This window comes from Camelus bactrianus, chromosome 13 (genome assembly GCF_048773025.1).
Source record: "Camelus bactrianus isolate YW-2024 breed Bactrian camel chromosome 13, ASM4877302v1, whole genome shotgun sequence".
NCBI classification, from domain to species: domain Eukaryota; kingdom Metazoa; phylum Chordata; class Mammalia; order Artiodactyla; family Camelidae; genus Camelus; species Camelus bactrianus.
In genome coordinates this window covers 12,214,083-12,275,030 of record NC_133551.1, presented here as the reverse complement: position 1 = coordinate 12,275,030, position 60,948 = coordinate 12,214,083, and the positions used below count along the sequence as shown (strand labels likewise).

Here is a 60,948-nt window from a genome sequence, read left to right as displayed (position 1 = left end):
CTCATTGTTTGCTTGCCTCCCAAATAAACCCTTTCTCTGCTGCAAACCTCAGTGTCTCAGCATGTTGACTCACAGCTCCTCAGGCAAATGAATCTGGTGCCATAATGGCAGACATCAAGCTTATACGTGTTACGTAAGTATAACACCTTAAACATACACAACAATTCAGAAGGAATCTCAATCACCACCAACCACCAAATCTGGATCCACCCTAGACAAAGACAAGGAAAAAATTGTATGACAAAATAATAGTGAATATGTCTGGGCTATAAAATCAAGGATCTTATAGACACATGTACTGCTAATGAAGAAAAATCACTAATTGAAAAACAATACATTTCTTAACAAAGAAAGAGAAAGGAAATGAGCACATAAAATATTTCTGAAATTATAAAAAAAATTAATAAGCTCCTTTCCTCAAAAAAGCACCCGTGAGTGACAGACTATTGAACACTCTTGTCCCACTGTTACTGGCCCCACGTTCACAATTGGGTCAAGGACGCACCTAAGAAACCCATGTAGGAGAGACAATGTTGGGTTTGTTCAGCCAGGTGTGAAACCTGTCTTTCCCTGACTTCATCCAAGTTCCTGCCTGCAAAGGGATGTAGGAAGAAAGGAAGGAAGGAAGAGAAAGAGAAAGCGAGAGAGAGAAAGTGAGAAAGAAAACAAGAAAGCAAGCAAGAAAGAAAATAAAGGAAGTAAGGAGACAGTCTTTGCCCTTCCTAGAAATGGCCTTGTCCTTTCGCTTTCGTTTCCTGTAGACCAGACTGAAAGCTGGTTGGATGGCTTTAACACCAAGCTCACCTTTCATCTTCTAAAGAGAAGTATCCATTTCCAAAGGAGCCAAAGGCCAGAGGAGCTTCTCCTGCGCCCAGGGCAGCTGAGAATTTGATCCGCTCTGTTTCGCCAGCGCCACGTGAGTTTGTTCCTAAACTTCAGCTTCCTTGCAATTTGCCATGAACTAGCAACAAGCATAGCAAGAACTCCCCCAGAGCAGACCCCGCGCTGCAGGCGGGGTGGCTCGGGCGCCAGCTCCGCGGGAGGGAAAGCGGCTGGTCTGGCGCCGGGCTGGTTTGGCTCTGAGGCTCCCTGTGGATGCAGGGCAGCTGCCAGGAGTGTCCTGGGTCCGGGAATGCAGCAGAGATCTGTGCATGTGAGAGGGAAGAATGTGTCCTGCCTCATCTGAGGAAAGAGGATGGAGGTCCTTTTTAGCACTGATAACCCTTCACCAGCCTCTTCCCAGAGGCGCTGGATGGGGTCCCTACCAAGTCAGTTCCCTCCCTCCTGGCCCTCCTCCCCACCTCAGACAGGTCCTGCCCCTGCCCCTCTGGGCATTGGAGAAGCAGAGAAAAGATGGCCCTTGACATATAGACAGCTTACATCCTGAAAGACTGACCCTGGATTAGTTTTGTGTTAACATTTGCTATTCCAAATACTGCAGAGCTGGATTATGTGCAGTAGTTAAATGTGGCTCTTAGTTAAAAGCTATTAAATGTAACTGTAAGTCTAAGCAAGTTTGTTTATCTTGGATTATTTGTAATGAGTAGCCCACACATGATCTGCCTCAGGGTAACTTTGTAATTGCTGAAGACACAGGGCATGTGGTATTTTTAACCATCACCCCAGGCAACTCTCAGGAATAATCTTTGCAAAGTGTTGATCATCTTCTGCCATCTAGTAGCACTATTCTGTTTATTTAGTTTCAAATTTAAAAGGGTTCTTCGTTTTTGTACCTCAGTATAGTCTGAATTAAAAACAACATCTTTGTAAACTCATTGACTGTTACACAAAAGTTTATCAATATTCAATCTAAAAAGTGACTTCCAGAATTCCTCTTGCTTATTCACCTTAAAAATCAACCAGTTATTTTTGAAGTAAAAGTGGGTTTGTTCAAGCATAGCAGTGGAATTGCAATTTGGGACAAGCAAGCTCTAGCAAAAGCCATAAGCAAGTCCAAGAAACAAAGAATAGGAACCTTTTTTTTATAAAAAAAAAGAGGAAGTTGGGATGGATTGTTTTCAAAAAAGTCCATTGGAGAAAAATAAGATGATGACTGGTTCTCATTGGCTGAGGTGTCTGGGTGGACAGTACTTGTAGACCTGCTCCTTTGGGGAACTGGTCTTGATGCCTTTCCTGTTGATGATTCTTCCCTGGGGGCTTGTCATTGACAAATATTTCTGTAACTGACAAGTGGTGCCGCATGGGAGCGCCCCCTTCTGGCCTCCACTTGAGTGAAATTTCCATTTATTAATTTTCACATAACACAGAAGTAAAAGGTCTTTTTAGTCCCCCATCTCTTCTCCCAATCCACTATAGAAAAAAGAGAAATTATAGATAGGAATTGTGTTAAAAAATTCATGTTTTTTTTTGTAAGAAAAGATTGTATATACATTACGTTTCTTGGCAACAGACAGCTCACAGAATGCACTGACACAGCCTAACACATTGTCTAACTTACTTGCTGTTGAAAGAGTAAATTAATGCAGGAAACGTTTTTTTAAAATTTCTGAAAACCTACATGTTACCAGTTGTGCAGTAGTGAATCAGGCAAGAATTCTTGTTTTCCATATGATATTGATAAAAATTGAGGCTTAAATTGTCAAGTTCCTTTGTCAAGGTCTCAACATACAGTAAGTGACTTGAACTCTTGGGTTTGAACCCTGGCAATCAGACTGCAGACCCGATCTCCATCGGAGTTGTCCCTCTCAGCTGTTACAGCCGGGCCTCTCGGGCCTGCTCAACATCCTCATGGCATGTGACGTCCCACTTGCTTGCACCCAGGGAGGGAAATGCCACTGCCTCAGGACACAGCCAATCCTCCGCCTTCATTCAGAAGTGACCCACCCTGCCTTCGGCATTCTGAATACTCAATTTTGAAACACTACTTATTCAGGGTTAACTTGGTACCAGCATGATTTTTAGGAGCTGTATGAACATTCTGACGTATTTATTCCCCTTGTGACCCTAATGAACCATATATATATATAGTGCTGCCATTTTACAGAAGGAAAACCTGAGACCCAGAGAAATGAATTTTTCTGGTGGTCACACAGCTACTGGAGTACAAGGAGGTGTGACTGTTGCTTCATATTGTCTCTAAGAAACTAAAGGGACAGTCAGAGCTCTCTGACTGCTCACTCTGGGTATCATGAAACACCTGATCATCGTGCTGGAATCATTTAAGTAGAATCTGGCCCAGATGTGAGACACTGACAGATCTAGGCAGATGCCCCTGTTGCTTGCCTCTCTCCCCTATCAGCCTTAATAATCAAAGATGTGCTGTCATTTCAGTTAGTAAGTTAATGATTGCATGAACGACTTTGTGTAGTTAGCACAAAGCTCTGTCCTGTTGTGTTTGAGGGAGAGCTGGGTGTTTCATCTATCCTTCTTTCTCTCACAGTCACACCTCCTCCAGCCCATTCCTGCTCCCAGCGATCCACTGCATCTCTCCTCACCAAGGTCCCTGATCATATTCCTTTTCCCTTTATGGCTCAGTCCTTCGCTGACTACCCTCTATGTAAACTCTACCACCAACACCTTCTGTCCCATCCTTAGTTGTTTTCTTCAGATCGTTTACCATAATTAATAGACACTTAGTGTTTTGCTCCTCCACTTTCTATAGTATCTGCCTTCTCTGTTAGGTGGAGCTCCAGGAGGCAGGGATTTGCATCCATTTTGTTCACTGTTTGATACTAAGCACCGAGAACAGTGTCCAACACACGGTAGTTTCTCCATAAATATATATCCAGTTACTGAGTGACCAAATCATTCTGGAACTCCTGAAATCTTCTCTGGTCACTCCTCAGCTCCTTCAAGCCCCTTTCTGCCTCTAATAACTCAAAAAGTGATAGTGTTCTCAAGTCTCCACTGGGAGAAGGGTATAGCTTAAGTGGTAGAGTGCAGGCTTAGCATGTCCGAGGTCCTGGGTACAATCCCCAGTACCTCCTACAACAATTAAAATTAGTAAACCTGATTACCTATACCCATCAGATAATATTATAAGAAAACCTCAGAGATGTGTCAGGTCTCCATCATCAGTGGCTTGTTTTCTCATCCTATTCACTGTGTGCATCATGTTGGCAAGGTTGTTCTAGGGTTCATCTGAGTATAGCTAATAGAGCGCTCATAAGCTACCTGTATCCGGCCTTGGCACAGTAGACTAGTAGTTATTATTGAAAACATACAAAACATAGAAAATTGATATAAGTTCCACAAGCAGAAAGCTCACGTGCACGTGACTTGTGTGACCATGAGAGGTGAGCTGTGTTCTACTGAGTTGTTGCTCTCGGTTACAGCTTCCCATGGCATCTGGACCCAGCATGATGAATCCCGTCTGTCTGGTGGAAAGACAGAACAGCCAGATGACAGTAAATCCGGATGCACTGAAGATTCTCAACCAGATATCTCAGCCTGTGGTGGTGGTGGCCATTGTAGGGCCATATCGGACGGGAAAGTCCTACTTGATGAACCGCCTGTTGGGACAGAACCATGGTGAGTGCTGCTCAGGGCTGCTCAGGGCCATGTGCTTGGAAGCAGGGATAATGCAGGTGCTGAGCATTCTGCTCCAGGGTCCATCTCAGGAAGAGCCTAACCCCTCCCACTGAAGGGGACTTCAAACTCTCACCACCAAATTTATAAACTCATACCCTTTTCTTTATGAAATTTACTCTTTTGTCCATTAACAGAGAATTCCCACACATGTCAAACTACCCACCTCCTTAGTCCTGATCCCATCCACTGCCATCTGCTCAGGGGCTCACTTGCATTCAGTATTCTCTTCTTTTCTCCTTCATCACTTTTGTCCTAAACCACAGGGGCATTTCAAGCAGCACAGAAACACTATTCAATATGTACTTTTTTTTTTTAAAGGAACGGAATGAAGAACGGACAGCAAAATCCCTGGATCCCAAATCTCAGTGGGGCTACTACCCCTTTTTATGGCTTTATTTCACGGGAAAACTTTCATAAACTATACTTTCTCTTTCTCTACATAGTATTTTCTAATATATGAACTAGAACACATGCAGAAGAGGGCATAAATATATGTCTATTATATATATAAAATAAAGTCGATAAAGCAAAGGGATTATCTATTGAGTCACTGCTCAGTTCAGGAAAAAAAACATCACCAACCCACAGAAGCCCATGTCACTTGCATCAAACCCTAACCACAGCTAAGCAATATTTTGATTTTTGTGCTGTATTCTTTCAGGCTTCCTGTGTAAACATGAGTTTACAATCTATATATATGTTTCTGAAATGTAGCTTGGACATGGTATAGGAAGTTGCATGCTGGTATAAATTAGGATCTTGCTTCATACTCTCGCTAAGTTGTTTACAAAGTTGATCTAGTTCGTCATATGTGTCTATAATTATTTTCACTGATTGAAGAGCATGCAGTTGGCAGAGGGCACCACGGTGTATTCACCCACTGGTGCTGATGGACATTTGTATCACGTGCAGCTCTGCTGCTTCATGAATGGTGCTGTTGTGAGAGTCCTTGTGTCTGTATCCTGGTGCCCATGTGCACAGCTTCTTTGTGTGATGTGGCCAGATGTGGACTTGCTGAGTCAAGGAGCCTTTCTGTCTTCAGCCTTTCTAGATGGTATTGAACAACCTTTTAAGCTTCCTATTCAATGTGTATACTTATTAGAAGTAATTTAGAATTCTTCACATCCTCATGAAATTGGTAAAAACACTTTTAAGTTTTGCTGATGTGGTGTGTGTGTAGTCGCATGCTTTTTGCCTCAATACAATTAAATTTGAGCACCTAGTCACACAGTTATTTGTGATTTACATTTCCTATCTCAAGAAGTTGGGGTTTTTCCTACCAAGTTGCCTACTTGTTTCTTCTTGATCTGTAGGACCATCTGCCTACATCCTGTTGAGCATTTCTGTCTGAAAGAAACATTCACCATTTCTTTCCTAATGTCCTCTTCTGTGGCTCAGAGGCTCACAGGATTAGGGGATAGGACATCAGTTCACTAAACTCAAAGGATCTCAGGAATGATTCATTGTCTCTCTCAGACTCTATGTCTATTTCTTTCTCTCTCTCTAGTTTTTTCCATTCTTCTCTCCTTCTTGTTTGCAATCTCTCATTGGTTTCAAACAAAACTCACAGTCCTTGTCTTTCTTTTAGAGGAACTCTTGACCACGAATCAAGGAGTTTTCCTTCCTAGGCTGAACATAATTGTCTTCTTTTTTTTTTTCTTTTGAGGGATTCAAGATTTGAGAACTCTAAGAAATATACACCAGTCAAGGAGTTTCAACAATATTCTTTTTTATTCTAGTTGAGATAATATCAGGCAATAAGGGAGTGATTTCCCTTATGAAGGATATCCCAACACAAGTTATGTTTTTAAACACCTGAACTGTGACCTACCACACCTGTCATATCACAGGAAGAGCAACACACACACACACACACACATTTGTGCCCAATCAAAGAGGTTGAGCAGAAGCAGGTCACCACTGTCTCCTTGTGATGACTTCTGTCTGGTCCTTACCTGTCTTACTGAGAGTGATGAGCACCAGGTACACCTTGTCTTTTCTCCTGGGGGAGGTCAAGTTGCTCTGCATTGATCAACAAGCAGTCAAGTACGATTATGATGTAGAATAGTGCGTATCATCTCAGGTGTTATTGCCCCTCCATGCAGAACACACCACGTATGGAAACTGAAGGGCCTGAGCCATGCTGAACCACGCTCCCCTCAGTGTGTCATCACATCCATTTCTGTTTTCAGGTGAAGGCGTCGTTGGTAAATGACAGATGCTATAAATCTTGGACAAGATATATTACCTGCAGTGTCTCATGCATACACTTCACATCTCTCCCTGTGGGTTTAAGGCTTTGCAAAATAGATGAAAAATTCTGACAGATCTTTTCTGCTTTCCCTTCTATTATATCCTGAGTCAATGAACAAATAACTCATCACTTTAGAGGACGAGACAAAAAGGAGGAAAATCCAGAAATAAAGGGGAAGACAAAGAATCTAGCAAAGCTGACATATCAGTCCAGGTGCTGGAAGGGCACTGATGATCCACTTAAAGGGTAAATGAGGATGCTTAGTGGCGGGACACCTACACGAGCACCAGCCAGGAAGAGTGAACTAGTGAAGAAGGTGGAGGCACCCAGGGAGTGGCCAGAGCAACAGCCAGGCAGCCATTGTAACTCCTGCAGCCTGAGGGGAGAGGCAGTGAGTGGAACCAGAATGTGCCAAAGACCAGAGCTACTGGGTGGAGCTAAATTAAAGGATATGTGACGAAGAGAGAGGAGCAGAGGTCTTGGGACACTGTGGGTCACCTGGGTGGAAGAAAAGCCAGGCACCTGCTGCTACTTCTCACTGGTTCATCTCCATCAGAAAGTGGAGGAAGGCAGCTCTTCAGTGTCAGATAAAAATAGAAGGGTTAATAGAGTTTAAATTAATCTCAGAATGTGGCAGTTTGAGCCATTAATGGTAGGAGGTGAACAAGTGATAGGAAGTGTTTCTTGAGGTGGTTCTGAAGAGGTACATAAGTTGGATTTGTTGCTTTTGCTGAAATGGAGGAACCTCCCTTTCAGAAAGGCTCTCACGTGCAGACAAGGGTAGCCAAGGTAAGCTGTGCTCAGCCCGGACCTTCTGCTGTCACTGCGCTCTGCTTTCTTCTCTTCCTTTGCAGGTTTCTCTCTGGGATCTACGGTGAGGGCTGAAACGAAGGGCTTCTGGATGTGGTGTGTGCCCCACCCCTCCAAGGAGAGCCACACCCTGGTCCTTCTGGACACCGAGGGCCTGGGTGATGTGGAAAAGGTAGTGAGGAAAATCTTTGCTTTTGATAGTCAACTTATATTTCAACTTATTTTAGTGTTAAGTTTTGGAGGGAGGTGATTGGTTTTTATTTTTCCTTTGAATACAGGTACTAGTGATCTCGACCCAGGCCCCCCTGCATGCTAAGCACATACTCTACCACTGAGCTCTACCCTGCCCTTCCACTTACATTTTATTTTCCCTTCTCAATTTAAATTTAATGACATAATACTATATACTGCAAACCCAATGTTGAATAATGAGGCTAAATTCTCATCCCTTGAATCTATTTTTTAATAAATTAAATACTTTGAGTAATATTGAGAGATCTTACTTTTTACACTGGGGTGAAAGATCCAAGTTGGCAAAGACTTACTGGGCATCAGAATTCCAGGGCTTGTGTTCAGTGTCACAGACATCGCCGTGAGTGAGTTCTGGACCCAGGGCTACGTTGGGGAGATAAGAAATATACAGAGTTATCAGGACAGGGAACCATGGGTACCGAAAGTGAGAACCTACCCCTGCAGCTCAGGTTTGGGTACACAGCCTGCTGGAAGGTGTAACCCATGCGAACATGGAAATCTAAAAGTTAAGATGTGTGCAGTTAAAGGGTTTAGAGGCAGAAATCTGGAAAATAGGGTTTCAGTGAAACACGCTATTTCAATTATCTCCAGAAAAGTTTCAGCCACATCAAGGTCATTCGTGAAAATTTTACTCCAAGCATTTGGGCTGTGAGGAGAGATTCATCAATGATGTCTATAAACAGTGTGCTCGGCCCCCCAAAAGCACTTCACATGGGGTAATTGTAGAAGTTCTGGTTTTACACTCCTGCTTGCAGTCATCTTTTTCCCTTTATATAAGTCTGAGTCTATGTCAAATTTAGTGGCCGTGAACCTTTAGCTTTCATTACTGCAGAAAAGAGCTGTGATATGAATTCAGACATTCTGAATTTAAACATTCAGGTTTAAATATTCAAGAATCACCTCGGTGTCAACCAAAAATGATCTACAGTTCCAAATAGTCCATAGTTTGCATAACCCTCTTCTTCTTACCTTATTGCATTTGTCAAGGAACCAGAACATAGCAAATTGTAACCTGATAGCAGACGAACACCTGCTGCCCTCACTACATGTCATGATAGGATCTGACTCCCTTCCAAGGCCACTCAGGACTTGCTCTCATCTCGTTTTCAGCCTCACCATCTCCTAGCACCGCCATGAGCACCATTTCAGACAAATAAATTAGCCCTGTGATTCCTCTGTGGGATTGCAGTTCCTGGCAGTACTGATTCACTTCTCCCATTCCTTCAATCTGCACCTGCCCTTACTTTCCACAAACCCACATCCCTTCAGTTCTTTAAAGCCCAGTTATTTTCAGCTGAATGCCATCACCTCTCTGACACACATAACGACTTCTGGCTCTCAATTCAGAGTACTTTTTTTTTGGTCTTTATTTTATTTTATTTTTTTCATTCCACCTTTGTCCTTCACATGAGAACATGTGGATCCACTCCAGGCAGTTTATCATCTTGGATACATTTATATGTTCGCACATGTTATTGGCACCTCTAGAAAGCCATGTCACTGGTGCTAGGGACTGTCCTGTGGAGCTTTATAGCCACACAAGCAAATGCATTATCTGGTGTTTTCTAGACACACAATGAACAGCTGATGAGTTTAGGTAAGTGGCATTTGAGACCCTAATGCAGCCCATAATCAAGAGAAATTTGCAAAAGCATCATTGCCCCCTTATTGCTTAGATTCTATGTGCCAGGCAGTGTATTAAACACGTGACACACATTTACGATGTCATTCCGTTCTGCTAAAAGATAATGCGACTGAGGCCCTGAGAGGGGAACACGTCATCATGGCAAAGGTTTGGGTTTAGCATTGTTTTAAAGTTTATTTTCCTTGCTGTCCTGTTGAGTTATGGTACAGCTGACAGAAAATGACCAAGCGATTGAGAGAATGGGGACCCCACTGCTTTCTAGGGTGACTCCAAGATCGACTCGTGGACCTTCACCCTGGCCGTGCTTCTGAGCAGCTGCTTTGTCTACAACAGCATGAGCACCATCAACCACCAGGCCCTGGAGCAGCTGCAGTATCCTTCCCAGACTGAAAGCCCCGGGTCCAGTTCACTGAGTCGGTGGGAATGGACGCTGAGCCTGCTTCTCCTTTCCCATGACTCCGTTCTCATGGCTTAGAAGGGGGAATGGGGCAGAGAGGAATGCTGATAAAACTTGCTTTGGGGGGCGATCTGGAAATTGTGTTGCGGGGCACCTCTCATTCCTTAGCTAAGATCCCAGCTACGTGACCGAACTTACTAATCTGATCAGGTCAAAATCCCCGTGCAGCTCTGATGATGGAGAGGACTCAGCTGATTTTGTGAGTTTCTTTCCAGACTTCGTGTGGGCTGTGCGAGATTTCATGCTGGAGCTGGAGTTTGATGGACACCCCATTACTGAAGATGAGTACCTGGAGAATGCCTTGAGGTTGATTCCAGGTATCAGAGCCTGGCCAGGCTGCTGGGGGGGTCAGGAGGTCATGGGGTCTGCAGAGCCCTGCCACCCAGTATGTGACCTCAGTCTTTATTTGAGATTGGACTTGTGCTGGGTGAATAACAAGTGTCATGGCTCCAGTCATTATTCTTGTGGAAAAACCCCAGTGGTCAGAGTTTAAGTTCACAGAGGAAATTTAGAATCCAGTATTAGACCAAATGATTTCAGGAAACTTCATGCCATGAAAAAGTGAGGCTCACACATTTATGTTCCATATGAAGTGTTTCTCCTTTTCTGAGCAAAATAGCTCATCAATACAGAAATTGGTAAACACAAGAACTAATCTTTGAAATACTCTTCTCCCTGTACATTGCACTTGCCCATATAGCCACACCCCTCATACACAGGCTGTTTGTACACTGAAAATTTCATAAATAGCATAGCCATATTCTTCCAGGAAGACTGTCCAATGCCTCGTTTCATCTCTCTCATAACAACACACTTCATTCTAGACCTTGCCCGACACATGATATAATAAATTAATTTCTCAACTTACATTTAACAGAGAGGATAATGGTGGCACCCAAAAGCAATATGCATTTGGTGTATTTAATCATTTATTCATCCTTTCAATAAACATTTATTGAACTGCTGTCATATGCCCAGAGATGCTCTGTATAATACTGTCACGTCCAATATAAAAGAATGCAGAGGACTGCTGATGTCTAAGCTTCACGTAAGCTAGTCTCACCATGAGAGGGTGTACACTGAAGCCATTTCCAAATATATTTACACCATGTGTATTTTTTGACTCTGATCTTATAAAGCTGTTCATTTACTGTCCTGAGTATTATCTGCTCTCCACATGTGATCTTCCCAGCAAGGTCATATATATCCTGACCATGATGTTACTTTACCGCCCATATTTCCTCTCTGTCACAGGGTCTGTCATGTCAGAAATACATTTCTCACAAGTTTTTGTATTAATGTATCTTTGTAGAAAAGTCTAATAACGAGTTGAACTGCTGCACATCATGCAAGAACTGAGGAAAATAATCATAAGATTTTTCATTTGGAACAGATCCTCTCCTTCTTGTTCAGAAGCACTTCCTACACTCTTAGCTCTGTACCAAAAACAAGACAAAAGAAAATTAAAAACAGGGAGGGAGGTTTCCATGCCCAGGTTAGATTAGCATAAGTTCAATTTGCATGATTCAATAAAAGGAGATTTACAGGCAGGGGAGCTACAGGGATGCAAAGCTCCCTGGAAAGGAAAGTCCTCACCCCCTGACCTGAAGTCTGTTTCTTCAGTGTTTATTCTTTCTTCACTTCTGCAGGCAAGGATCCCCAAGTCCAACATTCCAACATGCCCAGAGAGATGATCAGGAGTTTCTTTCCAAAACGGAAGTGCTTTGTCTTTCACCGGCCTGTCACCTCCAGAAAACTATTAGTCCATATGGAGAAAGTGCCAGATGACCAACTGGATGAGAGTTTTCAGATGCAGTGCAAAGATTTCTGTTCCTATATCTTCACCCATGCAAAATCCAAGACCCTAGGAGAGGGGGTCACGGTCACTGGGGGAGGTGAGTCTTTCATTGCAGCCTCTCCCTCTGTGGGTCAGAGTGTGTGATGGAGCTGTGAGCACACTCTGGGTTTGTCAGCAATTGTGTTTCCTTTTGTATGTAATGTGGGAAAGTAGATGTTCATGCCACACACTGAAATGCATGCTTCTTCACTAAAATTTTCCTACATCAATGTTGTTGAAGCCTGTCAACCCTCATAATACTATTACAGTAATAGTATAAGGACAGGAACCTGTTAAGTTAGGAAAAATGCACATTGATGAGACGTCTGATGGGATAAGTGTTGGAAGTGAAGATACACAAGATGTTCTGTGAGTTTGCATGAATGAGGAAACAAATACCAGGTCATGAACCATGTAGACTCACTGAGTGAGAGACAAATGCATACTCAGTCTCACGTCCCATGCTGACTTCATGCATTTGCCCCCTGGGCAGTCACACGGGGCCCTTTTCTGAGATGGGCCCTTCTTGGTTTAGTATTTCTGCAACTGTCTTGAAATTGTTGATGACACTTTTAAATGGGGACCACACTTTCAATACAAATAGTGCCCACAAACTGTGTACCTTACTTATGTGTGTAATTAGTTCTGTTTATTCTACTACACTGGGAAAGGATGTTCTTGGAGACCCTTGAATATTTTGTTCGAGGTCTTTCACCTAATATTATAATGTGATGCATTTGAGAATCATAAGATGGAGTGAGTAGGAGACACAGTGATGTTATTATAAAGAAGAGGATTCATGGAAGAAAGAGAAGAAGGAGACAAGGCTGAAGACAAGATGAAGATGAGAAGAAAGTGAAAGAAAAATAAATTCAGTCAAAGCCTAGTGATTTTTAGAATGCAGATCTCTAAAGCTAAAAAAAACACAAACAAACAAACCTGTAAGAACTGTCTCTGCTGCCCTAAATATCCTGTGTCCATCAGGGCTGGGGACGCTGGCGGTGGCCTATGTGGACACCATCAACAGTGGGGCAGTTCCTTGTTTGGAGAACGCAGTGATGACTCTGGCGGAGCGTGAGAACTCAGCGGCTGTGGAGAAGGCATCCGCACACTACAGCGAGCAGATGGCCCAGCGCGTGACCCTCCCCACGGACACGCTGCAGGGGCTGCTGGAGATGCACGCAGCCTGCGAGAGGGAAGCCATCGCAGTCTTCATGGAGCACTCCTTCAAGGATGACAAGCGGGAGTTCCAGAAGAAACTTGTGGTAACGTATCTTAGAAGATCTCCTTCTTCTGGAATGATCCCAGACTCCCTCTTTTGTCCCCATGGCTCGTGTGCTATTCATCATAAAATGAGTTTTGATTCTTCTGACTGACAAGCCTCTGTGGGCTACAGTTCATCCTTTTTGTAAAAGATGGGCTTTTATTTCGGACTGTGAAACATGAATTACCCTCTGCTTAGCAGTGTAAGTTAACACACATTTAGTGGTTTCCGTTCCTTCAGGTCAACTCCCAGCCCAGGGCAGTGGGTGGTCTTCTCAGTGCACTGTGGCTGGAGATGAGGGCTTGTTCCTCACATAGAGGCTCTGTGGAACAGCCCTCCGTCTTTGATGCAGCCATGGTGCATTGCATCCGTGTCTTTTTTCTGATCTCTCTGACTTCCTCTTCTGCTACCAACAAGGGAAAACACCTTTGAAAGGGCCTGTGATTAGGTAATGTCCACTCGGGTAATCTCCATTTCATAGAGTCAGCCTGTGCCGCATAACATAATTTAAACACGGGATGAGTGTTCATTGTATTCACAAGTCTCGGGACTCTGCAGAGTGTGGACACCAGTGGGGACAATCCTTGGAGATCACAATTCTCCTTGCCATAGTCACCTTTATGGAAAGTTTGACTTTTGACCATCCTACAAGTTACAATTATCTTAGTTCACATAGGGCAAAGCCTGCTCAATTGTAATTTATCAGTATATGCAAAAAAGCCTGTTCCTATATTTTCACACGCACAAATCCTCAATCAAAAATTAATCCATGAAGGGTTCAGAACTCTGGTTAGTGTGTGGTTAATTCATTAATAGGCAAGTGACTTGCTAAGTATATATTTAATCCATAGCTCCCAAGTTTGCAGAAGAAACTCTACTTCAACTCATAAACAAAATTTCATTTGTGTTGTGGGTGAATGGCTCACTGTTAGTCCTACTACAGTTAAGGGAATCATGGACATCACACCTGCCAAACCCATCATTTCACAGGTGTGGAGTCTGAGCCCACAGGGGTTCAGAGACTTCCCACAAGGCACACAGAGAGCTGGTCAGAACTGGGGATAGAACTAGTCTCCTGACTCCATGTTTATTACTCTACATCTCCTGCACCCTGATGCTGTCAGACTGCTTCTTCCAAAGGACCACAGTTGGTCTTTCTCTCTAACAGCTTCTTTCTATTGGATTTCCCCACATTTCCCTGGCAGGTCAACATCCAAAAAAAGAAGGAAGAATTCTTGGTGCAGAATGAAGAGGTCTCTGTCAAATACTGTCAGGCTGAGCTTCAGAAACTTTCAGAGCTCCTGATGGAAGGTTTTAAGGAAGGAACTTTCTTTGCTCCTGGAGGACACAAGCTCTACTTAGAAACAATGGACAAGCTGGAACAGGGCTATATGCTGGTGCCCGGGAAAGGGGTCAAGGTGAGGAGTAACGGGGTGGGAAAAGAACAGCAGATTGGAGTCAGAGGTTCTGTTCTGATTCATGTGGTTTCCATGTCCTGCCTTGTGCAGAGGCCACTATCTGGTGCTTTGGACCAGGTCACCAGGAGGCTGACTGTGGAGCCCTGGGGGCCTTTAGTGTAGGTTTGCTGGTGAGGGAAGTAAGACTCCAGAAGACCCTGGGATGTTGGCCACCCACTGGTGGGGGAGGCCAGGTCCCAGGGCTAGTGCCAGCCAACCCAGAGGGCAAAGCCAGGTCCCAGATGTGGCTGCAGGACCCAATGGTCCCAGAGCATGCGTTGGGCCACTGTTGGTTAGATCCCGTTCCTGACACATTTTGTTGCTGAGTCTGGGTTGTCCTGAAGCTTGTGTTGCCCTGCTCGTTGGGCAGAGCCTGAGCCTAGGTGTTCTGGCAGAATCGGGCCTGCTGGTGGGGGGCTGGGTCTGCAGGGTAAAGGACTGAGGCTTTGTTGTGGCTGGTGTCTTCCCACTAATGGGTGGAGCTGGGCCCATGGTCTCTGGCTGGAGGGCAGTGCCCTGGGTGCTTCAGGTGAAGTCCTGTACGCTGGTGTGAGGGGCTTGGTCAGGATCCCGTGTGGAGGTGGCTCTGGGCTCAGGAGGTCCTAAGGTAGCCTGTCTGCTGATGGGTGGGGCTGTGTCCATGCTGAGTTAGGTGCTAGCCCTCAGGCATCCCAGCACTGTCACCTGCAGACCATTGGGTCAGGGTGGTGCTGGATCTTGGGGCTAAAATGCTGGAGAGAAAATTCCAAAATGGTGATTGCCAGCAAGATGTCCACAAGGTAGAAGGAGCTCCCCAAAGGGGGCCACCAGTGTCCCTGCCCCTGGGTGAGCTGCAGGTGCCCTATGCCTCTCTGGGACACTCTCCAGAATCTGAAAGTAGATCTGAACCTGGCTCCCCAAATTACCGCTTCTGCCCTGGGTCCTGGGTCCTAGGCCCTGGGTCCCAGTCCCTGGGTCCCGGATCCCTGGTCCAGGCCCGTTTGAGGTTCTGTGTGTGCCCTTTAAGGGTAGAGTCTTGGGGGAAGGATACAGCTCAAGGGGAAGAGGACAGAGCTCAAGCGGTGGAGCACATGCTTAGCCTTCACAAGTTCCTGAGTTCGATCCCCAGTATCACCTTGAAAGCTAAATAAATAAGTAAACCCAGTGACACCCCTCAAAAATAAATAAATAAGTGAAGCATTTTAAAAAACCTGTTACCAATCAAAACAAAAGCAATATACAAGCAAACAAAAGAGAGCAGTCCTTATTTCCATCATCCTTCTGGGACTCCTGGAAGTGAGCCCCACTGGCCGTCCCTCTGTGATTCTCCTTGGGCTAGACCTCTTATTGGGGATCCCAGTTGAGGTTTAGACCCTTCGCTCCTCTGGGAGAAAGTCTGCAGGTCTCATTATTCTCCCAGTTGTGAATAATCCACCCAGGGGAAGGGATTTGTCTACATTGAAGCTCCACACCTCTTACCTACATCCTTGTGGTTCCTTCTTTGTGCTTTCAGTTGTATGAGATATTTTCTGATAGGTTCTGGTCTTTTTCGTGGATGGTTGTTTTGCAAATAGTTGTGTTTTGGTTGACCTGTGAGAGGAGGTGATCTCAGGTTCTTTCTGCTTTGCTGAGTTGCCTAGACAATCAATGTAGGAATCAGAACAATGATGTTGGTACCGCTGTCATCCTCATTATCAAATTGAGAAAATGATGCATGAAAATATAATCTGCCAGCGATCACATCGCCCTCAAGTGGTAGAGCTGGTGGGGCAGCTGCATGTACTCAGCAGCCGTTCAGAGCTCAGAATAAGGCTCAGGAAAGCTTCCTGGAAGAGGAGACAGAATGTACAAGTTGAAGTTAAAAAAATGGAATTATAATAAAGAAAGATTAGATGAGCATTATTCAGAAGGAAAACGATGGGCAGGTGCTGCGGTTGCAGGCAATGGAGGATGGTTGTTTGTAGAGCTGCACATGATCCTGACATCTGTGACACTGTGGGATCCTTTGAAATATGAAGATTTCACGGGGTCCGATTTGTAGTTTTACAGAAATAAAATTTCCCCTGTAATAGACTAGATCTTGGCTGCCTGACAAATCCTTGCTTCTTGCTGCTTCCTCAGGCAAATGAGGTCCTTCACAGCTTCCTGCAGTCCCAAGCAGGAGTGGAGGAAGCCATCCTGAAAGCAGACAAATCCCTCACTGATTGGGAGAATGCCATGGCAGGTACGGGGCAGGGATGAGCCCACAGACGGGAAGGTGGTTCCCGTGATGCTCTTTGGTGTGACAGCAAACACATCCTAACACCAGGGACTTCTTTTCCTTCTGTGGGAGCTCTCTGATATGTCTGAAGGCAACTCCGGGTGGTTGGGTTGCATGTAGGTCTGATCAGTGCCTTTCCATCCCATGCTGAAGCGTGTCTTCCTGATGTGGATAGAAGGCATGTTCAGATTCCCTCCTGCCATTTTAAAGTCACTTTAGTGGCTGAGCTCAGGAGGGTACAGTTCTGCATAACTGATATTTCTTCCCTCTTGAAAATTGCTATGAAACAGTTGAACGTGCCCAGAAGGAGGCCGCTGAGAGGGAACAAGAATTGCTAAAGGAGAAACTGAAAGAGCAACAGCAAAAACTGGAGATGCAGGAGCGAAGCATGAAGGAGAATCTAGCTCAGCTGGAAGAGAAGATGGATAGGGAGAGAGAAGACCTTCTGAGACAGCAGGACCGTTTGCTGGAGCACAAGCTGAAGGTAGGCCTTGAGGGGCCTGGGTGGCACCTGATGGATGACACCCCAGCTCCTTGGGAAGAAAGGAGCATAAATTCTACCTAAAGTCAAATCCCAGAGGGAAATCCATTGTAACATCTAAGAGATGTGGGAAAAGGAAGAGGCTTAGGTCTGTAAGACTCAGCACTTCCTGTAGTCTTAGGTTTCACAGGGTCCAAATTAAATTACCTGGGATCCTAGGCTGCTATTTGTGGTGACTATAGGATCCCACTTGCCCCCAAGTGAACAGGACTTCGGTCCTTTAGTTCTTAGGGCTTTTAGTACAACCATCAGAGGCGTGAAATAGACCTGCCCCTGAAAGTACCAGATTGTGCCTTGTAGAAAGTACTGGAGGCTGAAAGCTCTAAAATTTGCAGCCTTTGGTTCCAGATCCACCTGACTCATGTTATACACCTTGAGTCAATGCATTCTTTGTCCCAAACTGGACTTCGGTGGCCAGTGTTCCAAAGAGAGTTAGCAGTTGCCATTATCTGTGACATATGTGTGGTCGTCTTACCTCAGGGCAATAGGAAGTAACTGCAACTCACCTACATTCCCTCCCGAAGTGCATTCTTAGGCCTGGAGCACATGAGTGAGACAGTTCTCAGGCCTGACATGGGCCCACCTCTCCCACCCAGTGACATGGTGTTGAGGGATCGTGGGAAGCTGTAAACCCTGCCCAGGTCCAAATGTTTGCAAATATTGGCCAAACATCAGAAAATATCTCAGGGACAGAGAAACAGACACACGTGCTTAGCTGATACAGCTGTTAGATACACAACGCTGACTCCTGGTGTTTTCAAATGGGTGTTTTCTCTCCTTTTCACAGATGCAAAGAGAACTACTTAGAGATGGATTTAAAAAGAAAGCTAAGGCATTAACTACTCAAATAAATAAACTAAAAGAAAACATTCAAAGAACCAGAAACAAGTCAATAGTGGCCCAAGTTGCGGCGAGCTTTGCATTACTTACCTTGTTCCTGGTCATTAAAAAGTAGCTGGTTTGGGGCTGAAAATGCTCAGTGAGACTTCTAAAAGGCCTTAGAATTCCTCTTAAGTATATTTTGGAAGATTTCTTATGTTTGAATAGAGTAACAGTTTAGCTCATTTAAAATATATGTGTCATGGTACTTTCGTTCAAGGAAAATTTAAAAATAAAAAATGATTACCAAAGAGATACTGAAGTTATTACCAGGGCTTGATGTCAAAAAGAACAAAAAATGGATTGAATTAGTTAATTTGAAGAGATGTAAAAGAAGCTGGAAGACAATGATGAGTTATAGAAAACCTTTAAGAAAAGCAAAACAACAAACAGTAAGAGGACGTACATTCGCCGTCGGTGATACCAGCACAGAGGTCACCTCTTTAAACTATAACAAGCCCTTATGACTCAGTGAGGAGAGAGCAACAAACACATTTTTTAAAATCAGCAAAAATATGTGAAGAGAATAAAAGTATTTAATTTCACTGACTCTCTGTGCAGAAGAGATGAAAAAGATTATACTGTACAGCACAGGTAAACAGATACATGACCTTGTGGTACCTCACAGCGAAAACAAATGTAACCATGAATATATGTATGCCATGTATAACTGAGAAATTGTGCTCTAAACTGGAATTTGACACAAAATGCAAAATGATTATAACTCAATAAAAAGAATGTTAAAAAAACCCTTCACTCACTCTAAAATATGCACAAAGTAAAATTACCGAGTACGTGTGTCAGCTCTCAGATGGGCCAGAAATTCGTGGTTTGCCATGACACTGGCGGGCAAGGGTTCCAGGAATCCAGTGGTGTTTGATCTCCACCAGGGAGAATGCCAACAGTGCCAATGTACATCCAAATTTTAAATTCAAATACTGTTGTTCCAGCAAGACAGCATTTGGGAATTCATTTTATAGATTTTTTGACCCAAATTGAAAATGGCATATGTAGTAGTCTGTTTGTTGCAAGACTGTTGAAATTCCACAAGACTAGAAACAACTTTCAAGTGTTGTCACATACTGGGGAGGTCAGTCCCCAGACACATGTACAAAGGACTACTCTGCACTCACTGAAATGAAAGAGGAGCTTGATTTGTGCTAACATGGGGAATATCCAAGGTGTATCTTTCATAAGTAGAAAAAATAAATATGCAGGAAGCGTGTGTAATTGTAGTACTGACTTTGTAAAAAAATAAATATATGCACATGTTATCATGAATCTCCAGAAAATATAAGAGAACCTGGTACCCATGAGCTGAAGTCTCCTGGGTTGTTGGCTAATGTGGTCCCTAAACACCAACCCCAAATTCATAAAGATGATGATTTCAAAAGGAAATTACACTTCAAAGTCAACTGAATATTTTAGGAATTCTTCCTAGTTGTCTAGGGCTTAAGACCCCTGTGGTTAGAATCAAATGCTTGTAATTCCACAACTGCACATAAATCTGACTCTGGGAGTTGGCTCACAGAACACAGACATCACTAAGCACCCCAGCTTCGTCACTCACTACCCATTATGTGTTAGTATCTGTTCCTCCCGCCAGTCTCCTGTTTGCTGATGTCTTGAGCCTGGATGAGGCGTCCCCCTCTGTGCTGCCTATTGCCCCAGGTTGCCCTCATACTATATGACTTGTTATATAAATTTGAACTTGAAATGGCCTATTTATACTTGCCTCCCCTGCCATGTCAGGAACTCATCTACGGGACGGTCTTCCACACTGTGTACTTACCTCCCACCACAAAGCTCACCACATGAACACTGGGGTTTCCCTCAATACAAGTAAAGAAACACATAAGCTGCCACCCAGAAGGGCCCCCAATTCCCATTTCCTTATCATGTTTACTGCTGCCCAGGGGTCTCAAACTAAGGGACACAGTTTTAGGAACTAGTGCTCAAGGGAAGTAAGTGCATGCACACCCACCTACACCCGCCGCCGTCCTCTCTATGGGATAGGCCACTCCGTGTTCTCTGGGTTCCTCAAGATTTCCTCCCATGAAACTTACCCAGCAAGGAAGCAACCTCCATCTGTGACTCACAGAAAAAGGATATGAATTAAAAGAGTGAAGAAAGAGCCCATCACTTGCAAACTTTTCATGTCCACCTTCATTCCTCAATCTGGTCAAGGAGCGTCTCTTAATATAAAAGTCTGCTTTTGACATGAGGATTGATTTCTCACTGAACATGATGCCCGCAGGCTGACAGACTGTGGAATCTACAGTCATAGTTCTGCTTTCCTGATGGCTGTGAACTGATGCTGAGTTGCCATTTCCCTGACCAAAGCCACTGGAATAAGTCCCACCACTGGTCCAGCCCCCAGAGACCCTTGGGTATCAGCAGAGGAAGGCCCTGAGCACACTGAAGTTCTGGATGATCTGGTAAATGGGGTGAGGGGGCATGATGAGGGCTGCCTCATCAAGTCCCCCAAGGCACGTGGCAATTATACAAACAGGAATCTGGAAAAAGGAGTTGGTGACAGAAAGTGACCATGGTGTAGAGAAAGGAAGGGAGTGGGAGTGAGGGAAAGGACAATTAAAGCAGAGGAAGAGAAATTTTCACCAACTCTGATGTTCACTTACAAGTTGTCATTTCTGGAATAAAGTTATATACATTTCAAGATAAGGGCCCAAGTGAAAGGCCTCTCCCATACTTGAAAATTAATACATAATTGTTAAATTACTGGAGGAATCCAAGTTCTGTGCATGTAATTTCTCACCCATTCTGCAGGAAGGCTGCATTAGAACCATTCTTTTGCACATGCTTTGGTGCAGGAACAAGCGAGCTGCTCTAGACAGTTCTGTGTTCCTTCTCCCTTTCCCTCAGATCTGTGTGTGTAGTCCTCCTCACGAGTGCTCCCTCACCTGTGAGCTGGGTGGTACGTAGTCCTCACAGATGTGTTTATGAAGGAAAGTCTTCAGTGTTGCAGATGGTTGCTGGAACTCATTACAAATGCAAAGAAAAATAGAGGACACATCTCTTCAAGAATACTGGGGAAGAGCTGAAGGAAGCAAGACTGATGAGACAGTTTCAGGTGGTGTCCCTTGGCCTCCTCAGGCTTAGGTTCATTCTGCCAGTGTGTCTATGCTGAGTGAATCACGGGCAAGAACACAAACAGCCAATCTTCACCCCAGGTGGGTCCTTCTCTGTGAAGCAACGGCCCAGTCCATGGTGAATGCCGTGGGCAGCTGGCATGTCCTCTGGGACTGAAGACCTGACAGGGTGTGTTTCCTCACTGAAGCCGGGAGGAGCAGGGCACCAGGAACAATCCCAGGAGCTGCACAGCTGGCAGGAGCCCCGGGGTGCCTGACCTTATATCCTACTCAGGTTAGGGCATTGGAACCTGTCCAATTCTCCTAACTCATCACGTGCTTTAAGCCCTGCCAACTTCATTACTGCCCAAGACTCTCATGCCAGTTAACAAACTCTATGTTGTTAATTCAAAACAAAATGCTTCCTGTACAAAATCACTTTAACTTATGTTATTTTATTCAAGATTTCATCCATTCACAATCTATTAACTACCCTATGGGTATAAATTAGAGTCAGCATATGGACACACACAACGCAGTTATTTCTGAAATAGTTCATGTTAATTACAAATGGACAAACAAGTCTTCCCAATTCCAAACTGCTGTTGTCCCGGATCTTTGTGTCCTGCTTTCTCACTACAATCAAACCCCTTTATTTCACCCTGCAACTTCATCAGCTGCCCCTGGCTTCTGTCCAAGTCAAGGGGATAAGAGAAATCCCTCATCATGGCCACATTATGTAGACAGCCTACATGATTTAGAGAATGTATCTGTGTACACTGGCCATATTTATGGCAGAATTTGGATAATGTTATTCATTAGCAAATACTCACCTAAAAAAATAAATGAAAAATAGATTTCAATACCCAATACATAGCAGAAAATTTTTGTTAAAATGAATGATTGATATTTTTCAAACAAACAGTACTTTCTTGCTGTGTGTATATTCTTGTATAATTATAACATAATTCAAAGTCATTAGCCATTATTTTATGGGCTGCAAATTCTGTCAGTTGGAATTACAGCTCACTGCCAGTGCTTATATGTGTGGCCAAAGGTGACAGTACCTCAATTAGCCAATCATTCTCCTACTTTGTGTTTACTTTTCTCACATAAGGATCACATTTGTTGGCTTCAAATTGGCTCTGATGTCAAATATTGTGCACAATCATGTAAATAATATAAATGAAAGGAATAATACATTAATATGACACATTCTGAAAAAAATGAAAATGAATACATGGATGTATATGCATGACTGGGACCTTGTGCTGTTTACTAGAAATTGGCAGGTTGTAATTAACTGTAGCTCAATTAAAAAATAAATTAATTTTTAAAAGTATGATGCACTCAAAGCATAAATGAAGGAGTGGGGATGGATGGTGCAAAGAGTGCTATTGGTCTGACACAAGTAGGATTAAGCAGATTTATTTTTCACCTTCTCTACATCCCCCAGGCCTTCTGTGTCAAGCAGAGCTGGAGTGTGGTCTGGCTTCTTGGGGTGAGGCACACAACACACCCAGATGCCCTTCCTGTGAGACTGCACCGTGCAGCCCAGAGAGGGGGTGTGGAGAAAAGAGGGAGTGGAGATTTAGTAGCAGACAGTTCAGGAAATTGAGTAAGACTAACAAAACCTGAGTTAAAAGAGATAAATGAAACCATAATGAGTATTGGTCTTAATTACAACTATATAAAGAGAGAAATTAGAATGTCCAGTACAAACTGAAAGGTTAAGTTTTACCTTAAAGATAAGTGTTAGCTTGAATTACTTTTTATTATTATTATTATTATTATTATTATTATTATTATTATTATTATTATTATTATTATTATTATTATTACTACTACTACTTTACTCCTTCCAGAAAAGTATATTTATACTTTAAGGAGGAGGTTAAGGCAAAGTGGGAATTGAGAGTTGAGTCTTATCCTCCAGAACAGAGAAAATGTCAGTAGCCCATCACTGGATTGAAAGTGAGATTTCAATGTTCCTCCACATCCCTAACTTCCTCTCCTCACATCACCGTCCTGAATGCTGGGAGTCTCGATGGACAGAAGGGACTCAGGGAGGCTTTGCTGGTGCCTTCACTCACCCTTGCTGTCATCAGCCAGCCTGTTCACCAGGTAGGACTTGCCTGTGTGCTACAGGCCCACCCTAGCCATCAGCACCACTGGCTGTGGAATGGCAGGCAGGATGGTTAGAGCTTTCAGATCAGCCAACAGTCACCCATTAGTGGATGAAAAGAAGCCAGGCTTCCCCTTTTCTATGATCAGGACCCACTTCCTCTTACAACAATGGCCCACAGGGCCTGCTGGCAGGCAAAATAGTCTGTCCAATTTTATACCATGAGGCATAACACTTTTACAAATCAGTGACTGACTCAGAAAAAGTGTCTCCACAAAGATTTTATAAGCTCCAAAATTGCAATAGCTTGTTACCTCTTCTTGCTGCTTGCAATAAAAAGAAAAGTTCCATTGAATCAATTCAAATAATGCTCTTTATTTCATGTTTGGGGCCAGTGTGAATATTGTGAGGATGTCAAAACTTCATAGAATATTTTCCTAGGTCCAGTTGCCTGGAATATTAGATTCATTCACAATGGACCTGGTTGCTCTTGTTTCATAGGTGAGGGCTGTAGGTTCCCTGATGGAATGATCATGGCTTATGCTAACCCAGGTGCTGACAAGCAGCACCCAGTAAATAAAAACAATAATGCGAACATCTTCCAGTTTCTGCACACTTGAATCAGACCCAGTGACAACTTCTTTACATGGATTATTTTCTCTTAGTCTTACAGATACTTTTACCACAATATTAGAGAGATTCAATAACTTGTTACAATCACAAGGTCCTAAATAAAATTTGAATCCAAAAAGTGTTACTCCAGAACCCATGCCATCAACCACCTCACTTACTAGCTGTGTGTTTGCTGCGTGAATAATAATGACAATAATATTTCTTATTTTTAATTGTTTCTAGGCCAGAATCTTTATGTATGTAAGTTAATATTCATAATAACACTTTATAATATGGGGTTATTATTATCCCTATTGTCCAAGGAGGGAAAAGAGTCACAAGTAAATATATGTCAACTAAATATTTTTTGTATCCATTAAAGGATTACAGCCCTGCAGATGTTGAGTGCAGAGTTCTATGAGTTTTCAATAAAATTTAATAGAATTCAATGATAGACTAGGATTTCTTTCATTAGTCTTCATTCCATTCTCTATCTCTGAGTTTCCGTGGATCCAGGGCTGTGACTGCACGACCACTACAGAGGTCCTAGTGCCTGACATCTGGAGATCCACACTGGTGACCTGTGGGCACAAAATCTCAGAGACAACAGAGCAGAGTGCTAACATTCCCATGGCTAAACCAGGGGCAAATATCATGTAGCATGATCAAGTCAGATTCATCCCAGGTCACAAGAATGTTTCAATATAAGCAAATCTATCACTGTGATACACCACATTCACAAAAGAAATGACAAAATCACATCATCATCTTAATAGATGCAGAAAAAACATTTGATAAAATTCAACACCCATTTATGATAAAACTCTTACCAAAGTGGTTATAGAGGGAATAGACTTCAACATAACAAACGCTATTCATGACAGACCCAGAGTCAGCATAACACTCAGTGGGGAAAAGTCTATTTTTAGTTCTTTGGGGAATCTCCATATTGTTTTCCATAGTGGCTACACCAGACTACATTCCCACTAACAGAGTAGGAGGGTGCTTTTTCTCCACAGCTTCTTCAGCATTTATGGTTTGTGGACTTTTGAATGATGGCCAATCTGACTGGTGTGAAGTGAGACCCCATTGTAGTTTTGATTTGAATTTCTTTAATAATTAGCAATACTGAGGTTTTTTTCATGAGCATAATTGATATGTGTAGTCTTCACTGGAGAATTACTTGTTGAGATCGTCTGCCCTTTTTTGGATTCAGTTGTTTGTTCTTTTCTTATCAAGTTGTATGAGCTGTTTATATATTCTAGAAATTAAGCCCTTGTCTGTCTCGTCTTTTGTAAATAGTTTCTCCCATTCCATAGGTTGTCTTTTTGTTTTGCTTATGGTTTCCTTTGCTGTGCAAAAGCTTATAAGTTTGATTAGGTCCCATTTGTTTGTGCTTTTATTTCTATTGCCTGGGTGGACCGCCCTAGGAGAATGTTGCTGAGATTTATGTCAGATGATGTTTGGTCTATGTGTTCTTCTAAGAGGTTTGTAATGTCTTGTCTTATGGTTAAGTCTTTAAGCCGTTTTGAGTTTACTTTGTGTATAGTATGAGGGAGTATTCTCCTTTTTAAAGGCTGAACAGTATTCCACTGTACACATCTACCATCTTTTCTTTACTCATTAATCTGTTGATGGCCATTCAGACGTTTCCACATCTTGTCACTGTGATTGTGAATACTGCTGCCATGAACGTGGGAGTCTGAAATTTCTTTGAGGTCCTATTTCATTTCTCTTGAGTAATTAGAAATGAAATTGCTGGCTCATATGTTAGCTCTACTTTTAATCTTCTGAAGATATTTCATAGTGTTTTTCATAGTGTTCCCACATTTTGTATTCCTATCAGCAGTGTGCTAGGTTTCTTTTTCTCCACACTTATCAACATCTGTCATCATTTGTTTTTGAATAATAGCTGTTCTAACAGGTCTGAGGTGCTATCTCATTGTGTTTTTGATGAATTTCCCTAATAATTAATGATGTGTATTTTTTCCTATACTTGTTGGCCATTTGTATATCTTTGGAGAACTCTGCTCAAGTGCTTAGCTCACTTTTCCATTGGGTTTCTAGGTTTTTTTTTCTTGGTTGTAAGAGTTTCTTATATATTTGGGAGATTACCCCTCATTATGGTATATGCTATGCAAATATATTCTACCAATCTATAAGTTGCCTTTTCACTCAGCTGATCATCTCCTTTACTGTACAGAAACTTTTTACTTTTATTAAATTCAAATTATTTTTGTTTTTGTTTTTGTTTTGCCTGTGATTTTGGTGTCCTATCTTTGAAATCTTGCCAAGGCCAATGTTGTGAAATTCTTCTCTATGTTTTGCATTAGAAGTTGAGCGATTACATGTCTTACATTTAAATTTTTAATTCATATAGAGTTGATTTTTGTTTGTGGTGTAAGAAAATGGTCCAAATTCATTCTTTTATGTGAATATCTATTATCTTGAACATCATTTATTGAAGAGAAAATAATTTCCACCTTGTGTGGTACTGGCAGCCTTGTTGAGTATCTGTTGATTGTATACATGTGGATTTACTTCTGGGCTTTCTATTTTGTTCCATTAGTCTAAGTGTTCTCTTTATGTGAGGACAATACTATTTTGAATATTGTAGCTTTGTAATATTTTCTGAAATCAGAAATTGTGATGCATCCAGGTTTGTTCTTTCTCAGGATTGCTTTGTGTATATGAAGATTTGTGTGGTTCTGTATGAATTGTAGAATTTTTTTATTTCTGTAAAAAAAAACACTGGAATTTTGATAGAGATTACATTGAATCTATAGATCACTTTATTTTGTATGAATATTTTAAGAATATTAAATTTTCCAATTCATGAGCATAGGATGTTTCTGCATTTGTGTCTTTTAAACTTTCTTTCATCAGTGTTTTGTACTTTATAGTGTATAAGTCTTTCACCTGCTTTGTTAACTTTATTCCTAAGCATTTTATTCTTTTTTAAACATTTTTTATTGATTTAGAGTCATTTTACAATGTTGTGCATTTTATTCTTTTTGATGCGATTAGAAGTGGGATTGTTTTTCTTTTAGCTGTAATTTCCATTACAAGGAATTCACTGTTAGTGCAAGGAAATGCAACTGATTTTTTGATGTTGAATTTGAATCCTGCAACTTAGCAGAATTTTAAAATTCATCTTATCAGTTTTTTAAGTGGAATCTTTAGGGAATTCTGGTTGTAAGTTTATTTCATCTGCCAACAGTAACAATTTTATTTCCTCCTCCCCATTTTGGATGCCTTTTATTTCCTTTTCTTGCCTCATTGCTCTGGCCTGGAATTCCACCACTGTGTTGAGTGAACATGGTGAGAGTAGTTACCCTTTCCTTATCCCCAGTCTGGAGAGTCAGGCCTGAGCATGTGAACATAGGGTCTGAGAGGAAGGTAGAAAAGCAGAAACTGAATCAAATTCAAGAGTGTAATTTTAAAATTTATATCAAGTTGATATCATTTATTTTCTTTTTATAAAAAGCCTATTACTAATCTGAAAGTGACTAATGAACTAATGGCAGGAAAGAAAGGTCCAATAAAGTATTTTAATGGGATGTTTTTCAGAATGTTTGAGAAAGAACAAAGTTGTTTTCTGTTTACACAGAACTAGGTACAAAATAGTAACTGTTTAAAAATTAAGAATAATACAAAATTTAAGATGAGAAAAAAAGATAAAACTTAAATAAAAACAACATAATACGTTAGACACTATGTGTGTTGTCAGGACGTATTTGTTCTAGAGTCATTTTAAGGCTTTGTTAAGTATGACTGTCAAAAGATAAGAGCAACCTAAGAAATGTTAATAAACTTTCTGACTTTTAAAAAATAGAGGAAAAGTTAAAGGAAAATTTGAGACATGGTAAAGTGAAAATAAGAAAGTGTTCTACATGATGTACGTGACAATGTTATTGAGTTATTATTATTATTATTATTATCCCTATTTTAAGGTTTATCTACACAGACCCACCTGGAAGAACTGGTTGAATCTAACAAAGATGGAAATTACTCACATTATAAGCCTCTGCTTTCCAAAGTGGAAGACAGAAAACGCTCTCATTCTCAGACTCTCCAGCGGGGAGACATGTGACTTAGATTCTGTCAGGCAGATATACATCTGTGAGATGGAGATGTGAGCAACCCAAAGATGCAAGTTTTCATGGGGGATTTTGTTTCCTGCATATATAAATAGAAGAGTCCGTTTACTCAGGGCTGACTTTGGTGGAGCTTCTGCCATTGGATCTGGAAATGACTTTATGCCAGGGGCTGATAGAAAGGTTGTTTTCTCTTGAGATTTCTTCACTGTGTAGTTGGTACTCTTCTCACTGAAGCAGCAGTAGAGTCTGGCTCTCTCATCATCCTAGAGAACCTGTCTGCTACCTAACAGTCTTAAAAATCTTTTTTTTCCCCTTATTACTGAGAAGATTCTGTTGCTTGCAATAAAGATCCTTAACTGATACATATTCTGAAATAATTGTGGTAAGATAATATTTTCATATTAATAAATTGTTTTTTATTTTTTCATGTTTTTTTGTCTTTCCATGCTAGACATATAACCTGAGTGGTTTTCAGGGCATGAAGTCTTAGTAGAGGAGAGGGAAGAAAAATAAAGTTAAGTTTTAGGTTTTGAAGGATTATAGTTATGATTTTCAGAAGAATGTAAAGGAATGTATTTTGAGTATGAATTAACGTTCCCTTTTTGTGATTGTAGAAACTATTCTCACAACAGTAGAAGGAGAGAAAACTAAGAAAAAGAGAGTAGAAAAGAGAGATGTTGGGTGGCCTGGAAATGGGACAGTAATTGTCTGGAGAGATTCTTTTAGATGAGAAGGTTAAACATCCACTCATGTATCCATTTTGCACAGGGGCAAGCACTTCAACTGCCAGTGTCCTGGAGTCACTTCAGTGACCAGAGATAAGGCCTCCACCCCATGGAGAACTATACACTGTCTGCACACTGGAGTTAAGTGTCCCAGGTCTCCCTTACTGGAGGCCATCATGCGACCTCATGACCCCTTAGCAGCCACTCCTATATAACTGGGGTCCGTGGCTTTGCTCATTATCATCAGATTTTTCCTCTGTTCCCAATACTCCAATTCTACCCCAGGACCTAAGTAAAACGTTGAGTAAGAGCATATCTAGAAAGGTGGTGTATGTGGGGGGAATACATCTGTCCTGAGTGGAACTGATTATCTCCCTGCTGTAAAATGCATCTCACTTATACAATTTAAAGTTTCTCTAGAGTCAATGTGCATGATTTCAAATATAGGATCCAGCTAGTTGTCACACTAATTGGTAGTACTTTAATTAAGCATGAATTGAATCACCCTGTAGGTAAACACATTGTCTTCACATTTCGTTTCATCTTGGCAAAATTTATGGCTCAATGACATTTCAAGCCTCATTGTTTCAAGTTTTGTTCTGTGGTAATTGTTTAATGTCCTGAAGTTGCTCACTCAACTTGTTCCTAGCAGGTGGGGGCTGGTTAGGAAATTGCTTTCCTTAGGTTGTTAGGGTATTTTGGAGGTGCTTCTTTGTCTCTCATCTGGAGAACAGTTCTGTCTGAGAGACCCATGTTCTCCTTGTGGAATCCTTCCTGGTGAGGACATTCTTCTTCCTAAAAGGGAAAGTGGAGATGGAGCTCACACAACTTAAAATGTTTCCTACATTTGCTAGATTATTTCTTATCCACATTAGCCCCTCCTGGGTGTTGAAACTTGTTTTTGAAATCTTATCCTCCCTTAACTTCCATTATATTACTCTTTCTTCAGTCGCTTATGCCTGTCAAAATGTTTCTGGGATTTCTTTAGCTGCGGAAATGTTCTACTCTTATAATTTCTAAAATATTACTGACCCAGAATGATTTTCTTGACCTCCTTTACCCACATAAAACACCCTCTTTTGGGAAAAACTGTGTTTTTTCCCCTTTAATTTTGATCTATGTAGTATGAACTCCCACAAATGTATCTAAAATGATAAGAAAGATGGGTAAACTCCAATAGGAAGGTTACTACAAGATTCAGAATCACAGCAGGTGTTTGATCAAGGAATTTAGTATAAGTCTCCAAAACTTGGTGGCAGAGGTAATGGAAATAAATTGAGGAGATCAAGCCTGCACTGGTCCCCACTGTAGTTCTGGGTAGACAGCCTAACTGAACATAGACTTGGAGGAGGGCCTGGAGAATAGGCAGGTACTGGCAGCCTGGGCATTTTATTATATGTTCAACTGTGTTGATGGTCATAAAGTCTTCCTACTCATTAGGATGCCTCCAGACATAAAGTCATATCAGGTATGTCAAAAACAAAGTCACTGTGGACTCCAAAAAGTAGATAGACAGGCCAGATATTTTCCCACAAAGCAGAAAAATTACTTATTCTCATGATATTACAATTGCTTCATTTGAAACATGAAAATAGAATAGTACTTGTAACATAACATGAGGATTTGATCACAGAATATCTGTAAAAAACTGTTGTGCTGGCAATGAAGTTATGGTTTATTAGTGATTTCATAATAAAAGATTTCATGAGTTTATCCTGTAAGTAAGTAGCCTGTAACAACCAGGGGTACCCAAAGGTGGAAACACAAAGAGGATAAAATTTCTGCCAGTGTTTGGGTAGGAAAGCCCTTCACCTGCCCTAACACTCTAAACCCGTCAGCAGTGTTTTTGACTCAGGACAGTGGAAGACACAGTGGAGAGGAAGCAAGCAAGTACCTGAAATTTAAGGACTAGAACCCTCCCTTGCTCTGCCTTTAACTGGCCTTCTCCTTTTCCATCTTCTCAAAAAATGGTTCTATATGTTCTTTTCTCTCTCTACATCATATGCTCATTCTTCTTTTTCATTTCCTCCAACAATTTGCAGCTTCTTCATCTTCAGACTAAATACATTCCACTAAAGAAAAACAAGCAGAGAAATACGAGATTTAAATTGTTATAGCTTTATTTTGCTTTTCACCCTTTTCATGTTTTCAATTGAGTTATAGTCAGTTTACAATGTTGTGTCACTTCTGGCGTACAGCAGAATTTTTCAGCCATACGTGAAATACATATATATGTTTTCACATTCTTTTTCCCCATGAGCTACCACAAGATCTTGAATATATTTCCCTGTGCTGTACAGTATGCACTTGTTTATCTATCTATATATACCTTTTGGTATCTACAAATCTCAAACTCCCAGTCTACCCCTTCCCACACCCATCACCCCTGGCAACCACAATTTTGTGTTCTATGTCTGTGAGTCTGTTTCTGTTTTATATTTAAGCTCACTTTTCTTTTCTTTTTTTAAGACTCCACGTAAGTGATGTCATATGATATTTTCCTTTCTTTTTCTGGTTTACTTCACTTAGAATGATATTACCCAGGGAAGTCCTTGTTGCTGTAAATGGCATTATATTGTCACTTTTAGGGCTGAATAGCATTCCATTGTATAAATATACCAATACTTCTTAATCCAGTCATCTGTCGATGGACATTTAGGTTGTTTCCATGGCTTGGCTATTGTATATATTGCTGCTATGAACACTGGGGTGCAGGTGTCTTTATGAATTAGAGTTCCTTCTGAATATATGTCCAGGAGTGGGATTGCTGGGTCATATGTTAAGTCTGTTTTTAGTCTTTTGTTTTATTCTTATTTCATAGACAGCACTTCGGGTGGTAATTTTGGCACTGAGTAATTAGAAGACAGATAAACATTAACACAGTTTAAGAAAGAAATCCCCTGGAACTATGGACTGTACCTGCTATTCTTTGCACTATGTTTATATTCTAGGTGGATTAATGTGCCCAACATCAACATTTCTATGGCTTTCCGACTACCTGCAATGTCTCAGCTGTTCCCAACTTCCATCTCTCTCTCCTTTTTCATACATGAGTTCTCAGTCTTTAGAAGTACATCAGTCACACCCTTCTTGGAATCCACACACTTCTTCAGCAACTCTTCTGTCTCATGATGTGGAAAAAGTTAGGAAAATGAAGGAGAAACTATGGGCTGAAATAAACTCAGCAATACATCTGTTAATTCAATTTAATTTTACTACCTATTTTAAAATTCAAATACCGTTTCAAACCAAGCTAGCCGAAAACCCAACTCTGGATCCCCTCTCAAACCTGTTTCATTCCCAATCACACCAAATTTAATAATTTAATTAGTAAATTTGGTCTTCAAATTGCATGGGTTAAAAACCTTCGAGTTATTCTTCATATCTTTTTTCTTTCTTCCTCACAAATCCCACATAACACCATCAGCTAATGGTGTTTCCTCTGACTTCAAATACAACTGACCAGAGCCCATCAGTTGTCACCCACTCGTCCCAAACACCCTGGCCCGAGATGACATCACCCCGGCCTGGACCACAGCATTAGCTCTATGGTTGGTCTCCACACTTCCTTGCACTCTTGCCACACTGCAATCTGTTTTCCTCACAGCAGCTGGTGTTATATTACTGTAAGAAAGATCACTTCCCTCTGATGCAGAAAAACCTCTACTGATTTTCCATCTCTTTCCAAGGGAAACTGAAACTTCCCTCAGTGGCCTCTAACTTACTACCTTCTTTAGGCTCTGGCCTCTGAATGCGTCTCTGACCTTACCTCCTGCCACCTCTTTTTTCTCACTGCCCTCTTGCCACATATTTTGCTATTCCTAGAGCATAAAGAAATTTATTCTTCTGAACTTCTCTGTTGTGTGAAGTTTTCTTCTAGGTGCCTGCTTAGATCATTTGCTGGTTTCTTTGAAGATTCTGCTGAAATGTTACCTCATCAGAGCCGCCTTCTCTAGAAGCCTACATATATAATAGCACCGCATTTCTTTCCTTTCCTATGCCTGCCCGTTACTTTGGTTTTCTCTACGGCACATTTGTCACTGTGATAGTGACTTTGAGAGTCACCCTAATACTGTTCTTCCCTTTGTTCATAGTCACAGAACTCTTCCTTTTTTTCACCAGTGATGTGGACATAAAGGGTGAAACCGCAGCGGCTGTCTCAGACCATGAACTGACCTTGGGGATGGAGGATGTGTGTAGGGTGCTGGAGCAGAACAAGGAAAGGGCTTGGGCAGGGTCTGGCTGTGGAGCTGTCACAGCGCCCTGGACTCCATCTGCTTTACTTCTTGTGTGTAAGAGAAAAAGAAACTTTTGTCTTTTTAAGCCACTCTGTTTTCTTTTATGTAGTTCTAAAATAATATGTATCCAAACCTAATTCTAACTGATGTAACCTGAGTATACCAGCACAGAAGGATAATTAAGAACACAGGGTCTGCTCTAGGAAGTCCCTTTCCAGCTGTACCACTTGTTACCTGCATGCTCTTAGGTGAGTGATTTTACTTCCCTGTGTCTCTTTTTTCTTATTCATAAAATGGGGATATTAATAACATACACTTCATAGGGTCGTTGTGGGGATTGAATGAGTACGCTCATTCATTTCCTAAAACTAAATAAGATCTGTATGTGTTAACTGTTACTATTATTGTTTTTGTCTGTAAGCTATGATTTGTTCATTGCTGATTAATACTTTGAGACAACTTGTTTTTTCAATTGCCTAACCCCTAAAATTTGACAAGATCTGGCCCACAGTTAGGGCTGGCTGGATACTTGTTGGATGACTGAATGACTAAATTATTGAATAAAATTTGCAAACATTTTGGGGGGCTCCATTTGTGCTTCCAAGGAGGAACCTGCTGTGCATCCCAGGGTAGCCTCTCCCACTGAATGTCAGTGACGGGTGAATGAAAGGCCCAGGCCCCAGGAACTGACCACATTTTGGCTCTTCCTGCTGTAGTCTGACAGAGTCACTTCAAATAAGTCCCCAGAAATGGTACTCAGTGGGTAGTTCAACTGTACCCCTTTCTGGGGACCTGGTAGTACTAATTCTTTATCTCCTGCTGCTTCTTAATAAAGAGATGATAACCTCTTGGTTTAGAAAATGTTCCCTGCTTCACATCTTCATATGTAGAGGCTCCAAAATACCCTGAGTTACAGCCATGCAATGACCTGAGGGTGCTTTCATGTGCAGCTTACAAAAGTCATCTCTTTGTTTCTAACAATTCCTGTGAAATTAAAGCAACAGCACAGATGGCACAGTAAGCCATGAGGAGGATGGTAACCACACACGGGTTACTGGGCAATGATTCTCCTGCAGAGATTGTGGCACATGAACATGGCCACACCCCTCACCTTGCTGGAAGAGTCTAGATACCCCTAAAAAATGCATCTACTTCTCTGTGTGATGATCTGAAACCTCTTTCCCATACTTTCCTGGCTTCAGACAATGGTTCTCAAAGCATGGACACTGTTCCAGATGAAATCTTCCTTTTCAAGTCCCTAATGTTAGGAACAGCTTAGAGTACAAACATCCAGTAAGACAGGCCTGCAGGAGTTCCTGGTTCAAGCACTTTGTGACTTTATGACACTCAACCTTTGTGAAATGAGGTTTCCTTGTTGGTAAAACAGGGGCAATGACATCTGTCTCACAAATACCATGTCAGGACTACATCTGGTGGTTTAGAATGATAAGTTCAGGGACTTTTCCATAAGTGCTCATTAAATGATCAATGATTAGTGCTACATTGTTTAAAATGATAATATTTTTAAATATTTTCTCAATATAAGGCTATTGAATGTAATAGAGGTTGTACTGCCTGTATTTTCAGTGTTGAAAGAGTCTAACAGAACAACATTTTACTGACATTACATCACTAAAGATAATTTATACATCCAACATTTTCTTTAGTCTAGGAAGATGCCCATTGTCCGCTGACCTTGACTATTTAGTTTATTCAGAACCTCTGAATGCAGGAAGCTATGATTTGTAAAATCTTGCCCTGCAAGCCAGGGAAGAGATTGTCATCTGTCATGTGATTATTTGTCATACGACAATCCTTCAATTTGAAAGAACTCTCACTAGAGTCCTCAAACAACACTCTTATGATTGGTTTCTCTTTCCTGGCTTTCTGAATGTTTTACTGTTGCTGTACATTAAACACAATATATTTTTAGGGTTTTCAAAAAGAACCAAATCCTCCCTGATTATTAACAGGTGACACATGAAAGCACTGAGTCTTTAACTAACTTTAAATGAAAACAATAAATTAAAATAATTTTTTTGCAATTTGTTAGCTTAAAATATGCCATTCACAGGGGTGAAATTAACAGAAGAGGATCTTTGTAAAAATCATAGTCAGTTTTGGTACCATATCTCTTGGACTAACTCTAGGAGCTATTCTTTTCTTTTAGTAAAGATTGCAAATGAGTACACAGAGTGCTGCTGTCTTGGGTCTGGGTGGATGACTCATTAATAAAGGCCTCGATTTTTCTGCCTCTCATGAACTAGAATAGCAAATATAACCTTAATTTCTTCTGGAACACTTGGTCCACAACCTTAAAAGCATTCTTCAAGAAGACTTTAATGGCCTCTCTCTCACAGGCCCCATGCAGGTCCAGCAGCTCCTTGAGGGTTTCCATGGGCAGCTGCACCTTCTGGTCCATCTTCTGGTCATAGTGGCCAATGGCCTTTTGCACTGCAGCTGAGTTCCTGATCTCACTCAGGGTCAGGACTGCGTTCTCCATGCAGGGAAGATCCCCACGGCTGATGGCATTGGCATAGGTCAGCACCAGGGACTCCAGACCTATAAAAAGGAATTTTTTAAAAATAGTAGCTGCCAGTTGGTGAGAGAGAGGAACAAACTCTATTTTATTAAGTCTTGAGGATGTAAATTTAATTATTTTGAAACAACTGCTGGAGTATTTTGTATGCTTTTCAAATTCTACGATCAATACTTCTAAGGACTTTTTGAGAAGAATTACAATGGAATGTTTTGTCGACCTCCAGATGCAGAGGAATTTCAAGCTTCTCTTTCCTCCTCTTTCCCTAATTTAAAATGAAGATGTTGGAATGAACATATTACAATAAGCATTTTTAGGGGATGAGATATTAGGTCTTGATCTCTTCTTAGCCTTCTTGTATCTCCCTTTTTTCTGCCTTCCTTCCATTTCCCCCATCACATCTCATCTATTGAAAGGGTCAAGGAGAAAATTCAGTGTGTGTAGGCCTGTGTGTGTGTCCGTGTGGTGTAGGCCACTAGCCCTGTGTCTGGCCTAGATATGTGGGTCTTCCTAGATGTTGTCTCCTCAGAGCTCCATGCAGTGCAGCCAGTTCATCCAGGTTTTCCAGAGACCTGCCAGTTTTAGCACTGAAATTCTTACATAGCAGGAAGTTCCAGCCTAGGGCAAACTAGAGTGGTTGGTCACCTTACAACCAGGGTTTTTGGAAACACTTAGATATCACCTAACACTGGTCAGAGTGGCCATCATAAAAAAGTCTAATAAGAATAAATGTTAGAGAGGGTGAGGAGAATGGGAAACCTCCTATGCTGTTGGTGGGAATGTAATTTGGTGCAGCCACTATGGAGAACAGTCTGGAGGTTTCTTACAAAACTAAAAATAGTTTCTATATGATCCAGCAATGCTGCTCCTGGACGTATACCCTGAAAAGATGAAGATCCTAATTTGAAAAGATAGCAGCATCATTTCCAATAGCCAAGACATTGTAGCAACCTGAGTGTCCTAAAGGCTATGCTTTCTCCACAGGAGGAACAAGTAATCAGCATTTCTTCACCTTCTTCACCCCATACACAGGCTGTGAGACACGACCTCTACAGCAGCATGGCATGGCTGAAAGGCATGAGGCTCCCTTCCTCTCCCTATCCCCATACATAGGGTAGAAGCTCTACCCCAGGTCACAGACCAAGAACTCTGAGCACTGAGGGCCTCTGCACTGACATAACTCACAGAGTAGAGGTTCCATAGTGGGCGAGGAAAGCCAAGAAGACCAGGCTTATCTAGCCCTCCAATGGCAGAGCAAGGGTGCCACTCCAAGAGATGGAGTCCACTGCCCTGATCTACCGTTCCAGAGCAGTGGCTCATAGATTGTTCCCAGTGGGAGAGGCAAGCCTTAAGAACAGTGAGATTTCCCATAAAGGACAGATTTTATTTGGGGCAGAGGATGGAGAAGTTCAGGCCTAAGGGTGCTGTCAAAACCAAGGGGATTTTGGAGGTAAGCAATTATGATGAAGCCAGAAGCACCACGAGAATAACAAGCTAAGCTACAGGGCAGCTGGAAGCTTAACAGAGAGAACCTGGGGAGAGACAGCTAAGAAGGACCCTCCCAAGTCAGAACACACATCTGAGACCAGCCTAGAAGATAAAGGCACCAAAGTCTGATTAGATCAGCCTTCAGGAATTTATGTCTGGGGAATTGTCAGAAAAATAATACTAGAGCAATTAGCCTGCAATTAGTGGAGGTTAACAGCTGGATGAGATGACAACAGAGGAAGGCTTAATAGGGAGATCAGGGGAAAAACACTCAGAGAGAGCTGTGGCATTCCAGGTTGACTGTGTGCTTGTCCAAGGCTGTTCCCTCTGCTATGTGACATCAGAGGCTATACACTGTGGGAGAAACACAATTCAAAGACAAAGTCCAGCCCATGCACTAAACAAATAAACAAGCAAACAACAAAATCCTGGGGGTTGGGAATCAGTACCCAGAGTTGCTACATTATCTAAAATGTCCAATTTTCAAAAAGATTATGATGTGTTAAAAGAAACAGGAAAGTGTGATCCATACAGAAGGGAAAGAGCAGAAATTATAAATGTACTTGAGGGGGGAGCTCCGCTGTTGGGCTCAACAATGGAATGAAATAAAAACTCAATATTCTTGGGCATATAGCCAGAAGGCACCCTACTCCAAAAGACACCTGCACCCCAATGTTCATAGCTGCACTGTTTATAGTAACCAAGGCATGGAAACAGCCTAAATGTCCAGGAAGACATGACTGGATAAAGAAGATGTGGTATATTTATACAGTGGAATACTATTCAGCCATAAAAATGACAACATAATGCCATTTGCAGCAACATGGACGTCCCTGGAAAATGTCATTCAAAGTGAAGTAAGCCAGAAAGAGAAAAAAATACCATATGAGGTCACTCATATATGGAATCTAACAAAAAGAAAATAGAACAAAAATACAAAACAGAAACAGACTTGTAGACATAGAATATAAACTTGTGGTTGCCAGGGGGGAGACAGGTGGGAAGGGAAAGACTGGGAGTTTGAAATTTGTAGACACTGTCAGGCATATGTAGAATAGGTAAACAAGATTATACCGTACAGCACAGGGAAATATACACAAGATCTTGCGATATTTCACAGTGAAAAAGAATGTGATACTGAATTTATGTTTGCTCATGTATAACTGAAATATTGTGCTCTACAGTGAAAATTGACACAATATTGTAAACTCACTGTAACTCAGTCAAATTAAAAAAAGGTTACTGTATTGTTGGAGCCTGGAGATGCTGTGATTTGTTTTGCTGACTTGCCATCCAGCAGACAGTCAGCAGTGTCAGAGGCATAAGGCTTTTTATTAGCCACTGGGCTAACATTTCTGCTCCCCCAGCCAATGAAATGTGATAACTTCTCCTGTCACATGCTTGAGTGGCTTTTCCATTTATACCATGAAAACCTGTAATAAACAAAAAATATTTTTGCCTTTAAAAAGATAAACTTCTGAGATAAAGTAAAAGCAATGCATAGAAGGAAATGTATAGCAGCAAACACCTATATTAAAGGGAAGAAAGATATTACAGACAGAATCGAGTTCCCACATATTCATATATTGAAGTCCTAATCCCTAATGTGACAGTATATGGACATGGGGTCTTTGGGAGATCATTATGTTGAGATGAGGCCATGAAGGCTTATGATGGAATTAGTGCCCTTAAAAAAAGAGACACCAGAGAGATTGCTCTCTGTCTTTTTTCTAGCCATGTGAGAACACAGTGATAAGGAACCATCTGCTAGCTGGGAAGAGTTTGCACCAGAACCCAACCATGCAGACACCCTGATATTGGACTTCCAGCCTCCAGAATCATGAGAAAATAAATGTCTGTTGTTAAGCCACCCAGTCTATGGTAATTCTTTATAGATGGATTAAGACAAAAGATCCCAAATTAAGAACCTAAGTTTCCACCCCAAGGAACTGGAAAAAGAAAAGCCAACTAAATCTGAAGCTAACAGAGAAAAGTTAATAATAAAGATTAGAGCAGAAAAAAAAGTAGATCAGAATCACAATAGAGAAAACTAGTAAAACCAAAAGTAGGTTTGAAAAGGAAACAAATAGAAAAATCTTTCAATAAACAGACAGAAAAAAATTCAAATTACTATAATCATCACTATTGAGTTCCCAGAAATGAAAGGGATTCGAAGAGAATGCTGTAAACAAGAGCATGTCGATACAGCAGGTAAACTAAGCAGTGGGTAAATTCCTAGAGAGACACAGACCATTAAATCAGACTCAAGAAGAAGTAGCGTGTATGAACAGAGCTACAGCAAATAAAGAGATTGAATCGGTCATTTTTAACTTTGCACAAAGCAAAGCCCAGGCCCAGATGGCTTCAAAGGTGAATTCTGCCAAACATTTCAAGAATTAATACCAGTTTTTAAAAAATGTTTCTAAAAATCGAAAAGGAGGGAACATTCTCAACTCATCCTATGAGATCAGTATCACCCTGGTATCAAAACAAAAGATATGACAAGGAAACAACAGATCAGTATCTCTTATGAAGATAGACACAAAAAGTCTTCAATAAAGTACTAGCAGAATGCATCCAGTAATGTATGGAAAGGATTTTATGCCATGGGGAAGTGCCATTGGTTTCAGAAATGCAAGGGTAATTTAACATCCCCAATTCAATTTCTGTAGAGGCCAAGGCCCTGTGGGAGAGCATCGTGCCTTCTGCTGGGAGAGCAGTGTGAGCTTGCTGGATTGCAGCTTCCTCTCGGGCCCCAGTCTGTGGGCTTCTCTGCAAGCTACAGTGTCCAGCAGCATGTGTGACAATGGCTGCGGCCCCACGAGGTCAACTGCACTATGTTCAGGTACCATGGATCCTTATGGCCTATGTTCCACACTCTCTGGCCCTCGAACATCTGGCAGGGTCTGCTCAGGATCTGCTGGTTCCTGAGTGCGCTGGCGGTGCTGGCCGAGTGGCCGGACCTGTTCGAGTGGCTGATGGTCACGTGCAGTCTGTATGCAGAGAGCACCCACAGGGTGTAGCTCTGCAAGGATGGCATGTGGACAATGGTGCTGTTGGACGTGCTGCCTCGCAATGAGGCCGGTATCCTCCTCTTCTCACAGGCTCAGCACAAGCAACTGGCCCTCATCTAGAAGGCACAGGCCAAGCTGCATGGCTCCTACTTTGACCTCCAGGCCAGGCGTGCCATCCAGGGCCTGGAAACGCTTACTGGAGCCCCCTGTGACAGCCTGGCCTTTCAGGTCAGCTCTACCAACCGCCACAAGGAGCCTGTGGATTCTGACCTCATCCAGGCCAGAATGCTGAGTTCTAAGGGGGCTGGGGGTCAATACAATGCTGTGTACTAGAGCCAAGGGCTGCACCCCCGCCATGCCTATTCCATCCTGGATGTCTGGGATGTCCAGGGCTCCAGGCTCTTGTGCCTCCAGAGCCCATGGGGCCACTGCTCCTGGAATGGCAGCTGGTCGAACAAATGGACACACTGGCTGGGAACCCCTGTGGGAACCCAGCTAAGGCTGCACAGCAGAAGTGAGGGTGTTTTCTGGATGGAGTACAGCGACTTGATCAGGTACTTAGACTCTGTGGACATCTGCAAGGGGCACGCGGATTGGCAGGAGGCGTGGGTGCAGGGCTGCTTCCCGAGCTCATCCGGTGGGCCATGGCGTCACGGCCCTCAGGGTGCTGGAGCGGGCATTCCTGGAGTTCGCTGTCTTCCAAGAGGGCAGCAGGTACACGGACTCAGTGGACCGCCACCTCCTTGCCTGTGCATACTGGTGTTCCAGGCATCCTTTGGCGGTGGGAACCTGAGCCCAGGCGGCCTGCTGGCCCACAGCTAGCGAGCTGACAAGAAGTTTGTCAACTGTGACATGATGCTGGAGCCTGGCAAATATGCTGTGGTGTGCAGTGCCTTCAACCACTGGGGCCAGGCCTGCCGGCCACGCAGGTCTCTAACCCTTCAGTCAGTGTCCCAAGGAGCACGCCAGAGCCGCCTGGGCCTGTGCTGGCCGTGTACACCTCCAGACTCGTCATGGTGGGGCTCACAGGGGCCCAGCCAATGCCATCACCCTGCTCACAGAGAGCAGGGGTGTGTGGCAAGAGGGACATGAGTGCCTGACTTGCTACTACCTGATGCATGGCTGGGCCAGGCTAGTCGTCTTCATGGAGAACTGGCAACACAAGTCCCACCTGCACGTGCAGAGCGACTGCTCAGACAGCTTCAATGAGGTGTCCACATGCGGTCGCCTGTGCACCCAGGACCACGTCCTGCCCCTGAACATGCAGGTCCTGGTGATCCTGTCCCAGCTGGAGAGTCACATCGGCTTCTCCATCACCCACCGCCTGGTGCACCGCAAGGCAGCCCAGGCCTTCCTCAGTGACAGAATGGCCTCTGGGGGCAGCCACAGCCCCCCACTCACATCTGAGGTCAATCACCTGCTAGGTCCCCAGCCGCTGTGACCATCCCATGCCTACCTGCCCCCCACCACTTTATGAGGGAGACCCCAACACAGGACTCTTGAACCACGATCTCAGAACCCGATGCAGGGAGTGCCAGCTGCAGGGTGCAACTTTCCCTGGGACTTCCTCCCTGCCCCTCCTCCTGTCTAGGGCCTCCTAGGCACCAAGCAGAATGCCTCAAACTGGCCTTTAGCTCAAAGGGGCTATGTGGCAGCCTCCACGTGTGGCCCACCTTGAGGTGGGGCTCAGACTGCTAGGGCCTCTCACCTGGGTGAGGCAGCCCAGAGTCCATTCACAGAACCAAATCTGGGAGGTTCAAAGGCCAGGACCCCGTAGTGAGAGCAGGGACCACTCCTGCTGTGGGAGTCAGAGGCCAGGACACTGGCGTGAGCAGTGAACACTCCCCGAGTGGTGCATAAGGTCAGGAGCCTTTTCTCCCCAGTTTGGCCCTGGTACTGTCTCCCCACTCAGCCCCCATGAGGCATGGTGGAGTCCCCAGGGTCCAGCAGTGTGTCCCAGGAAGCAGGTGCCTGGTGACAACAGGTTCAAGCAAGGGTGGGGAGGGACACTATAGACTTCCTGGACTGCCAGCCAGGACAGAAGCCATGTCCCTGGCTGGGGTGGCGGTGGCAAGTCAGGTGGGCCTGGGCCTGGCTCTGATGCTGGGTGAGGTACTTTGTCCTCAGCGCCATCTGACCTCTGCCGAGGGGAGCACCTTACAGCAGAAATCCTTGGCCAGCCCTGCCCAGGCACACACAGGGTGCAGCCCCTCCTGGCCTCTCCCAACCTCAGAAGCCCAGAATCCTCCCCATGGCTGTGATGCCCTGAGTTCTATGACTGCCCAGGGACATCTGAGGCCAGCTTCTCCAAGGTCCACCTGGGCCCCCTGCCCGGTGGTCTCCAGGTAGCAGGTGGCCCTGCCCACAGCCCTCACTTCCCATGGGGCTTGCAGGGGTTGGGTTTACAACTGGAGAAGCACCCAGAATAACAGATTACTTCCTGGGCCTCCTTTATGCTTTCTCCTTTTACCTGAGCTGTGAGTATTCTTAACCCTGTATATATGGCAGCTCTTCTGATGCAGAGACTACTTTATCAACTGTCAGTACCATCCCTATAGGGTGACTGCATGGGTGTTCCCAGACTCAGCCTCTGAAGGACCAAATAAAAATGTTTTGTTTTGTAAAAAAAGAAATCAATACTGTAATATATTGTATTAATACAATAAAGGACAAAAACAATACGATCATATCAATAGAGGCACAAAAACACGTGACAAAATCGAAAAACTCTTCATGGCAACTCAACAAAGAAGAAACAGAGGGGGCACTCTTGATCCTGTGAAAGAACAGCTAACACCATATGTGACTGTGACAGTCTCCCTAAGACCAGGAAGGAGACAAGGACTTCCATTCTTGCCACTCCTCTTAAACTATACTGGGGCTTCCAGCCAGGCCAACTAGGCAGGACAAAGACAGGAATGGTTTCCAGATGGGAAGGGGACAATGAAATCTCTATCTTCAGATGGCATGATCTGGTACATAGGAAATCATAAGGCACTATTAACACTAACACATGAGTTCAACAGGGTTACACAAGACAAGGTCAATATGCAAAAATCAATTCTATTTCTATACATGAGCAGTGAACAATCAGAAAATAAAATAGAAGAATTCCATTTACAATAGCATCAGGAAAAACCCACATGGGAACACGGCAAGAAGGATGTTAGAAGAGAGATAGTATTAAAAAGAAATTATTCTGATATGTCAAAAGTGGTAAGGAAGAGCAGTATGGCGGTCCTCAAAAGTTAGAAATACAACTACCATATGATCTAGAAATTCCATTTCTGGGTATATATCCAAAGGAAAGTAAAGCAGGATATTGAAAGAATAGTTGAACTTCCTTTTCTATTGCACCATTATTCACAGCAGCCAAAATATGGAAACAAGCTAAGTGTTTGACAATGGATGAGTGGATAAAGAAGATGTGGTGTATACACATAAATGGATATTATCGAGCCACGAGAAAGATGGGAATCCTGCTGTTTGAGGGCACTATGCTTAGTGAGACAAGCCAGACAAAGACAAATACTGTATGAAAAACTGCTAAGGCCACATTTTATATAACTCCATTTATATGAAATGTCCAGAACAGGCAAATCTACACAGACAGAAAGGAGAGTCACTGTTCTTATGTCTGGAGGCTGAGGGGGAATAGACGTGTGACTGTACATGGGTACCAGATTTCTTTAGCAGGTAGTGAAAATGCTCTAAAATAATGGTGACAATCACACAACTCTGTGGGTGTAGTGAAACATTGGATCGTGTAGTTTAAATGAGTGAATTCTATGGTCTGTGGATTGTATCTCAACAAAGCTGTTAAAAATTAAAAGGAGATAAATTAGAAAAGTTTTTGCTACATTTTAAATTTGCTATTTCTGTAATTCTAAAAATAAATAAGTCATTGTAAAGGAGTTGATTAAAAAGGTTCATTTTCTGAGAACTTTATGCATCTGCATGGATATAGGCTTCTTTCCCTAACACAAAAACTACATGTCCTCAAAGAGGAAGGTGACGAAGTTTTTCACAAAAACATTATTTTCCCAAAATGGAACATGTGTACAAGATTTGGTGCAACAAGCTTATGTTGGAGGGACTTTCTAACAGCATTATTTTCACCTTTCTTAGTATGCCTCATGAAGAGAGTTTGAAGTTTGGTGAAGTTAGGGTCTAAATGTGAGTTTCAGCGAAGACCTTCCAGAACATACAGATAGGCTTGTTTCCCAAACAGAAAAACTATGGGTTCCCAGCAAGGCAGAGGAAGGACACCTACCACACACATTGTTTCCCCAGAATGGAGACTGTGGGTAAGATTTGGTGCTCCTAGCCTAATGCTGACGGGACTTCCCTACAACACTTGTTTCACCTCTCCAGGCGTGCATCCTAGAGATGGTTTCAAGCTAGGTGAAGTTAGTGTACTACAGCTGAGTTTGAGATTAGAAGAAAGAATATTGTTAAAATGGCCATACTGCCCAAGGCAATCTACTTATTTGTGTCTCTGTGTGTTTTGTTTTCAGTCTTGTAGTTTAACAGATTAAGAGAGGAGATAAACCATGTAAGTGCTATACAAACTAAGAGACTGTTTAAAAAGGAGGAATATTCTTGTGTGCCTAGTGCAACAAAAAGATCAAGAAGGATTAGGGCTGAACATTCTCCACTAAATGTAAGAACAATAAATTTGGGCATTTTTTTTAATCCAGGCATTTTTGATGTTGGTAAGAGCCATTCCGATTGATCGCATGAGATTGGGAATTATTGGAACACGGTGACCAAGTGTGGCCTGACTGACTCCACGGTAGTACTCCGTAGAAGCACTACATAAACTCTTTTCCCACTGAGTTGGCACACATGTGAATTATAACCATTCTTACATATATGATAAAGCACCCAAACACACTGGTCAGGAACACACTGATTTAGAGGGAAACAAGAGTATTGGTGATTGTTCAAGAAAGTTCAGATGCATGACTTCAGTTAGACTTGTGATTAAATAAGCACTGGGCACAGCACCCATTTTTCTAACAACAAAAGCACTATTGGGTTTGAAAGTCTATAGAGCTACATTTGGGGCAAGAAAACAAAAATTTCTCAATAGTTCCAAAGATTTTTGATGAGTATGAACAACGCTGTAAGTTTCTATGACCGACATTTTTACACTTCCAGCCTCAAATCCAAGCATCTGCCCCATCCTGTGGACTTATGAATTAGTCATATAGGAACTTACAAGGGCTCCATGATACCTACAAAATCCTATGATGTGGTGAAACTCTAATGAATCTCCTGAAATTGAAGCTGATGCCTAATGTTTAGAATGTAAAGAAAGACAGAATATAGGCCAAGTTTTTTTAAAGAATTTTTATCTTTGATATCATTACATTTACTGATCATTGAATAAATTTGTTGACTGAAGTTGACTGAAATGTTTTGATTACTTTGAATCACTGCTAAATCAATAGCCAGTCACTTCATCACTATGAACAATAAGAAAAAAGATTCATAGAGCCCTCACAAATATTTACGAGCATGTTGTTTACCATTTAAAAAACTTGGATGGCTGTCATCTAGATGAACAGTGATTTGAGATTTATACTTCCATTTCTTTGTGTCATGGGTACTTTCTCTGTGCTGAGGTGTGAGCACACACATCCTTCAAGCTTTTATTGACGAGGGTTACAAAACCTGCATCTGTCACAAGCAGGGATGCACTGCATCAACCCTCCATTGCTGAATAGACTTTACATCTAATCCTGACTGAAGTTTGATGCCGGCTACTGTGTGACCTAAACACGTGGTTAATGGTCTCATTTATTCTCCAGTATCTTCCTGAATAAGCTTCCTGATGTGGAAGGATCCTAATGTCTACTTGTACTGTTGATGGTTCTTAAGGAATCAATACTTTGGCTTTATATAATAAATTGGGTAGCAGTCATTACATATTTTAGTTAAAGTCTAAAGACATTTATTTTAGTTAATAAAATCTAGGGCATTTATCTTAGTTAAATATCTCATAAGACAGTATTAAATTTATTACATGATTATGGTTTCCATAGCACACCATAACCTATTTCTGATTATGGCCAATTTTGTTTAAATGAGTCAAGGAAAATTGTATAAGTGAACAGGTCATCTTCCTTATTTTGAATTCTCTCTCTACGTCTGATGTTCTATAAGGACAAGTTAGTTGGGGCGATGGCAATGGACTGTTCTATGCTTTTGAAACTGTGGCCATGTTTGTAGCAGAATAAACAATTGTACTTTAGATCTTGGGTTTAAAATAACTTAGTAGCATCCCCTACTGCAGGCCTCTTTACTGGATAGCAGTGAAGAGATAGAAAAACATTTAATGGAAAAGACACCAAAAATAAGGCCAGGTGATATTTTAAACCCTAACCCTAACCCTAATACTTCTAGGAAAATACTTCACCAAACATTTGAACAGGAAAGAGGTAATAGATGGGAAGCTGATGATTGTCCATCACCTCCTAGAAAGAGTTGTCCCGTGAGTAAACTTCTGTTGGCAGGAGAAGCAGGAATATTCCTCGTAGTGGTGGATGTAAGAACTAAGCCGAGCAACAAAAGTGTGAGAAATGCAAAGTGAGATCCAACCAGACCTCGATATGGGAATCTGGCAAGTTGCTCTGCCCATGAGACTGCCATGGAGCTGAGGGTCTGCGAAGGGTAACAGAACAATACCCAAAGGAGCCAGTTCACACACTGAGTGCAAACCCTGTGTGGTGGCAACTCACACACAGAGAAAGGTGGTTCCCATTCAGGAGACAGAAACCACACTGTTTATTTAAACAGGGAAAATAGAATATAAAGAATTGTTAACTGGTAAATGGTGGATAGCTACTAAAAAGGATAAAATGGGGATATAAACGGTCCTGGAGTAGTAGGTGCAAAAGAGTAGCTGCTACTTCCAGGGTGAGGGAGGGTGGACAGTACAGGAACCAATGACTAGGAGTGGGGTACCCCCTCGCTGCTCCCTATTCCCAGCAAAGCTTAGGTTCAGACATCTTTGAAGAGACTGTGGCTGCCCCTGGAACACGATGCCTGCTGGTGGTCAAATTAAAACAACAATAATAATGACAATAAAAATCTTGCCAGAGTATGGAAGCAACTGCTGGCCTATAAAAACTGCCTACAGATGTTGGAGGATATGGGCAGGTGGGACCTACTTAGAAGCAGCCGGACATGGCCAGATCTCATGTGCAGTCCTAAGCAGTCCAGTGGAGACAGTGGCTTGAGGGCACAGCTGGAATTCTTTCTGAGTCTCTGGGCTCCCCATCTAAACCATTATACAATAATGACAATGATGATAATGAAGAGTCCGAACCCAGTATGGAAGTGTATTCCCTCTGCTATGGCCTTATTTGTGTGTCTCCAGGACCCTCTGCTGACTAAGCCTAACATTCTGCTACTTGGACAGAGAAAGGCCCACAGGAGCTAACTATAATACCACAGAACAGGGCAAGGAGGGTTGAGCTTAGAGCTCACAGACAGCTGGTCTCTGAAAATGATTTATCCCAAGATCTTAAACAAAATTTTAGAAATCCACTTGAATTTTATTATGCTGCAAGAAGCTATGAGCTATGTAAATCAGAAGCAGAAAACCTTCAGAAACAGAAAAGAAAAAGACATGTGGCTGTGATGCAATTAGACTGCTGCTGAGGTGAAATAAATTATTGAAGAGAAGCTAAAAATGCAATGGTGTAATTAAAATAACCATTCACTTTGTCAAGTGGGAGGGATAAAATGGAGAACAGATTTGAGAGAGAAGTAGGGAAATGACCACAGAAGACATTGGTATATCATAGATTTGACAGACAAAAGCGATGAACTTTAAGAATTACATATGATCCTGAAGATGAAAACTGATCAATTAGAACAGAGGCAAAAATGAAAAACAAACTCGAAGTAATAGCACTGAATTAAAAAGCAATTTTTTTCTCAAATTGAAAGAACTTGTCATGTCTCAGTAAATGCATAAAAGGACTCAAAACTTTAAAAACTTCTAGCAAAATTTTAAAGTACATAAATAAAGAGAAACTTCTGTTTATCTCGGAAGAAAAAATGGTTACCTGCAAAGTACTTCAAATCTGCTTTGTCTGCAAAACTAAATTCTGAAAAGCAACACCCTGGATGTCATTTCCCTTCTAAGTTCTCTCTGGCTCCCCCGCGTCTGACCTGGTGCTTTTTCTGTGTTCTCACAGCATTCTGCAGCTCCCCTGTCAGACACGCTTGATCCATTGTGCTGTATTTACATCTGTACTTCTCTCCCTCCTTTATAAGTGCCATAAAGATGAAACGATAAGGTAAAATGACTTTGCCTAAAGTTCAATCTTTGAAACAAGAAGTGTTGAAGAAAAGCTGTACCCAACTAGTCTTCGCCTCGAAGACAGAGGAGACACAGTTTCTTTCCTGTTCAACAGCTTTATGGTTTCTGGACACTCACATATTTCAGTAACTGCAGGGAGCAATTTCAACAATCTGTTCACTGATGTTTCCCAAGCGGCTGAACTAGAGCAGCACAGAGCAGACGCCAGACACACGGCTCACACGTGCTGAATGGAAGCATAGGAGTATTAGAGTTAAAATTTAAAGCTATCGCCATGAAGCGGAATGTTAGCCATTGCTGTTTTTAGCTCCTCCACAGGCCTGTGACTGCAGCTCGGTGGGATCCTTGCACGTCCAGTGCAATATAAACACGGGCCAATGCAATGGTCACCCAACATTCTCTGGTGCACAAGGTACAGAGTGCATTCGAAGTCACTGGAACTCCCCTCCTTGCAAGCCAAGACTGATCCCTGTCAGGGACTGATGGCTCCACCTGTGACTTAGAGGCTCAACAAGGCCCCCGTGTGGATCAGACTGGGCAGTGCACTTGTAAGGTGCGCACTGCCGAAATTCAGTGAGGGAAAACCTCACTCAGTTCTACTTCCATTGCTCAGTTTTCACTTCATTCGGTTATTTATTCTTGTGTCATTAAGCCAAACAGAGAGACAAATAAAAATTCACTGCCAGACTCAGAGTTTTTATCTGGCATACAGATCAGCACTGCTTTTTAAGAATTTATTTTCAACCGAAACCCAACTTTTTTTTCTAGCTGGTACAAAATGATGTATTTTCAACAGCAAATTTCAATTTGTCTTTACATATTCACTTTGCTTCAACAAAAATAATCTGGGAGGGGGGAAAAACACAGTTATCTTAAGCATCATCAGAGAAAATCACTGCTAACTTGTAAGGCTCATAAAACAAATTCTCTTCAAATAAATCCATAACCACTGTACACTGAAAAATATACTTATTGCTGTGGAAGTTCAGTAAAATTTCATCGCGTATAAACTGTGACATTACAGTGATCATATGCAAATTCCAGTCCTCATGAATGTTCTTAAATGATGTAGAAAAATATACAATTAAAAAGGGTGAGTATACTGTATAGCACAGGGAAATACATACAAGATCTTGTGGTAGCTTATGCTTGAAAAGAATCTGAAAATGAATATATGTATACTCATGTATGACTGAAAAATTGTGCTGTACACCAGAAATTGATACAACATTGTAAACTGAGTATAACTCAATTAAAAAAAAAAAACAGAAAGGGTGAAAAGGAAAATAAAGCTATAACAATTTAAATCTCATATTTCTCTGCTTATTTTTCTTCTTTAGTTTAATGTATAAAGTCTGAAGCTGAAGAAGATGCAAACTGTTGGAGGAAATGGAAAAGAAGAATGAGCATATGATGTAAGAGAGAGAAAAGAACATATAGAACCATTTTTTGAGAAGATGGAAAAGGAGAAGCCCCAGTTAAAGGCAGAGCAATGGAGAGTTCTGGTCCCTAAATATCAGGTATGTGCTTGCTTCCTCTCCACTCTGTCTCCCACTGTCCTGAATCAAAAACACTGCTGAGGGGCTTAGAGTGTTAGGGCAGGTGAAGGGCTTTCCTACCCAAACACTAGCAGATGTTTTATCCAATTTGTGCTTCTGCCTTTGGGTACCCCTGGTTGTTAAAGGCTGTTTACTTGCAGGATAAAGTCTCATGGAATCTTTTATTATTAAATCACTAATAAACCGTAACTTCATTGCCAGCATAACAGATACTTACAGATACTCTGTGATCAAATCCTCGTGTTATGTTACAGGTACTATTCTATTTTCAAGTTTCAAAAGAAGCAATTGTAATTTCATGAGAATAAGTAATTTTTCTGATTGTGGGAAAATATCTGGCCTGTCTATCTACTTTTTGGAGTCCACAGTGACTGTTTTTGCCATGCCTGGTATGACTTTGTGTCTGGAGTCACCCTAATGAGTAGGAAGACTTCATGACCATCAACACAATTGCCCATATAATTAAGTAGCCAGGCTGCAGGTACCTGCCTATTCTCCAGGCCCTCCTCCAAGTCTATGTTGAGTTAGGCTGTCTGCCCAGAACTACAGTGGGGACCAGTGCAGGCTTGATCTCCTCAATTTCCATTACCTCTGCCACCAAGATTTGGAGACCTATATTAATTCCCTGATCAAACACCTGCTGTGACTCTGAATCATGTACTAACCTTCCTATCAGAGTTTACCCATCTTTCTTATCTTTTTAGAAATGTTTGTGGGAGTTCATACTACATAGATCAAAATTAAAGGGGAAATAAAAGAGTTTTTCCCAAAAAAAGAGTGTTTCATGTGAGTAAAAGAGGTCAAGAAAATCATTCTGGGTCAGTAATTTTTAGAAATTATAAGAGTAGATCATTTCTGCAGCTAAAGAAATCCCAGAAACTTTTTGACAGGCATAAGAGACTCAGGAAAGAGTGATATCATGGAAGTTAAGGGAGGACAAGATTTTAAAAACAAGTTTCAACACACAGGAGGGACTAATGTGGATTTGAAATAATCTAGCAAATAGGAACTGTTTTAAGTTGTGTGAGTTCCGTCTCCACTTTCCCTTTTAGGAAACAGAGTGTCTTCTCCAGGAAGGATTCCACAAGGAGAACATGGATCTCTCAGACAGATGACTGCTGTCCAGATGAGAGACAAAGAAGCACCTCCAACATACTCTAAAAGTCTAAGGGAAGGAAATATCTAGCCAGCCCTCATCTGCTGAGGACAAGTTTAATGAGCATCTTTAGGACATTAGACAATTACCACAGGACAAAACCTGATACAATGATGCTTGAATTGTCATTGAGCCATAAATTTTGCCAAGATGAAATGAAATGTGAAGACAATGTGTTTACCTACAGGGTGATTCAATTCATGCTTAATTATAGTACTACCGATTAGTGTGATACCTAGCTGGATCCTATATTTGAAATCATGCATATTGACTCTAGAGAAACCTTAAATTGTATAAGTGGGATGGATTTTACAGCAGGGAGATAATCAGTTCCACTCAGGACAGATGTATTGCCCCCACATACACCACCTTTCTAGATATGCTCTTACTCAACGTTTTAATTTGGTCCTGGGGTAGAATTGGAGTGTTGGGAACAGAGGAAAGAATCTGATGATAATGAGCAAAGCCACGGACCCCAGTTAAATAGGAGTGGCTGCTAAGGGGTCATGAGGTCACATAATGGCCTCCAGTAAGGGAGACCTGGGACAATTAACTCCAGGGTGCAGACAGTGGACAGTTCTCCATGGGTGGGAGGCTTTATCTATGGTCACTGATGTGACTCCGGGACACTGGCAGGGGAAGTGCTTGGCCCTGTGCAAAATGGATTTATGAGTGGATGTTTAACCTTCTCTGCCTAAAAGAATCCCTCCAGACAATTACTGTCCCATTTCCTGGCCACACAACCCCTCTCTTTTCTACTTTCTTTTTCTAAGTTTTCCCTCCTTCTACAGTTCTGAGAATAGTTTATACAATCACAAAAAGGGAACTTTAACTCAAGCTCAAAATACATCCCTTTTCATTCTTCTGAAAATCATAACTATAATCCTTCAAAATCTAAAACTTGACTCTGTTTTTTCTTCCCTCTCTTCTACTAAGACTTCACACACTAGAAGCCACTCAGGATAAATGTCTCACATTGAAAAACAAAAACAAGGAAAATAAAAAAGAATTTATTAATATGAAAATATTTTCTTACCACAATTGTTTCAGCATATGTATCACTTATGGGTTTTTATTGCAAGCAAAAGAATCTTCTCAGTAGTTAAAAAAAAAAAAAGATTTTTAAGAGTGTCAGATAGCAGATAGTTTCTCTAGGATGGCGAGAGAGCCATACTCTACTGCTGCTTCGGCAAGAACAGTACAAACCACAAAGTGAAGGAATCTCAAGGGAAAACAACCCTTCCATCACCCCCTCGCATAATGGCATCTCCAGATCCAATGGCAGACACTCCACCGATGTCAGCTCTGAGTATACGGACTCCTCTACTTTATACCTGCAGGAAACAAAATCCCCCATGAAAACTTGCATCTTTGGGCTGCTCACATCTCCATCTCACAGAGGTATATCTGCTTGACAGAACCTAAATCACATGCCTCCCCGCTGGAGAGTCTGAGGATGAGAGAGTTGTCTGTCTTCCACTTTGGAAAGCAGAGACTCATAATGTGAGCTATTTCCATCAATTTTAGAGTCAACCAGTTCTCCCAGTGGGTCTCTGTAGATAAACCTTATATTAGGGATGATAATACTAACAACAACTCAGTAGCATTTTCATGTACATCATATACAACACCTTTGTATTTTCACTTTAACATATCTCAACATTCCCTTTAACCTTTCCTCTATTTTTTATGTCAGACAGTTTATTAACATTTCTTAGGCTGCTCTTATCTTTTGAAGTCATACATAACAAAGACTTAAAAGGACTCTAGAACAAATACGTCCTGACAACACACATAGCATCTAACGTATTATTTTGTTTTTATTTAAGTTTTATCTTTTTTTCACACCTTAAATTTTGTATTATTCTCACTTTTTAAACAGTTATTATTTTGTACCTAGTTCTGTGTAAACAGAAAACAACTTTGTTCTTTCTCAAACATTCTCAAAAACATCCCTTTAAAATACTTTATTGGACCTTTCTTTCCTGCTATTGGTTCATTAGTCACTTTCAGATTAATAATAGGCTTTTTTTCAAAATAAAATAAATGATATCAACTTGATATAAATTTTAAAATTACACTCTTGAATTTGATTCAGTTTCTCCTCTTCTACCTTCCTCTCAGACCCTCTGTTCACATACTCAGGCCTGACTGGCCTGATTAGGGATAAGGAAAGGATAACTACTCTCACCATGTTTACGCAACACAGTGGTGGAAGACCTGGCCAGAGCAATGAGGCAAGAAAAGGAAATAAAAGGCATCCAAAATGGGAAGGAGGAAATACAATTGTCCCTGTTGTCAGATGAAATAATCTTACAGACAGAAATCCCTAAAGATTCAATTTAATAATCTGGTAAGATGAATTTTAAAGTTCTGTTAAGTTGCAGGATTCAAATTCAACATCAAAAAATCAGTTGCATTTCCATGCAGTAACAGTGAATTCCTTGTAATCGAAATTACAGCCAAAAGAAAAACAATGCCACTTATAATAGCATCAAAAAGAATAAAATGCTTAGGAATAAAGTTAACAAAGGAGATGAAAGACTTATACTCTAGAAACTGCAAAGCATTGATGAAAAAAGTTTAAAAGACACAAACAAAATTAAAAACATCGTATGCTCATGGATTGGAAAATTTAATATTCTTAAAATATTCATACAAAATAAATTGATCTAGAGATTAAATGTAATCTCTATCAAAATTCCAATTTTTTTACAGATACAGAAAAAACAACTCTACAATTCATACAGAACCACACAAGACTTCAAATACACAAAGCAATCCTGAGAAAGAACTAAGCTGGATGCATCTCATTTCCTGATTTCCGAATATATTACAAAGCTACAATATTCAAAATAAATTAGTCCTTGCATAAAGAGAAGAATTAGACTGATGGAACAACATAAAAAGCCCAGAAGTAAATCCACACATATACAATCAACAGATCCTTGACAATGCTGCCAATACCACACAAGGTGGAAATTATATTCTCTTCAATAAATGATGTTCAAGATAATACATACCCACATAAAAGAATGAATTTTGGCCATTTTCTTACACCACAAACAAAAATCAACTCAAAATCAATTAAAAATTTAAATGTAAGACCTGTCATTGTTCAATTTCTAAAGCAAAACATAGAGAAGAATTTCACAACATTGGCCTTTGCAAGATTTCAAAGATAGGACACCAAAATCAGAGGCAAAAAACAAAAATAATTTCAATTTAATAAAACTAAAAATTTTGTGTACAGTAAAGAAAATGATCAGCAGAGTGAAAAGGCAACCTATACAAAGGTAGAATATATTTGCAAACCGTATACCATAATGAGGGGTAATCTCACAAATACAGAAGAAACTCTTACAACTAAGTAGCAAAAAACCTAGCAACCCAATGGAAAAATGAGCTAAGGGCTTGAGCAAGCTCTCAAACAGTGTAGGAGGGTTCCCTTTTCTCCACAGCCTCTCCAGCATTTATGGTCTGTGGGCTTTTGAATGATGGCCATACTGAATGCTCTGAGGTGATACCCCATTGTAGTTTTGATTTGCATTTCTCTGATAATTAGCAATATTTAGGATTTTTTTTCATGATCCTAATGGACATTTGTAGTCTTCAATGGAGAATTGCTTGTTGAGATCTTCTGCCCTTTTTGGATTGGGTTGCTTGTTTTTTTCCTCTCAAGTTGTAGGAGTGTTTATATATTCTGGAAATTAAGCCCTTGTCTCTCTCGTCTTTTATAAATATTTTTTCCCATTCTGTAGGTTGGCTTTTTGTATTGCTTATGGTTTCCTTTGCTGTGCAAAAGCTTGTAAGTTTGATTAGGTCCCATTTGTTTCTTTGTGCTTTTGTTTCTGTTGCCTGGGCAGGCGTCCCTAGGAGAATGTTGCTAAGATTTATGTCAGATGAAGCTTTGTCTGTGTGTTCTTCTAAGAGGTTTGTAATGTCCTGACTTATGTTTAAGTCTTTAAGATGTTTTGAGTTTACATTGTGTATAGTATGAGGGAGTATTCTCTGTCCTGTTGTCCCTGAGATTTTGTGCCCACAGTCTACCAGTGAGGATCTGCTGATGTCAGGCACTAGGACCTCTCTAGTGGACATGCAGTCACAGCCCTGGATCGGTGGAAACTGAGAGATAGAGAATGGAATGGAGAGTAATGAAAGAAATTCTAGTCTATCATTGAATTGTATTAAATTTTATTGAAAACCCATAGATCTCTGCACTCAACATCTGCAGGGCTGTAATCCTTTAATGGATACAAAGAATATTTAGGTTGACATATTTTTTTACCTGTGACTGTTCTCCCTCCTTGGACAATGGGAATAGTAATTACTCCATATTATGAAGTGTTATTATAAATATTAACTTACATACATAAAGGTTCTGACCTAGAATCTATTAAAAATAAGAAATTTTATCATCATTCTTATTCATGCAGTAAACACACAGGTAGTAAGTGAGGTGGTTGATAGCATGGGTTCTGGAGCAACACTTTTTGGATTCAAATTTTATTTAGGACCTTGTGATTGTAACAAGGTATTGAATCTCTCTAATATTCTGGTAAAATTATCTGTAAGACTAAGAGAAAACAGTCCATGTAAAGAAGTTGGCACTGGGTCTGAGTCAAGTGTGCAGAACTGGAAGGCGTTCCCATTATTATTTTCATGTACTAAGTGCTACGTGCCAGCACCTGGGTCAGCATAAGCCGTGCTGGTTCCATCAGGGAACCTACAGCCCTCGCCTACCAGGTCCATTGTGAATGAATCTAATATTCCAGGCAAATGGAGCTAGAAAAATATTCTATGAACTTTTGGCCACTGTTTGCACTGGCCCCAAATATGAAATAAATAGCATTGTTTGAGTTGACCCAATGGAACTTTTATTTTTATTGCAAGCAGCAAGAAGAGGTTACAAGTTATTGCAATTTGGGAGCTTAAAAAATCTTTGTGCAGCCACTTTTTCTGAGTCAGTCACTGATTGATTCCCATTTTGTAAAAGTGTTATGCCTCATGGTATAAAATTGGACAGGCTGTTTTCTTGCCAGCAGGACCCGTGGGCCATTTTTGTAAGAGGAAGTGGTTCTTGATCATAGAAAAATGGAAGCCTGGCTTCTTTTCATCCACTAATGGGTGACTGTTGGCTGATCCAAAAGCTCTAACCATCCTGCCTGCCATTCCACAGCCAGTGGTGCTGATGGCTAGAGTGGTCCTGTACCACACAGGCCAGTCCTACCTGGTGAACAGGCTGGCTGGTGACAGCAAGAGTGAGTGAGGACACCACCAAAGCCTCCCCGAGTCCCTTCTGTCCATCGAGACTCCCAGCATTCAGGACAGTGATGTGAGGAGAGGAAGTTAGGGACGGGGAGGAACATTGAAATCTCACTTTCAATCCAGTGATGGGCTTCTGACATTTTCTCTGTTCTGGAGGATAAGACTCAACTCTTAATTCCCACTTAGACTTTACTTCCTCCTTAAAGTATAAATATGCTTTTCTGGAAGGAGTAAGGAAAAATAATGATGATAATAATAATAATAATAATAATAGTAATAATAATAGTAATAATAATAATAATAGTAATAATAATAATGTAGTACAAGCTAACACTGATCTTTAAGGTAAAAATTAACCTTTCAGATGTAATGGACATTCTAATTTCTCTCTTTATCTAGTTCTAATTAAGACCAATACTCATTATGGTTTCATTTATCTCTTTAACTCAGGTTTTGCTAGTCTTACTCAATTTCCTGATCTGTCTGCTACTAAAACACCACTTCCTCTTCTCCCCGCACTCCCTCTCTGGGCTGCACGGTGCAGTCTCACAGGAAGGGCATCTGGGTGTGGTGTGTGCCTCACCCTGAGAAGCCAGACCACACTCAAGCTCTGCTTGACACAGAGGGCCTGGGGGATGTAGAGAACGTGAAAAGAAAATCTGCTTAATCCTACTTGTGTCAGATCAGTAGAATTCTTGCAACTTCCCTCCCCACTCATTCATTTATGCTTTGAATGCATCATATTTTTAAAAATTAATTTATTTTTAATTAAGCTACAGTTAATTACAATGTGTCAATTTCTGGTGAACACCACAAGGTCCCAGTCATGCATATACATCCATGTATTCAATTTCATATTTTTTCAGAATGCATCGTATTAATGTGTTATTCTTATTTTGTTTTATTTACTTGTTTGTGCTCAAGATTTGACGTCAGATCCACTTTGAAGCCAACCAAAGTGATCCTTATGTGAGAAAAGAAAACACAATGTAGGAGAATGACAGGCTAATTGAGGAACTGTTGCCTTTAAGTGCTGAGAGTGACCTGTAAGTCCAACTGACAGGAATTTCAACCCATAAAATAATGGCTAATGACTTTGAATTATGTTATAATTATACAAGAATGCATACACTACAAGAAAGTACTTTTGTTTGAAAAACATCAATCATTTATTTTAAGAAAAAATTTCTGCCATGTATTGGGTATTGAAATCAATATTTTTTACATTTTTTATTGAGTTACAATCATTTTACAATGTTGTGTCAATTTCCAGTGTACAGCACAACTTTTCATTTGTACGTGAACATATGTATATTCATTGTCACATTTGTTTCACTGTGAGTTATCACAAGATCTTGTATATATTTCCTTCTGCTATACAGTATAATATTGTAAAGATTTATAGACATAGAATACAAACTGGTGTTTGACAAAGGGGTGGGAGTCGGGAAGATACAGACTGGGAGTTCAAAATTTGTAGATAGTGACAGGCTTATGCAGAATAGGTAAGCAAGATTATACAGAAATCCATTTTTCATCTATTTTTTTAAGTGAGTATTTGCTAATCAGTAACATTACCGAAATTCTGCCATAAACATGGTCAGCGTACACAGATATATTCTCTTAATCAGGTAGGCTGCCTACAAAATGTGGCCACAATGAGGGATTTCACTTGTCCCCTTGACTTGGACAGAAGCCAGGGTCAGCCGATGAAGTTGCAGGGTGCAATAAAGGGGTTTGATTCTAGTGAGGAAGCAGAACACAAAGATTCAGGACAACAGCAGGTTGCAACTGGGAAGACTTATGTACATATATAATTAACATGAAATATTTCAGAATTAACTGTGTGGTGTGTGTTTATATGCTGACTCTAATTTAAACCCATAGGGTAGATATTAGAATGTGAATGGATGAATTCTAGAAAAAAAATCCTCAGTTAAAGTGATTTTGTACAGGAAGAATTTTGTTTTGAATTAACAACATAGAGTTTGTTAACTGGCATGAGAGTCTTGGGCAGTATTGAAGTCAGCAAGGCTTAAAGCACGTGATGGGTTAGGATAATTGGACAGATTTCAATGCCCTAACCTGAATAGGACATAAGGTTGGGCACCCCAGGGCTCCTGCCAGTTGGGCAGCTCCCGGGTTTGCTCCTGCCCTGCTCCTTCCGGCTTCAGAGAGGACACACACCCTGTCGGGTCTTCAATCCCAGAGGACACGCCAGCTGCCCACGGCATTCACCATGGACTGGGCCGCTGCTTCATAGAGAAGAACTCCCCTCAGTGTGTAGACTGGCTGTTTGTGTTCTTGCCCGAGGCTCACTCAGCATAGACACACTAGCAGAAATAACCTAAGCCTGAGGATACCAAGGACACCACCTGACACTGTCTCGTCTGTCTCACTTCCTTCAGCTCTTCCCCTGTATTCTTGGAGAGAGTGTCTTTTAATTTTCTTTGCATTTGTAATGAGTTCCTGCAACCATCTGCAACACTGAAGACTTTCCTTCATAAACACATCTGTGAGGACTATGTACCACCCAGCTCACAGGCGAGGGAGCACTCGTGAGGAGGACTACACACACAGATCTGAGGGAAAGGGAGAAGGAACACAGAACTTTCTAGAGCAGCTCACTTGTTCCTGCACCAAAGCATGTGCAGAAGTATGGTTCTAATGCAGCCTTCCTGCAGAATGCATGAGAAACTACGTGCACAGGCCTTGGATTCCTCCAGTAATTTAATAATTGTGTATTAATTTTCAGGTATGGGAGAGGCCTTTCACTTGGGCCCTTATTTTGAAATGTATATAACTTTATTCCAGAAATGACAACTTGTAAGTGAACATAAGAGTTGGTGATGATTCTTCTTCCTTTGCTTTAATTGTCCTTTCCCTCACTCCCACTCCCTTTCTTTCTCCAAACCATGGTCACTTCCTGTCACCGACTCCTGTTACCGGTTTCCTATTGGTATACTTGTCATGTGCCTTGGGACTCTCGATGAGGCAGCGCTCATCATGCCCCCTTATCCCCCTTACCAGGCCACCCAGACCTTCGGTGTGCTCAGGGCCTTCCTCTGCTGATACCCAAGGGTCTTTGGGGGCTTGAACAGTGGTGGGACTTATTCCAGTGGCTTTGGTCAGGGAAATGGCAACTCAGCATCAAGTCACAGCCCTCAGGAAAGCAGAGCTAAGCCTGTCGATCCCACAGTCTGTCAGTCTGCAGGCATCACGTTTAGTGAGAAATCAATCCTCATATCAAAAGCATAGTTTTATCTTAAGAGACGCTCCTTGACCAGATTGAGGAATGAAGGTGAACATGAATGATTTGCAAGTGATGGGCTTTTTCTTCACTCTGTTAATTCATGTCTTGTGCTGTGAGTCACAGATGGTGGTGACTTCCTTGCTGGGTAAGTTTCATGCAAGGGAAACTTGAGGAACCCAGAGAACATGGAGTGGCCCATCCCTCAGAGAGGAGGGTGGCGAGTTCAGGTGGGCGTGTGTGCACTTTCTGCCCTTGAGCACTAATTCCTAAAACTGTGTCCCTTAGTTTGAGACCCCTGGGCAGCAGTTAACATGCTAAGGAAATGGGAATTGGGGGCCTGCTGGGTGGCAGCTTGTGTGTTTCTTTACCTGTATTGATGAAAATCCCAGTGTTTATGTGGTGAGCTTTGTGGTGGGAGCTAAGTACACAGTGTGGAAGATCATCCCAGAGATGAGATCCAGTATCGGCAGGGGAGGCATCTGTAAATAGGTCATTTCATGTTCAAAGTTATATAACAAGTCATATATTATGAGGGCAACCTGGGACAATAGGCAGCACGGAGGGGGGAAGCCTTATCCAGGCTCAGGACATCAGCAAACAGAAGACTGGTGGGAGGTTCAGGTATTAACACATAACGGGTAGCAAGTGAGGAAGCCGGGGTGCATAGAAAAGTCTGTGTTCTGTGTGCCAACTCCCAGAGTCAGATTTATGTGCAGTTGTGAAATTACAAGCATTTGATTCTAACCAAAGTGTTCTTAAGCCCGAGACAACTAGGAAGAATTCCTGAAATGTTCAGTTGACTTTGAAGAGTAATTTCCTTTTGAAATCATGATCTTTATGAATGTGGGGTTGGTGTTTAGGGACCACGTTAGCCAACATCCCAGGAGACTTCAGCTCATGGGTACCAGGTTCTCTTGTAGTTTCTGGAGATTCATGATAATATGGGCATATATGTATTTTTTAAAAAGTCAGTACTACAAATACACACACTTTCTGCATCTTTATTTTTCACTTACAATAGATTCACCTTGGAGATTTCCCCATGTTAGTGCAAATAAAGCTCCCCTTTCATTTCAATGAGTTCAGAATAGTCCTTTGTAGGAGTGTCTGAGGACTGACATCCCCAGTATGTGACAGGCCTTGAAAATTGTTTCTAGACTTGTGGAATTTTGACAGTAGTGCTACAAACAGACTACTACATATGCCATTTTCAATTTGGGTCAAAAACTCTGTAAAATGAATTCCTAAATTTTGTCTT

General features: G+C 41.6%; 1 protein-coding gene and 1 pseudogene across 2 annotated transcripts; both read left to right on the top strand.

The window, feature by feature from the left end:
* The first annotated feature begins 746 nt into the window (after positions 1–746).
* LOC141573326 (guanylate-binding protein 7-like) lies at positions 747–18,439 on the top strand. Of its 2 annotated transcripts, XM_074376054.1 has the most exons (11): positions 747–916; positions 4,296–4,491; positions 7,660–7,787; positions 9,775–9,884; positions 10,090–10,286; positions 11,619–11,864; positions 12,791–13,071; positions 14,276–14,488; positions 16,628–16,730; positions 17,057–17,250; positions 18,095–18,439. In XM_074376054.1, the coding sequence occupies exons 2-11, from the start codon at positions 4,302–4,304 to the stop codon at positions 18,260–18,262; spliced, it is 1,830 nt and encodes a 609-aa protein (XP_074232155.1). In that variant the 5' UTR covers positions 747–916; positions 4,296–4,301; the 3' UTR covers positions 18,263–18,439. The 2 variants fall into 2 exon arrangements, with proteins under 2 accessions (XP_074232155.1, XP_074232156.1); XM_074376055.1 differs by lacking the exons at positions 747–916; positions 4,296–4,491 and adding an exon at positions 4,876–7,051.
* A 21,500-nt stretch (positions 18,440–39,939) lies between these two features.
* Positions 39,940–41,557, top strand: LOC141579688 (calpain-15 pseudogene; annotated as a pseudogene).
* Positions 41,558–60,948: the final 19,391 nt, after the last annotated feature.

What these genes read in the sequence shown, in the direction of transcription:
- LOC141573326 (XM_074376054.1), top strand. Translation starts at nt 4,302, where the DNA reads ATGGCATCTGGACCCAGCATGATGAATCCCGTCTGTCTGGTGGAAAGA. An exon ending in GCCTGGGTGATGTGGAAAAG is followed by an intron (nt 7,788 to 9,774) that starts GTAGTGAGGAAA and finishes ACTGCTTTCTAG; the next exon opens with GGTGACTCCAAGATCGACTC. An exon ending in TTGGGAGAATGCCATGGCAG is followed by an intron (nt 16,731 to 17,056) that starts GTACGGGGCAGG and finishes GCTATGAAACAG; the next exon opens with TTGAACGTGCCCAGAAGGAG.